Genomic DNA, 72,089 nt, shown 5'->3' on the forward strand with positions numbered 1-72,089 from the left:
AGTCATCAAGCTAGGTAAGAGATCATTATTAAATATGATTAAGTGATTAATAAGACTAAACTAGATCAAAAATAATTCAATAATAAATATTGTGTTGCACCTTTAACCAATAGCCTAAAAAACGACAATTCTTTAAAAAATACAGACTTTTGATGGTCTTTATTAAGACATCCTCTATATCAAATTTCTGCCAGACCGACCAGCCAGCCAGCCCGAGCCTGCACACCCAACCCCCACCAGTCTAGTCAATAACTAAACTATCTCCCAACACAATTTCCTTCCCAGTTCACACTTTTAATTGTTTTAATTCCCAAGGAAATGGTTTAGAAACAAAACAAAACAAAAAAAAACACACACACACCTCAAATATACATTAACACACAGAAACAGCAAATCCTCCATATAATTAATCTCATAGGCCTAATAGTACTGTAGAGGTCTTTTTACTTGCACACAATTTAGCTGGGTCACCCAGTCCTGTCCCTAGGGGTCCACCACCCTGCAGAGCCCCAACCCAACACACCCCACTCAGCTTTAGGATCTTAGTGAAACATTCACTATTGGTTTTAGGTGTGTTAGGCCCAGGCCAGAGTAACAACCCACAGGACGGCAGACCCCCAGGGCCAAGACTGAGCAGCCCAGCAGCTAGGTATTGCCTAAATAGGTATTTCCCCTGACGTGGCCATGTTTTCAATACAGAGTCCTTTACTCCTACTGTATTCCATAAGGCATCCAGACCTTCTGAAAGTTGCCCAGTTACCCTTAATCTTGTAAAAAATGTAATCTAATGATACATAAATTGACATTGTGGAAGGATAACCAACCTTCCAATTAATGGCAATGCATTACTTAGCCGCTATACATGCTTGGTTACAGTTTCTTCCGTATCAACATTTTCAAGCAAACAAAACAGGGAGAAGGGTAGTGAGAGGAAGCCCAGTGGCCGGCAGTGGGGAGAAGATGGAAAGAGATGGATTTTGGCCATCATTCTGCTAATTTTCTCATCGATTAAACATTTAATTTCAATACCGTTTTCTGTTCCCAAAACTAGAATCTGTTACGAACAGAGTGGACTAGGTTTGGTATACTTTACCCTTTGCTAAAGTTTTAAAAAATTGGGTTGTTTAGGAGGCGTGCAAAGGAGAATTGAGTTATTGCACACACACGCTTAACAGAGAAGTCCTTCCCTAACTGAAATATGCAAATGTATGCTAGAACGCACCAATAGGATCTCGCTAGCTTGTGCTTGGCTCTGCCCACCTCCTTGCTTGTTCTGCTCACTATGACTCATTGGTTCCCATTTAAAACAACGGGCTGTGGTCTATCTTGGTTTAGTTATAAAAATCTTTGCTACTACTACAACTACTGAAGGAGGAGATTTTACCAGAAACTATTAGATTCCCTTTTTATCTGTGGATTAAATGTCTGAGTAGAGAACACACTATTTTGTGTGACTCAAAATGCGTCCAAATTCTAAAAAGATACAGAAAAAAAGAACCTTGTGCATTTCAGGTAAAATAACAACCCAATGTTTATATCCCAGGACAACTTTTGGCCAGCTCTCTCTCTAACAGTACACCAACTGGAGAAAGTTAGCCAAGTTAATTTACTTCTGAAACAGGACAAAACAAAGGCTACAAAACATTTCTATACAAACAACAGCTGTTAGATAGCGATATGAGGTGGCGATTATTACTATCTGACAGATAACTAGAGGCTAAAGCTGACCTGGCTGTGGTAGCTACTAGCTAGTGTAGCTTATATATTCACCTCAGTTAAGAGGGAATGAAACATTAGCTAACATTACATGTCAGTTACAATACTAGCTCAGCACTGCAAATAAACAATCGTTTAAAAAAATGTATGTTAAGTTAAACAGCAGTTACCTTGACAGCTAAATCAGTCAACTAATGAGTAGCCAGTTTCTGCTCTGCTTGCTTTTACAACTCGGTGAATGAGCGCAACACATACACACTGACCTAAGCTCAACTCTCCTGTGCTGGTCCAGCCAGCCTTCCAGAAGCTTTGCCTTCACACAGCCTGTCTGCCAACTCTGTGGTGTCTGTGAGTCCTAAATACAGCCTGCTGACCACTCCAAACAACCAACCTGACCGGTCGGAGGCGTCTGCATGGTCCTAAAGCACACCATTGCCATTTTTTGTATCACATTGCAATGATAAAACTGGAGGGGGGGGGTTCAGAATGTGGTGGGGACATGACCCCTGTATCAAACCCCAAACCCTGGCCTGTTTGGTCTTTGCAAGCGTATCCGGAAGTCTTGAGATGTTGCGCCTTTAGGTTTAGAAACTCAGCAGTAGGCCCGTCCAACCCCCATCTGTCACGTACTTGCTGGTAGCTGGCAGCTGCACAGCTTGTAAATAACCGCTAGATGTCAGATCACTTACGGTCACGGGGAATCGGAAGTATTTCATCTGGCCGCTAGGGGGCAGCTGTGCACCAAGAGTTTTCCTTCCCCCTCATCGTCGAAACAACAAACCCTACTACGGAGCAAGTGGCGGGGTGAGAGAGCGTCCAAAACCGCCTCTGACCGCCAGTTTCAAACTCATTTGCGGAAATCGTGGTAATATCAATATAAGAACAAACAACGACTCAACAAAGTAGTATCTCATTTGGAAATAAATTGAATAACAGGGTAAGTTATAAAATGGCGGAGTGGAATCTCGAAGTTAGTTGGTTTGTAGCAATTTTTTGGTAGCTAGCTTCTCATGCTAGCTAGCTAACAGGCTATAAGTGCGGAGGCTGCTAGCTACGGAAAGTCGTAAGCTAGCCGCTGGCGCTGCAAGCTACTTTTTTTTTTTGTATAGAATCTGTGTTACGCATACCCGAAAGTAGACCCATTTCACTGAAACGTATCTAGCAAGCTAGCTAAGCTGATATATAACAAAGTGTTTGTTTACATCCAATAAATGTTGATCTGTTGGGGAGTTAACGTTAGGTAGGAAACGTATCGGAACTCCCGAGGCAAGATGGAGGACGTAGGGACGAGGTGTTTTTATGTAACTAAATGGTTGTACTGTTGCTCCACAACAAGTGTGTTGTATAAACAAGCTAATTTAGATATTTACATTAACTTTGAGGGCCACGCCGTATTAGCTAGCTAGCTAAATATCAACTGTTTTATTGATAATATGGCTGGCTATCCGAACTCCGTTCGTTTGCAGGCAACGGGCTAGGATAGCTAATGTTAACATGGCTAATTAGCTAACTAGCCATGAAACTAGCTAGCTAACATAACAAGATGGAGAATGGTAGCTATGCTGCAGCTATGCTAAGCTAACGTTAGTTAGCTACCCAGTCAAAATTGAGATTTTCCCGAGTGTTTTTGCCCTGTTTGAACTGTAACTAGTTAGTTTACAGAAAAGTGGGTACTACCGTTACTTGAAGGATACCATTTTAACTCTTGGTTTAACGTTAGCCGTAGAAGGCAAGTTGTTATTTTCATGTACGTAAAGGGTGACGTTCTGATGACAGCTGATGATGTTAAGCTAGCTAGCTTCGTTAGCTGGCTAGCTCTTTGGCAAGCCAGTCCGGGCAACCTCTCGACATTATACCGGTGTCAATTCTGGACAGTGGCCGTCACTGAGCAAACCCAGGAGAGCGGCTGTCATACTACCTAGCCAACGGTAGCTAGTCTTGTTCAGGATGCTCTCCTGTCTGTTATTTCGACGACGTTAGTTATCGCTAATGTAGTTTTAACGTGCTTTGTGTTGCCCAGGCACCCGGGTTTGGCGCCACTTTTTCAGTCCCCATCTTCAAGGCTTCCTCTCTAGTCAACCAGCCAGAGCGAATACTGTCTCCGCTTGTGCAATAAGAAACATAGGATGTTGCTTGCTGATGCTGTTTTATTGCTTGGCAATACAGTCCTAGTTGTATTGTACAATACACTGCTAGCATGTGTAGCTGTATTTGACCCAATTTCAAACAAAGTATGTATGAATTTAGCTTGTAATAATGGCTTTGGGCAATTAGATAACATGAAATAAGTCTAACGTCCATTGGAATTGTCGAATGTGTATTGGATGTCACGCGTTCTAATTCAAGACCATGGGATAAAGTACTTTGCTATCTGGCATTTTAAAGTTGAGTTTGAATCTATCTATTTCCCATTCCTCACATCTCACTGGTTGATGAGGGTAAAGATGCCCCACTTCTCCTCCATAAGCTTTTTACAACCTGGGAAAAAATCATAAACCGGTTACTTACAGACACGAGCAATTTTATTTTACAGTCAAATGCAATTGATTCCTCGTTGGTCCTTACAATTCATTTTTTGATTGACACACCTACTGTAATCCTCAGTACTACAGTATGCCCCGATCGTAATTAAGACACACCCAGGATAGGGTCGCTGCTAGGCTCATTTTGGCCTCCTGTAGCTCAAAACCCGTCCTGACGACATACTAGTATTAACAATATTGTTGATTAATTTTTATATATAAAAATGAAAACTATTAGATATGTGTTTTTAATGTCGTAATTTGGTTGAGTATCCCACTCTCTGCTCCCTGCTGTTTGCTTTGTAATATGTCAACTAGTGTTAATACTTTGTTCTGATTGGTTAGGATCTCTAACGGAGGATGAAGTGAACTCTCCTTTATATGGTCACGGGGGACGTTCCAATGTCCAGCCCTGGGGTGATGTTTCCTGTAAACCAAGGAGCGACATAGCCAATCAGCTCACAGTTGAGCATGACAGGAGGGATAGAGCCCGCCCCCTGTTACCATGTGAAAGCAGTATTTTTGTGTTTTTTTGTCTGTGTGTGAAGAACCACTGGCTGATACTGAGGCCTGTTCAGGGGATGCAATGTGTATTTTGTAGAAGTTCAGCAGCAGGTTATCATACAACTCCTCTCAAATTAAATTGTATTACTCACATGCGCCGAATACAACAGGTGAAATGCTTACTTACGGGCCGGGCCCTAACCAACAATGCAGTTAAAAAATACAAATAAAATATCGAGACTATATACAGGGGGGTACCGATACAGAGTCAATGTGCTGGGGCACTGGTTAGTTGAGGTAGTATGAACATGTAGGTAGAGATATTAAAGTGACTATGCATAGATGATTACAACAGAGAGTAGCAGTGGTGTAAAGAGGGGGGGGGGGGCACTGCAAATAGCCTGGGTAGCCATTTGATTAGATGTTCGGGAGTCTTATGGCTTGAGGGTAGAAGCTGTTAAAAAGCCTCTTGCACCTAGATTTGGTGCTCTGGTACCGCTTGCCGTGCGGTAGCAGAGAGAACAGTCTATGACTAGGATGGCTGGAGTCTTTGACAATTTTTAGGTCCTTCCTTTCTCGCCTGGTATAGAGGTCCTGGATGGCAGGAGGCTTGGTCCTAGTGGTGTACTGGGCCGTTCGCACTACCCCCTGTAGTGCCTTGCGGTCGGAGGCCGAGCAGTTACCATTCCAGGCAATGATGCAACCAGTCAGGATGCTGTCTTCTCTGAATGTAACTCCAATACCCATGCATTCTTTTCCCCTTCTGTTTTCTCCTCCAGGTCCTATGCTACCGTTCCACTGTCTTGTGGACACTGAGGATCTGAGGTCTGTTCTTATTTGAGTTGGGTCAGACATGATAGAGAAATGATAGCAGCACCAGAGTTACCGTCAGAGTTCCACTATCCTCAGTAAGTGGCTACTTCAATGGTGTGTGTGTGTGTGTGTGTGTGAGTGAGTGAGTGTCAACCGGCATGCAGCAGACTTTCTAATGTGTGTGTGTTTTTGCCAGGGATTCGGACACCCGTTTCTCCTCAGACACAGACTTCTCTGAGGCTCCTGATGTCAGTATCAACCCAACCAAAGGAAAGGTACGACCAGGCCTCGTCTTCCTCAAGCTATACAACACAGCATATTGTAACCCCTTCCTCACTCTGTACACCACAACGTAATATTAGAACCTCTTCCTCGCGCTATACACCTCAACATATTTTTTGAACCTCGTCCTCGGCTATTCATAGGTTGCACCTCTGTTTTGGTCATGCCATTGTTATGAATGTTCACAAGATGTCCTCTGTCGGTGGTGTCCTAAAGTGGTGATAAGCCCAGTCATTCTGGATGGAGGCTAACTACTGTTTAGTCTGAATTACACTATAGTGCCTGGAAATACCATGACATTGGTAAAGTAGTAAAATATTTAGTAGGTAACAACTTTTCCAGCATTATCATGTCGTCAAATTTATTTTAAAGAGATTGCAATGTTATTACCTAGCAAAGTTTGTCAAAAATGGCTAGCAATGCTAAAGTTAGCGAGCTCAAATCCGGTGGCCTCTCCTCAATGTTAGCTAGCTACCTAACGTTATACTGCATCTAAAGTCAATCTGGTGACATCAAAAGATTTTCCTACTAATTATTTGACCCTCCCTTGGAATGCAATTGTATTTCCAATGTAATGCATTTTTTAATTAAATCTTCATCAGCGCTCTTTGATGATGCATATTAAGTAGAATGCTCATTCGGGCATCAGTCCAACACGTACGTTCAAAACAATATTATGACAAAACATGCAACCCATCAATACACACCAGGTAATGTTCACTTCATCCTCCAGCTACTGTATACACACCAGGTAATGTTCACTTCATCCTCAAGCTACTGTATACACACCATGTAATGTTCACTTCATCCTCAAGCTACTGTATACACACCAGGTAATGTTCACTTCATCCTCAAGCTACTGTATACACACCAGGTAATGTTCACTTCATCCTCAAGCTACTGTATACACACCAGATAATGTTCACTTCATCCCCAAGCTACTGTATACACACCATGTAATGTTCACTTCATCCTCCAGCTACTGTATACACACCAGGTAATGTTCACTTCATCCTCCAGCTACTGTATACACACCATGTAATGTTCACTTCATCCTCCAGCTACTGTATACACACCAGGTAATGTTCACTTCATCCTCCAGCTACTGTATACACACCAGGTAATGTTCACTTCATCCTCAAGCTACTGTATACACACACCAGGTAATGTTCACTTCATCCCCAAGCTACTGTATACACACCAGGTAATGTTCACTTCATCCTCAAGCTACTGTATACACACCAGGTAATGTTCACTTCATCCCCAAGCTACTGTATACACACCAGGTAATGTTCACTTCATCCTCAAGCTACTGTATACACACCAGGTAATGTTCACTTCATCCTCAAGCTACTGTATACACACCATGTAATGTTCACTTCATCCTCAAGCTACTGTATACACACCAGGTAATGTTCACTTCATCCCCAAGCTACTGTATACACACCAGGTAATGTTCACTTCATCCCCAAGCTACTGTATACACACCACGTAATGTTAGTAAGTATTATGCTGTTTACACCTTTTATTGACTTTTCTCAACTCTTTCTCTCCACCACTCCCTCCATCCCAGGGGGGGAAGAAGGGGAAGAAGGCGGCAGGAGAGAAGGGTAAAGGAGGGAAGGGAGTGGGGGGTGCAGGGAGGATGAACGGCCACTACCAGGAGAATGGCATGGAGAACCTGATGCTGTTCGAGGTTGTCAAGATGGGCAAAAGCGCCATGCAGGTGTGTGTGTGTATACGCTGCGTGACCAAAAGTATGTGGACAGCTGCTCGTCGAACATCTCATTCCCAAATCTTAGGCATTAATATGGTCTCCCCATTTGCTGCTATAACAGCCTCCACTCTTCGGGAAGGTTTTCCACTAGATGTTGGATCATTGCTGCGGGGACTTGCTTCCATTCAGCCACAAGCATTAGTGAGGTCGGGCACTGACGCTGGGCGATTAGTGCTGGCTTGCAATTTGTTGTTCCCAAGGCAGCGAGCTTTACACCACTCCAGTTGACGCTTGGCATTGCGCATAGTGATCTTAGGCTTGTGTGCGGCTGCTTGGCCATGGAAACCCATTTCATGAATCTCTCGACGAACAGTACTTGTGCTGATGTTGCTTCCAGAGGCAGTTTGGAACTCGGTAGTGAGGCTTGCAACCAAGGACAGGTGATTTTTACACGCTTCAGCACTTGGCAATCATGTTCAGTGAGCTTTTGTGGCCTACCACTTCGCCAAGTTGTTGGTCCTAGACATTTCCACTTCACAACAACAGTTGACCGGGGCAGCTCTAGCAGGGCAGAAATTTGACACACTGACTTGTTGGAAAGGTGGCATCCTAGGACGGTGCCATGTTGAAAGTCACTGCGCTCTTCAGTAAGGCCATTATACGGTCAATCTTTGTCTATGGAGATTGCATGGCTATGTGCCCGACTATATTTAATTTAAAAAAAAAATATATATATATTTTTTTTTATACACCTGTCAGCAACTGGTGTGGCTGAAATAGCCGAATCCACTCATATGGGTGTCCACATACTTTTGTATATATAGTGTTTGTAACATTTACAGTGTGTGAAAAGCATAGTGTATCTGTGAGCCTATACACAGAAGTGGTTTAGGCCTTTAACAGGCCAATCGTTTATTTGATTATCAACAGTTCTTGATTATTGAATGACCAGATCAGCTTTATTAGAGTTGAAACACATATGTTAGTTGTACTTATTGTCTATCTCTGCTGTTTGTCCTTGCTCCAGTCTGTGGTGGATGACTGGATTGAGGCATATAAAACCGACAGGGACATGGCTCTGCTAGACCTCATCAACTTCTTCATCCAGTGTTCTGGCTGTAAAGGAGTGGTCAGTGGAGAGATGTTCAGAAACATGCAGAACTCTGAGATCATCAGGAGGATGACGGAGGAGTTTGACGAGGTAGGTTTTGTGTGTGAGTGTGTGAGACGTGGTAGGTGCATCACTCTGGGTTAAAGTTTAGTCAGTCACCTGAAATGTACCAGTTGATTGGTTCAGTTTTAGATGTCATTACCCTTTGAGTTGCATGCAATAATGAAGCCATAACTCCCATAAACCTTCTCTCTCCACCCTCCTCCTCCCCCTCTATAGGACAGCGGAGACTACCCTCTGACCATGGCAGGTCCGCTGTGGAAGAAGTTTAAGGGTAGTTTCTGTGAGTTCATTGCTGTCTTGGTGAGACAGTGTCAGTACAGCATCATCTATGATGAGTACCTCATGGACACGGTCATATCGCTCCTCACCGGACTGTCGGACTCACAGGTCCGAGCCTTCAGGCACACCAGCACACTGGCAGGTAAGGGAGTTGGTGAGGGGATATGTCTGTCTGTGTTAGTCGGTTATTTCTGTCTTCCCTGGGCATGCTGATTAACTGTGTGTGTATGTAGCTATGAAGCTGATGACAGCCCTGGTGAATGTAGCTCTGAACCTGAGCATCAACATGGACAACACACAGCGGCAGTATGAGACAGAGAGAAACAAGATGGTCGCTAAGAGAGCCAACGACCGGCTGGAGCTACTGCTGCAGAAACGCAAAGAGGTGAGCGGGATGAGGTCAGAGTTAGGCTCCTCCTGGGTTAAGGGTTGGGGAACTGGGTAAGGCTTCTTGGGCCTTTGGTTTAAGATTAGTTTGGCTCACGTTTTCCTTCCAGGGTTGTCTGTTCTCGCTGCTTCTCAGAATGTGCTTTCTAAAACACCCTCGCTGCACAGACAAGTTACCCAGGTGCAGCAGCTTTGTGAGAGTTGTTTTCCAATCAGACAATGTATTACATTTAGAGATGAGGATGCTTGAAGACATGCTGTAGGAGCATAACCAGTCAGTTAGCCTGCAGTCAGACAGAGTTAAAGGGTTCTACTAGGCCCTGTGGTTGAGCTGGCATCAATGGTTGTGTCCTAGTTTACATAACACTATGTCCCACTGGGCTTCCATCTGCCCGATCATTCTACTGCGACTCCACCAGAACAACATGAAACACTGCTGTCTCCTACTACTAATACAACCCTACCAGAACAACATGAAACACTGCTGTCTCCTACTACTAATACAACCCTACCAGAACAACATGAAACACTGCTGTCTCCTACTACTAATACAACCCTACCAGAACAACATGAAACACTGCTGTCTCCTACTACTAATACAACCCTACCAGAACAACATGAAACACTGCTGTCTCCTACTACTAATACAACCCTACCAGAACAACATGAAACACTGCTGTCTCCTACTACTAATACAACCCTACCAGAACAACATGAAACACTGCTGTCTCCTACTACTAATACAACCCTACCAGAACAACATGAAACACTGCTGTCTCCTACTACTAATACAACCCTACCAGAACAACATGAAACACTGCTGTCTCCTACTACTAATACAACCCTATCAGAACAACATGAAACACTGTAATTATACACCTCAGTGCCTTCATAACTATACTAGCTATCTCTCTGTAATGTTTGGTTATCTTGAAGTTCAGCCTGATGAACCCTGATCAAAATTGTATCTTACTGATTTCTTGTTCTAATTTCAGCTTCAAGAAAATCAGGACGAAATTGAAAACATGATGAATGCTATATTCAAGGGTGTGTTTGTACACCGATATCGGTACGTGGCCTGTCCATTGTTCTCATCATAGTAATGATCATAAATAGGATGGATTTAATTTGAGATACCCTCTATACAGAGGGAAAATGTATGATGACGGTTGTGTGTTGTGTTACAGTGATGCCATAGCAGAGATCAGAGCTATCACTATAGAGGAGATAGGAATGTGGATGAAGCTGTACAGTGATGCCTTCCTCAACGACAGCTACCTGAAATACGTAGGCTGGACCATGCACGACAAGGTGAGGGAGAGTGCGCATGCTTGTCAGCAAGGTGTTGTTTGAGTTAGGAGTGTGTGCACTTCTAACGAGTTTGTGTGTGTAATTCTAACGCGTGTGTGTGTGTGTGTGTAGCAAGGCGAGGTACGTCTGAAATGTTTGACAGCTCTGCAGGGTCTCTACTACAACAGAGAACTGAACACCAGACTGGAGCTGTTCACCAGCCGCTTCAAGGTCAGAGCGCCACCTGGTGGACACATGAACACACTACAACTAGTTGCCTCAAGGCTCAATTTTCATAACAAATGCCATTTAGCAGACTATTTTATCCAACAGGGCTTACAGGAAGTAGTACGTTCATGAGTTTCATATGGGTGGCCCCAGCGGTTTTGAGTAGAGGTCTTTCCTGCCTGAACCACTACTATCACCTGTTGATTTTGAGTAGAAGTATTTCAGCTAAATCTGAAATCTTTGTCATTCATTTCCTCTCTTCACAGGACCGCATTGTCTCCATGACTCTAGACAAGGAGTACGATGTCGCAGTACAAGCAATTAAACTGCTCACTCTGGTACTACAGTAAGTTGCTACAGTTCAGCTTTCAGTGTTTAATCTATACTGTGTATATTACAGTAGTACAGATGAGATACTGAGCCCGGGGGACTGTATGTATGGTGTGTGTATTACAGTAGTACAGATGAGATACTGAGCCTGGGGGACTGTATGTATGGTGTGTATATTACAGTAGTACAGATGAGATACTGAGCCTGGGGGACTGTATGTATGGTGTGTGTATTACAGTAGTACAGATGAGATACTGAGCCCGGGGACTGTATGTATGGTGTGTGTATTACAGTAGTACAGATGAGATACTGAGCCCGGGGGACTGTATGTATGGTGTGTGTATTACAGTAGTACAGATGAGATACTGAGCCCGGGGGACTGTATGTATGGTGTGTATATTACAGTAGTACAGATGAGGTACTGAGCCCGGGGGACTGTATGTATGGTGTGTATATTACAGTAGTACAGATGAGATACTGAGCCCGGAGGACTGTATGTATGGTGTGTGTATTACAGTAGTACAGATGAGGTACTGAGCCCGGAGGACTGTGAGAGCGTCTATCACCTGGTCTACTCCGCCCACCGACCGGTCGCCATAGCAGCTGGGGAGTTCCTCTTCAAGAAGTAGGATTTATTTACATTTTTTATTTAATCTGTTGTCACATGTTCTTCTATCATGTATTTATTTTCTCTTAAGTCCAATCAATCAATCAATCAATCAATCAATCAATCAATCAAAACACTCTTGAAAACAAATGGTGCAGTTCAAGAGATCGTCCTGCAAAATGTCAAATGTGATGCTACTTCCTCACTTATGGGCTAGTGCCTATAAGTGAGGTTTATATACACTACACTACATGACCAAAAGTATGTGGACACCTGCTCGTCAAACATCTCATTCCAAAATCATGGGCATTAATATGGAGTTGGTCCCCCCTTTGCTGCTATAACAGTCTATAACACTCTTCTAGGAAGGTTTTCCACTAGATGTTGGAACATTGCTGCTATAACAACCTCCACTCTTCTGGGAAGGCTTTCCACTAGATGTTAGAACATTGCTGCGGGGACTTGCTTCCATTCAGCCACAAGTGCATTGGTGAGGTAGTTCCAATTCATCCCAAAAGTGTTCGATGGAGTTGAGGTCAGGGGGCTCTGTAGGCCAGTCAAGTTCTTCCACACAGATCTCGACAAACCAGAGTGGACCTCGCTTTGTGCACGGGGGCTTTGTCATGCTGGAACAGGAAAGGGCCTTACCCAAATTGTTGCCACAAAGTTGGAAGGACAGAATCGTCTAGAATGTCATTGTATGCTGTAGTGTTAAAAATTCCTTTCACTAGAGCTAAGGGGCCTAGCCCCAGACCATTATTCCTCCGCCAAACGTTACAGTTGGCACTATGCATTGGGGCAGGTAACGTTGTCATGGCATCCGCCAAACCCAGATTACTTTGTCGGACTGCCAGATGGTGTAGCGTGATTCATCCCCCCAGAGAACGCGTTTCCACTGCTCCAGAGTCTAATGGTGGCGAGCTTTACACCTCTCCAGCCGACACTTTGGTATTTTATCAGGATCCCCATTAGCTGTTTGCGAAGCAGCAGCTACTCTTCCTGGGGTCCACATGAACCATGACATGTTACAGAACATTAATAGACAAGGACAGAACTACATCAATGACATTTCTTTAAAGGCATAGATGCATGTCAATACACAAACTGTCTATGTCAAATAGGGGAGAGGCGCTGTGCCGCGAGGTGTTGCTTTATCTGGGTTTTTTTTAACCGGATTTGCTGTTCATTTGAGCAATATGAGATAGGAGTTACATGGCTCTATATCATACTGTACATTTAGTTGAATTTGATCTGGATTTGGGGACTGGTGGCATGTCTGGTGGAGGAAGTGTAAGTTCATTATGCAAACAATTTTGGTTTTTCCACACATTGTTTCTTATAAAAAGAAGTGATGCAGTCGGTCTCTCCTCAACTCTCAGCCAGAGAGACTGGCAGCATAGTATTTATATCAGCCCTCTGTTTACAATGAAGAACAAGACATGCTGCTCTGTTCTGGGCCAGATGCAGCTTAACTAGGTCTTTCCTTGCAGCACTCTTCCACATGACTGGACCATAATCAAGATAAGACAAAACTAGAGCCTGCAGCAGAGCATCTCGTTATTATGGACAGACCTCTCCCCATCTTTACAACCACCCATATGCTTGGCGTCGCGCATGGTGATCTTAGGCTTGTGTGTGGCTGCTCGGCCATGGAAACCCATTTCATGGGTCTCTCGATGAACAGTTCTTGTGCTGAAGATGCTTTCAGAGGCCGTTTGGAGCTCAGTAGTGAGTTGCAAACAAGGACAGATTTTTACGCACTTCAGTACTCAGCAGTCCCGTTCTGTGAGCTTGTGTGGCCTACCACTTCGCTGAGCTGTTGTTGCTCCTAGAAGTTCCCACCTCACAATAACACCACTTACAGTTGACTGGGGCAGCTCTAGCAGGGCTAGAAATTTAAATCACTGACTTTATGATGGTGCCACGTTGAAGGTCACTGAGCTCTTCAGTAAGGCCATTCTACTGTTACTGTTTGTCTATGGAGATTGCATGGCAACGTGCCTGACTTTTATACACCTGTCAGTAACGGGTGTTGCTGAAATAGCCAAATCCACTAATTTGAAGGGGTGTCCACATACTTTTGTATATTTAGGGTAATTTGATATAGTTTTCTAAAGCTAATACTCGTGACTCTGCTCTCCAGACTGTTCAGTACGCGGGAGCCAGAAGAGGAGGGCGCCCCCAAGAGGAGAGGAAGACAAAGCCCCAATGCCAACCTCATCAAAACTACTGTTTTCTTCTTCCTGGAGAGCGAGGTACACACACACACACACACACACACACACACACATGGTCTCTGACCTTGTCTCTACCTCCATGAACATGCTGCATACTTACAAGACTCACTGGGAGAAATACCCTGCCCCTGCTTATCTCTCCTGTGTATATTCCAGCTCCATGAGCACGCTGCGTACCTGGTGGACTCTCTGTGGGAGAGTGGAGCAGACCTACTGAAGGACTGGGAGTGTATGACCAGCCTGCTACTGGACGACCCTGTGCCAGGGGAGGAAGGTATGACCTCTGACCTCTATACTTGACCTTTGACCCATAACCTCTATACCTTGTCTCTCATATATCTGGTGTGTGTAGCCCTGACAGACAGACAGGAGACGGCTCTCATAGAGATAATGCTGTGTACGGTGCGCCAGGCAGCAGAGTGCCACCCGCCCGTAGGCCGCGGAACTGGGAAGAGGGTAAGACACTAGACTGGTCAGAAAAGGGAACTCTCTCTGTCTCTCAAGTCAATGGGCTTCATTGGCATGGGAAACTTATGTTTATATTGCCAAAGCAAGCGAAATAGATAATAAACAATAAAAAATGAACAGTAAACATCGCACTCACGAGTTTCAAAAGAATAAAGACATTTCAAATGTCATGGCTATGTAAAGTTTTGTTACTATGTGCAAATAGTTTAAGTACAAAAGTGAAAATAAATAAACATGGGTTGTATTTACAATGGTGTTTGTTCTCCCGCCAGGTGATGACAGCGAAGGAGAAGAAGACCCAGCTAGATGACAGGACCAGAATGACAGAGCTGTTTGCTGTGACATTACCCCCTCTGCTGGCCAAGGTAGGACACTACACCTGCACCCTCTAATAAAAGTGTGTCCTCTGCATGCAGTACTGTGTGTGAGTGTGCTGCCTCTCTTTGTTTCAGTACTCCATAGATACAGAGAAGGTGACCAACCTGCTGCAGCTCCCTCAGTTCTTTGACCTGGATATCTACACCACAGGACGACTAGAGAAGGTCTAACCCCCGACCCTACACTATAGTCTAATTCAAACTCTAACCCCCGACCCTGCACTGTAGTCTAATTCAAACTCTAACCCCCGACCCTGCACTGTAGTCTAATTCAAACTCTAACCCCGACCCTGCACTGTAGTCTAATTCAAACTCTAACCCCGACCCTGCACTGTAGTCTAATTCAAACTCTAACCCCGACCCTGCACTGTAGTCTAATTCAAACTCTAACCCCCGACCCTGCACTGTAAGTCTAATTCAAACTCTAACCCCGACCCTGCACTGTAAGTCTAATTCAAACTCTAACCCCGACCCTGCACTGTAGTCTAATTCAAACTCTAACCCCGACCCTGCACTGTAGTCTAATTCAAACTCTAACCCCGACCCTGCACTGTAGTCTAATTCAAACTCTAACCCCCGACCCTGCACTGTAGTCTTATTCAAACTCTAACCCCCGACCCTACACTGTAGTCTTATTCAAACTCTAACCCCGACCCTACACTGTAGTCTAATTCAAACTCTAACCCCGACCCTGCACTGTAGTCTAATTCAAACTCTAACCCCGACCCTACACTGTAGTCTAATTCAAACTCTAACCCCGACCCTACACTGTAGTCTAATTCAAACTCTAACCCCGACCCTGCACTGTAAGTCTAATTCAAACTCTAACCCCCGACCCTGCACTGTAGTCTAATTCAAACTCTAACCCCCGACCCTACACTGTAGTCTAATTCAAACTCTAACCCCGACCCTGCACTGTAGTCTAATTCAAACTCTAACCCCGACCCTGCACTGTAGTCTAATTCAAACTCTAACCCCCGACCCTGCACTGTAGTCTAATTCAAACTCTAACCCCGACCCTACACTGTAGTCTAATTCAAACTCTAACCCCGACCCTGCACTGTAGTCTAATTCAAACTCTAACCCCCGACCCTGCACTGTAGTCTAATTCAAACTCTAACCCCCGACCCTGCACTGTAGTCTAATTCAAACTCTAACCCCGACCCTGCACTGTAGTCTAATTCAAACTCTAACCCCCGACCCTACACTGTAGTCTAATTCAAACTCTAACCCCCGACCCTGCACTGTAGTCTAATTCAAAGCACTGTGCAGTACAATGACAGCTGTGAAATATCAAATGCATAACACTGCAAGACGTCTCTAAAAGCTATTTCCCGACTCCCCCCCTCTTCTTCTAGCACTTGGAGGCGTTGCTGCGTCAGATCAGGGAGATCGTGGAGAAACACACGGACACAGAGGTTCTGGAGGCGTGCTCGAAGACCTACCACGCTCTCTGCAACGAGGAGTTCACCATCTTTAACAGAGTGGACATCGCCAGGTCACAGCTTCTGGATGAAATGGTGGACAAATTCAACAGACTGCTGGAAGACTTCTTACAAGAGGTGAGAGGAATGGGAGAATGAACCGGTGCACAATCAACAGACAGTTAAAGGACTTCCTACAAGGGGTGAGAGGGGATTGGAGGAGAGCGCTCAGAGTGAGAAAGCTGTTTGGGCCAGAGGGACTTTCTACCACCAGCCTTCATTTTACATCAATTAGGGGGAGTGGACCAGTCTGTGTGTGGTTGATACTGACACTGGTCTGTCTGTGTGTGTGGTCGATACTGACACTGGTCTGTCTCTGTCTGTGTGTGGTCGATACTGACACTGGTCTGTGTGTGGTCGATACTGACACTGGTCTGTGTGTGGTCGATACTGACACTGGTCTGCGTGTGGTCGATACTGACACTGGTCTGCGTGTGGTCGATACTGACACTGGTCTGTGTGTGGTCGATACTGACACTGGTCTGCGTGTGGTCGATACTGACACTGGTCTGCGTCTGTGGTCGATACTGACACTGGTCTGCGTCTGTGGTCGATACTGACACTGGTCTGCGTCTGTGGTCTATACTGACACTGGTCTGCGTCTGTGGTCTATACTGACACTGGTCTGCGCCTGTGGTCGATACTGACACTGGTCTGCGTCTGTGGTCGATACTGACACTGGTCTGCGTCTGTGGTCGATACTGACACTGGTCTGCGTCTGTGGTCGATACTGACACTGGTCTGCGTCTGTGGTCGATACTGACACTGGTCTGCGTCTGTGGTCGATACTGACACTGGTCTGCGTCTGTGGTCGATACTGACACTGGTCTGCGTCTGTGGTCGATACTGACACTGGTCTGCGTCTGTGGTCGATACTGACACTGGTCTGCGTCTGTGGTCGATACTGACACTGGTCTGCGTCTGTGGTCGATACTGACACTGGTCTGCGTCTGTGGTCGATACTGACACTGGTCTGCGTCTGTGGTCGATACTGACACCGGCCTGCGTCTGTGGTCGATACTGACACCGGCCTGCGTCTGTGGTCGATACTGACACCGGCCTGCGTCTGTGGCCGATACTGACACCGGCCTGCGTCTGTGGTCGATACTGACACTGGCCTGCGTCTGTGGTCGATACTGACACTGGTCTGCGTCTGTGGTCGATACTGACACTGGTCTGCGTCTGTGGTCGATACTGACACTGGTCTGCGTCTGTGGTCGATACTGACACTGGCCTGCGTCTGTGGTCGATACTGACACCGGCCTGCGTCTGTGGTCGATACTGACACCGGCCTGCGTCTGTGGTCGATACTGACACCGGCCTGCGTCTGTGGTCGATACTGACACCGGCCTGCGTCTGTGGTCGATACTGACACCGGCCTGCGTCTGTGGTCGATACTGACACTGGCCTGCGTCTGTGGTCGATACTGACACCGGCCTGCGTCTGTGGTCGATACTGACACTGGCCTGCGTCTGTGGTCGATACTGACACTGGTCTGCGTCTGTGGTCGATACTGACACTGGTCTGCGTCTGTGGTTGATACTGACACTGGTCTGCGTCTGTCTGCGTGTGGTTGATACTGACACTGGTCTGTGTGTGTGGTTGATACTGACACTGGTCTGTGTGTGTGGTTGATACTGACACTGGTCTGTCTCTGTCTGCGTGTGGTTGATACTGGTCTGTCTCTGTCTGCGTGTGGTTGACACTGGTCTGTCTCTGTCTGCGTGTGGTTGATACTGACACTGGTCTGTCTCTGTGGTTGATACACTGGTCTGTGTGTGTGGTTGATACTGACACTGGTCTGCGTCTGTGGTCGATACTGACACTGGTCTGTGTCTGTGGTTGATACTGACACTGGTCTGTGTCTGTGGTTGATACTGACACTGGTCTGTGTCTGTGGTTGATACTGACACTGGTCTGTGTCTGTGGTTGATACTGACACTGGTCTGTGTCTGTGGTTGATACTGACACTGGTCTGTGGTTGATACTGACACTGGTCTGTGGTTGATACTGACACTGGTCTGTGGTTGATACTGACACTGGTCTGTGGTTGATACTGACACTGGTCTGTGGTTGATACTGACACTGGTCTGTGGTTGATACTGACACTGGTCTGTGGTTGATACTGACACTGGTCTGTGGTTGATACTGACACTGGTCTGTGGTTGATACTGACACTGGTCTGTGGTTGATACTGACACTGGTCTGTGGTTGATACTGACACTGGTCTGTGGTTGATACTGACACTGGTCTGTGGTTGATACTGACACTGGTCTGTGTGTGTGTGTGTGTGTGTGTGTGTGTGTGTGTGGTTGACACTGGTGTGTGTGTGTGTGTGGTTGACACTGAGACTGGTCTGTGTGTGTGTGTGTGGTTGACACTGACACTGGTCTGTGGTTGACACTGACACTGGTCTGTGGTTGATACTGACACTGGTCTGTGGTTGATACTGACACTGGTCTGTGGTTGATACTGACACTGGTCTGTGTCTGTGGTTGATACTGACACTGGTCTGTGTGTGTGTGTGTGTGTGTGTGTGGTTGACACTGACACTGGTCTGTGTGTGTGTGTGTGGTTGACACTGGTCTGTGTGTGTGTGTGTGGTTGACACTGGTCTGTCTGTGTGTGTGTGGTTGACACTGGTCTGTCTGTGTGTGGTTGACACTGGTCTGTCTGTGTGTGGTTGACACTGGTCTGTCTGTGTGTGGTTGACACTGGTCTGTCTGTGTGTGGTTGACACTGGTCTGTCTGTCTGTGTGGTTGACACTGGTCTGTCTGTCTGTGTGTGGTTGACACTGGTCTGTCTGTGTGTGTGTGTGGTTGACACTGGTCTGTGTGTGTGTGTGTGGTTGACACTGGTCTGTGTGTGTGTGTGTGTGTGGTTGACACTGGTCTGTCTGTGTGTGTGTGTGTGGTTGACACTGGTCTGTCTGTGTGTGTGTGTGTGGTTGACACTGGTCTGTCTGTGTGTGTGTGTGTGGTTGACACTGGTCTGTCTGTCTGTGTGTGTGTGGTTGACACTGGTCTGTCTGTGTGTGTGTGTGTGTGGTTGACACTGGTCTGTCTGTGTGTGTGTGTGTGGTTGACACTGGTCTGTCTGTGTGTGTGTGTGTGGTTGACACTGGTCTGTCTGTGTGTGTGTGTGTGGTTGACACTGGTCTGTGTGTGTGTGTGTGGTTGACACTGGTCTGTGTGTGTGTGTGTGGTTGACACTGGTCTGTGTGTGTGTGTGTGGTTGAGTCTGTATTTTTGTGTGTGTGTGTGTGTGGTTGAGTCTGTATTTGTGTGTGTGTGTGTGTGGTTGACACTGGTCTGTCTGTGTGTGTGTGTGTGTGTGTGGTTGACACTGGTCTGTCTGTGTGTGTGTGTGGTTGACACTGGTCTGTCTGTGTGTGTGTGGTTGACACTGGTCTGTCTGTGTGTGTGTGTGTGTGTGTGTGTGTGTGTGTGGGTGGTTGACACTGGTCTGTGTGTGTGTGTGTGGTTGAGTCTGTATTTTTGTGTGTGTGTGTGTGTGGTTGACACTGGTCTGTGTGTGTGTGTGTGGTTGACACTGGTCTGTCTGTGTGGTTGACACTGGTCTGTGTGTGTGTGTGTGTGTGTGGTTGACACTGGTCTGTCTGTGTGTGTGTGTGGTTGACACTGGTCTGTCTGTGTGTGTGTGTGGTTGACACTGGTCTGTCTGTGTGTGTGTGTGGTTGACACTGGTCTGTCTGTGTGTGTGTGTGGTTGACACTGGTCTGTCTGTGTGTGTGTGTGGTTGACACTGGTCTGTCTGTGTGTGTGTGTGGTTGACACTGGTCTGTCTGTGTGTGTGTGTGGTTGACACTGGTGTGTGTGTGGTTGACACTGGTGTGTGTGTGTGGTTGACACTGGTCTGTCTGTGTGTGTGTGTGTGTGTGTGTGTGTGGTTGACACTGGTCTGTGTGTGTGTGTGTGTGGTTGACACTGGTCTGTCTGTGTGTGTGTGTGTGGTTGACACTGGTCTGTCTGTGTGTGTGTGTGTGGTTGACACTGGTCTGTCTGTGTGTGTGTGTGTGTGTGGTTGACACTGGTCTGTCTGTGTGTGTGTGTGTGTGTGTGGTTGACACTGGTCTGTCTGTGTGTGTGTGTGTGGTTGACACTGGTCTGTCTGTGTGTGTGTGTGTGTGTGGTTGACACTGGTCTGTCTGTGTGTGTGTGTGTGTGTGGTTGACACTGGTCTGTCTGTGTGTGTGTGTGTGTGTGTGTGTGGTTGACACTGGTCTGTCTGTGTGTGTGTGTGTGGTTGACACTGGTCTGTCTGTGTGTGTGTGTGGTTGACACTGGTCTGTGTGTGTGTGGTTGACACTGGTCTGTCTGTGTGTGTGGTTGACACTGGTCTGTCTGTGAGTGTGTGTGGTTGACACTGGTCTGTCTGTGTGTGTGTGTGGTTGACACTGGTCTGTCTGTGTGTGTGTGTGGTTGACACTGGTGTGTGTGTGTGGTTGACACTGGTCTGTCTGTGTGTGTGTGTGTGTGTGGTTGACACTGGTCGGTCTGTGTGTGTGTGTGTGGTTGACACTGGTCTGTCTGTGTGTGTGTGTGTGGTTGACACTGGTCTGTCTGTGTGTGTGTGTGTGTGTGGTTGACACTGGTCTGTCTGTGTGTGTGTGTGTGTGTGTGTGGTTGACACTGGTCTGTCTGTGTGTGTGTGTGTGGTTGACACTGGTCTGTCTGTGTGTGTGTGTGTGTGGTTGACACTGGTCTGTCTGTGTGTGTGTGTGTGTGTGGTTGACACTGGTCTGTCTGTGTGTGTGTGTGTGTGGTTGACACTGGTCTGTCTGTGTGTGTGTGTGTGTGGTTGACACTGGTCTGTCTGTGTGTGTGTGTGTGTGGTTGACACTGGTCTGTCTGTGTGTGTGTGTGTGGTTGACACTGGTCTGTCTGTGTGTGTGTGTGTGGTTGACACTGGTCTGTCTGTGTGTGTGTGTGTGTGTGGTTGACACTGGTCTGTCTGTGTGTGTGTGTGTGTGTGTGTGGTTGACACTGGTCTGTCTGTGTGTGTGTGTGTGTGGTTGACACTGGTCTGTCTGTGTGTGTGTGTGTGGTTGACACTGGTCTGTCTGTGTGTGTGTGTGTGGTTGACACTGGTCTGTGTGTGTGTGTGTGTGTGTGTGTGTGTGTGTGTGGTTGACACTGGTCTGTCTGTGTGTGTGTGTGGTTGACACTGGTCTGTGTGTGTGTGTGGTTGACACTGGTCTGTCTGTGTGTGTGGTTGACACTGGTCTGTCTGTGTGTGAGTGTGTGTGGTTGACACTGGTCTGTCTGTGTGTGTGTGTGTGTGTGGTTGACACTGGTCTGTCTGTGTGTGTGTGTGTGTGTGTGGTTGACACTGGTCTGTCTGTGTGTGTGTGTGGTTGACACTGGTCTGTGTGTGTCTGTGTGTGTGGTTGACACTGGTCTGTCTGTGTGTGTGGTTGACACTGGTCTGTCTGTGTGTGAGTGTGTGTGGTTGACACTGGTCTGTCTGTGTGTGTGTGTGTGTGGTTGACACTGGTCTGTCTGTGTGTGTGTGTGTGTGTGTGTGTGTGGTTGACACTGGTCTGTCTGTGTGTGTGTGTGGTTGACACTGGTCTGTCTGTGTGTGTGTGTGGTTGACACTGGTCTGTCTGTGTGTGTGTGTGGTTGACACTGGTCTGTCTGTGTGTGTGTGGTTGACACTGGTCTGTCTGTGTGTGTGTGTGTGTGTGTGTGTGTGTGGTTGACACTGGTCTGTCTGTGTGTGTGTGGTTGACACTGGTCTGTCTGTGTGTGTGGTTGACACTGGTCTGTGTGTGTGTGTGTGGTTGACACTGGTCTGTCTGTGTGTGTGAGTGTGTGTGTGTGTGGTTGACACTGGTCTGTGTGTGTGTGTGTGTGTGTGTGTGTGTGTGTGTGTGGTTGACACTGGTCTGTCTGTGTGTGTGTGTGTGGTTGACACTGGTCTGTCTGTGTGTGTGTGTGTGGTTGACACTGGTCTGTCTGTGTGTGTGGTTGACACTGGTCTGTGTGTGTGTGTGGTTGACACTGGTCTGTGTGTGTGTGTGTGTGGTTGACACTGGTCTGTGTGTGTGTGTGGTTACACTGGTCTGTCTGTGTGTGTGTGTGTGTGTGGTTGACACTGGTCTGTGTGTGTGTGTGTGTGTGGTTGACACTGGTCTGTCTGTGTGTGTGGTTGACACTGGTCTGTGTGTGAGTGTGTGTGGTTGACACTGGTCTGTGTGTGTGTGGTTGACACTGGTCTGTCTGTGTGTGTGTGGTTGACACTGGTCTGTCTGTGTGTGTGTGTGTGTGTGTGGTTGACACTGGTCTGTGTGTGTGTGTGTGTGTGTGGTTGACACTGGTCTGTGTGTGTGTGTGTGTGGTTGACACTGGTCTGTGTGTGTGTCTGTCTGTGTGTGTGGTTGACACTGGTCTGTCTGTGTGTGTGAGTGTGTGTGGTTGACACTGGTCTGTGTGTGTGTGAGTGTGTGTGGTTGACACTGGTCTGTGTGTGTGTGTGGTTGACACTGGTCTGTCTGTGTGTGTGTGGTTACACTGGTTGTGTGTGTGTGGTTGACACTGTGTGTGTGTGTGTGGTTGACACTGGTCTGTCTGTGTGTGTGGTTGACACTGGTCTGTCTGTGTGTGTGAGTGTGTGTGGTTGACACTGGTCTGTCTGTGTGACACTGGTCTGAGTGTGTGTGGTTGACACTGGTCTGTGTGTGTGGTTGACACTGGTCTGTCTTTGTGTGTGTGTGGTTGACACTGGTCTGTGTGTGTGTTTGGCACTGGTCTGTCTTTGTGTGTGTGTGGTTGACACTGGTCTGTCTGTGTGTGTGTGTGGTTGACACTGGTCTGTCTCTGTGTGTGTGTGTGATTGACACTGGTCTGTGTGTGTGTGTGTGTGGTTGACACTGGTCTGTCTGTGTGTGTGTGTGGTTGACACTGGTCTGTCTCTGTGTGTGTGTGGTTGACACTGGTCTGTCTGTGTGTGTGTGGTTGACACTGGTCTGTCTGGTCTGTCTGTGTGTGTGTGTGGTTGACACTGGTCTGTCTGTGTGTGTGTGTGGTTGACACTGGTCTGTCTCTGTGTGTGTGTGTGGTTGACACTGGTCTGTCTCTGTGTTCAGGGTGAGGAGCCTGATGATGATGATGCCTACCAGGTCCTGTCTACTCTCAAGAGAATCACAGCATTCCACAAGTAAAGAACTCTCTGTCTCTCTTGTCTGTCTCGCTGTCTGTCTCTCCCTCCTCGCTGTCTCTCTTCTCTCGCTCTCCTCTGTCTCTGGCTCCTGACGTTCTTAACTCTCTTCCCCCAGTGCCCATGACCTGTCCCAGTGGGATCTGTTCAGCAGTAACTTCAAGTTGCTCAACACGGGCATTGAGAACGGAGACATGCCAGAGCAGATAGTGGTCCATGCTCTACAGTGTACCCACTACGTTGTCCTGTGGTACTTGGCCAAGGTCTCGGAGGGCAGCCACAGAAAGGTATGCAGCTGGCTGGCAGCTCAAAACCTTCTCGTTCATTTGTGTGTTATCTGGTAGCTAGGAAAATGGCATTGGGGAGGCAGTGAAGCTTTACACAGCAGATCTGTTGATGGTTCACTCATGTTGTATGTAATCTCGGAGGATGTGTGTTGATCACCAAATCCTGTTTTTGTAGGAGGAGCTGATGAGCCTGAGGAAACAGATGCGGATGTTCTGTCTGATGTGTCAACGTTACCTCACCAACGTCAACACAACCGTCAAGGAACAGGTACTGTCCTGTAGCAGCTATTCACATCCTACTGATTTTAAAATCTGGTTATTTTCAAACCTGAAATTCCCACAATCCCCGTGCCACCCTATTGAGATGAGGAAGACGTGGCCAAGGAGACAGACCGTTGATAACCAACCGTCCATCTCCTCTCTCTCTCCACCAGGCGTTCACCATCCTGTGTGATGTGTTGCTAGTCTTTAGTCATCAGATGGTCTCAGGAGGCAGACCACTGATAACCAACAGTCCATCTCCTCCTCTCTCTCCACCAGGCGTTCACCACCCTAGTCTTTAGTCATCAGATGGTCTCAGGATGCAGGCAGACCACTGATAACCAACAGTCCATCTCCTCTCTCTCTCTCCACCAGGCGTTCACCATCCTGTGTGATGTGTTGCTGGTCTTCAGTCATCAGATGGTATCGGGAGGCAGAGAGCAGCTGGAACCGCTGGTCTACAGTCCTGATGACTCGTTACAGACAGAACTACTGTCCTTCATACTGCACCATGTGTTTATAGACCAGGACGATGACAACGGCAGCACAGGTACACACACTGCTAACCACACACATACCGCTACAGTCTTTTCTAGTAGGTTGCTTATTTTCACTTGAAAATAGCTCTTGTTGGTTAGCGATGGCCGAAGGAGACCCTGCTAAGTGAATGACGTTACCGTCTGGCCCTGTGATGTGTGTGTGTGTGCCCGGCTTTACCTCTAGATAAGAGCTCTGTGACTGGCTGTGTAACTGTTTATCTGTTATGTTGTATCTACAGATGGCCAGCAGGATGACGAGGCAGCAAAGATAGAAGCTCCCCATAAGAGCTCTGTGACTGGCTGTGTAACTGTTTATCTGTTATGTTGTATCTACAGATGGCCAGCAGGATAGCGAAGATAGAAACTCCCCATAAGAGCTCTGTGACTGGCTGTGTAACTGTTTATCTGTTATGTTGTATCTACAGATGGCCAGCAGGATGACGAGGCAGCAAAGATAGAAGCTCCCCATAAGAGCTCTGTGACTGGCTGTGTAACTGTTTATCTGTTATGTTGTATCTACAGATGGCCAGCAGGATGACGAGGCAGCGAAGATAGAAGCTCCCCATAAGAGCTCTGTGACTGGCTGTGTAACTGTTTATCTGTTATGTTGTATCTACAGATGGCCAGCAGGATGACGAGGCAGCAAAGATAGAAGCTCTTCACAAGAGACGTAACCTCCTGGCTGCCTACTGTAAACTTATCATCTATAACGTAGTAGAGATGAACACTGGCGCTGACATCTTTAAGCAGTACATGAGGGTGAGAATGGAGGCTTTACACAGACCAGAGAAATGAGGCTCTTTAGAAAGGACCTCTAACCCTGGCAATTTGACTGTTAAACTCATGGATACACTCGCAATGGTTGTCAGTCCACACAGTATGCTATCGTTGACTTGAATAGGGAAGCCCGTTCCATAGACGATATGGTTATCACTTCTCCTTGCCTACGACACTCGTTAAACACCAGATCAATACCGGAGTCATCCCATGTACGGCTTGGTTGCAAATGATCACAAGTCCTGTTTTTTCCCCCTGTAAGAGACTCTGACTTGTGGTTGGACTGTCTTCCTCTCTCTAGTATTATAATGACTATGGTGACATCATCAAGGAGACCATGTCAAAGACCAGACAGATAGACAAGATCCAATGTGCCAAGACACTCATCCTCAGTCTACAACAGGTGGGTTACACACACAGACACACACTGTTGTTCTAGTCAAGCTAGATCTCCTGATCTCCAGACTGCAGGCCAGCCTTTGTGGAACCAATCAGATTGAAAGAACCATGTCTTTATTCCACACATTTATTCACCCTTCCCCGTCTTGCCCTCTCTTCCCCGTCTTGCCCCGTCTTGCCCTCTCTGCCCCGTCTTGCCCTCTCTGCCCCGTCTCCTCCAGTTGTTCCATGAGATGTTGTCAGAGTTGGGGACAGGATTTGACCGCTCGTCCTCAGCGTTCTGTGGGATCAAGGAGCTGGCCAGACGTTTCTCTCTCACCTTCGGTCTGGACCAGGTCAAAACACGAGACGCTATCGCCATGCTGCACAAGTCAGTCTCTTCTGATCTTTCTCCATAGCTTTATTGTACACAAGACTGACATAACCAGCAGATATGTACATATTCTTTATCCCTTTACACTTGTGTGTATAAGGTAGTAGTTTTGGAATTGTTAGCTAGATTACTTGTTGGTTATTACGGCATTGTCGGAACTAGAAGCACAAGCATTTCGCTACACTCGCAATAACATCTGCTAACCATGTGTATGTGACAAATAAAATTAGATTTGATTTGATAAAGCTTTTTAATATGATTAGCATTACTGAACATGATTAACATATGATGGATGTGAGCTATGTATAGGACTAGTTAATGTATCTATCTACATATGCTGTTAGATTCCTCATTTTTCTGATCTAAAATTGTCTACCTCTACTCTCACTGCCCTCTCCCTACCTCTTCTCTCTCACTCTCTTCCCCCCCAGGGATGGTATAGAGTTTGCGTTTAAGGAGCCCAGTCCACAGGGAGAGGGCAACCCTCCTCTTCACCTGGCCTTCCTAGACATCCTCTCTGAGTTTTCCTCCAAACTAATGAGGCAGGACAAGAGGACTGTGTGAGTACACACCTCTACCTCCTAATCAGACACGTGTGTGTGTGTGGTAACTGATGTCTGTAAGTGATGACTCGTATGAAAAGTCATGAAGCAGGATAAGAGGACTGTGTCCCCTCCCAGACACATGACCATAAGGACCTTCCAAATTACTTTGTTTAATTGTGTGTGTGTGTATATTTTATATATATATATATATCTATATCACAACCATTTCAAAGTTACAGTTCATATAAGGAAATCTGTCAATTTAAATAAATAAATGAGGCCCTAATCTATGGATTTCACATGACTGGGAGGCCACTTGGGAGCCAGGTCCAGTCAATCAGAATGAGTTTTCCCCACAAAAGAGCTTTATTACAGACAGAAATACTCCTCAGTTTCATCAGCTGTCCAGGTGTCTGGTCTCAGATGATCCCACAGGTGAAGGAGCCAGATGTGGAGGTCCTGGGCTGGCGTGGTTACACGTGTCTGCTGTTGTGAGGCCAGTTGGATATACTGCCAAATTCTTGAAAATAACATTATGTTAGAGAAATAAAATGTTCTGGCAACAGCTCTGGTTGACAATCCTGCAGTCAGCATGCCAATTACACGCTCCTCCAACTTGAGACATTGCACCTGTGTAATGAACATGCTATTTAATCCGCTTCTTGACATGCCACACCTGTCAGGTGGATGTACTATCTTGGAAAAAGATAAATGCTCACTAACAGGAATGTAAACAAATGTGAGAGAAATAAGCTTTTTGTTCTGGGATCTTTTATTTCAGCTCATGAAACCTGGGACGAACACTTTATGTTGCGTTTTTAATGTTTTTGTTCAGTGTGTGTGTAACATCTCTCCTGTCTCCCCTGTAGTCATATGTATCTGGAGAGGTTCATGACCTTCCAGATGGCCCTCCAGAGAGACGACTGCTGGCTACCGCTCATCTCCTACAGGAACTCCCTGCAGGCCGGCGGGGACGATGACACCATGTCTGTTGTCTCCGGCTACTCCTCCAGAGGGTCGTCGGTCAGATCCAAGAAGACCAAGGCTGCTACTCCCACTGCTACCGTCGCTGCAGCTAAGAGGAAACTCCCTGAAGGTAGCTCCAGAACCAGGGTCTGGAAGTCAGACTGTAGTCACTACATGGCCATGTTAGAGTGGTGTGTGTGTTTAACAGTGTGTGTTCTCTCTAGCTGAGGAGAGCAGTAGCAGCAGTGCAGATATGTCGTGGCAGCACCAGAGCATGCAGACGCCTGTGATGATGCCCTCCCCCCACCTCACCTCTACCATGATGAGAGGACCAGGGGACATGAGGGAGGAGGCCAAACGGGGGAGAGACGACAGCTACATGGGAGTGTACGCCCTCCCTTCAGACTCCCAGCAGCATCCTCACCCTCACACACTCCCCCAAACCCCTCAACTCCACCAGACACCCATCGACTACAAGTAAGATTCTTTCTCCTCCTCCTCTCTCTCTCAACATATACCTACCTGAACCACCAGTGTGGTTATTTAACTTATTGATGTCTGTGTTTGTAGTACCCAGGTGACGTGGATGCTGGCTCAGAGGCAGCAGGAGGAGGTTCGTCAGCAGCAGGAGAGAGCCATGAACTACGCCAAGCTCAGAACCAACCTGCAACAGGCCATGTAAGAACACACACACACACACACACACACACATATGTAAGAGCTACTTCCTTTACATATCTCTTTGTAGACTAACCATTTGTTTATGTACAGCTACTCTATATTGATGGTAGTTTGTACTAATTATGGTGTGTGTGTGTAGTCGGCGTGGTACAGGGCTGATGGAGGAGGATGAGGAGCCTATCGTAGAGGACGTGATGATGTCGTCAGAGGGTCGTATGGAAGACCTCAACGAGGGCATGGACTTTGACACCATGGACATCGACCTGGTGAGACCTTTGACCTTTTACTACAAATATGGCATTTGGTTTATAAAACCTTTACAAGCGAATTATGTGGTGATCCACAAAGATTTCTGTCAAGAAACACTAAATGTCCTGAAAAAAAAAATATGTAAAAAATATAAATGCAACATAACATGTAAAATGTTGGTTTCATGAGCTAAAATAAAAGATCCCAGAAAGATTCCGTAATTTTCTACAATGCCTCCGCTGTCTCAAGTTGAGGGAGTGTGCAATTGGCATGCTGACTGCAGAAATGTCCATCAGAGCTGTTGCCAGAGAATCTAATGTTAATTTCTCTACAATAAGCTACATCAAACATCATTTTAACCCGGGTGCACACTACATGACTTTAAAAATCCTAACAACGCTAAACTTCTCACATTAATCTCTCCTGTAGTTTTTTGTCGTTGTTTTCCCGACGTAGTGGTGCGCACACTGAACCATGTGGCACGGACGGTAGGTCACACACTACAAGACTTCACTTCTTCACTTGGTCGTGAGGATTCTCCTCCATAGCACGCTGTCTCGCCAAAACAATGATGTGATGTAAATTTAAAGTAGTTACAACGATCTGTGGCTCAAAGCAACCTCATCAGTCAGACATTCACGCTTGCCATACAGAGTTGAAATATATTCATAACAATATTATGAATTGAATAACATTACTTGTGACCTTCAGAGCTGTAACTGTTTGACACTTTGGCTCTGGTTAAAGTTCAAACGCATGCTAAACTCAGCAAAAAAAAAGAAACATCCTCGCGCTGTCAACTGCGTTTATTTACAGCACACTTAACATGTGTAAATATTTGTATGAACATAAGATTCAACAACTGAGAAATAAACTGAACAAGTTCCACAGACATGTGACTAACAGAAATGGAATAATGTGTCCCTGAACAAAGGGGGGGTCGAAATCAAAAGTAACAGTCAGTATCTGGTGTGGCCACCAGCTGCATTAAATACTGCAGTGCATCTCCTCCTCATTGACTGCACCAGATTTTTCCGTTCTTGCTGTGAGATGTTACCCCACTCTTCCACCAAGGCACCTGCAAGTTCCTGGACATTTCTGGGGGGAATGGCTCTAGCCCTCACCCTCCGATCCAACAGGTCCCAGACGTGTTCAATGGGATTGAGATCCAGACTCTTTGCTGGCCATGGCAGAACACTGACATTCCTGTCTTGCAGGAAATCACACACAGAATGAGCAGTATGGCTGGTGGCATTGTCATGCTGGAGGGTCATGTCAGGATGAGCCTGCAGGAAGGGTACCACATGAGGGAGGAGGATGTCTTACCTGTAACACACAGCGTTGAGATTGCCTGCAATGAGAACAAGCTCAGTCCGATGATGCTGTGACACCGCCCAAGACCATGACGGACCCTCCACCTTCAAATCGATTTGGCTCCAGAGTACAGGCCTCGGTGTAACGCTCAATCCTTTGACAATAAACGCGAATATGACCATCACCCCTGGTGAGACAAAACTGCAACTCGTCAGTGAAGAGCACTTTTTGCCAGTCCTGTTTGGTCCAGCGACGGTGGGTTTGTGACCATAGGCGACATTGTTGCCGGTGACGTCTGGTGAGGATCTGCCTTACAACAGACCTACAAGCCCTCAGTCCAGTCTCTCTCAGCCTATTGCTGACAGTCTGAGCACTGATGGGGGGAATGTGCGTTCCTGGTGTAACTCGTACAGTTGTTGTTGCCATCCTGTACCTGTCCTGCAGGTGTGATGTTCGGATGTACCGATCCTGTGCAGGTGTTGTTACACGTGGTCTGCCACTGCGAGGATGATCAGCTGTCCGTCCTGTCTCCCTGTAGCTCTGTCTTAGGCATCTCACAGTACGGACATTGCAATTTATTGCCCTGGCCACATCTGCAGTCCTCATGCCTCCTTGCAGCATGCCTAAGGCACGTTCACGCGTATGAGCAGGGACCCTGGGCATCTTTCTTTTGGTGTTTTTCAGAGTCAGTAGAAAGGCCTCTTTAGTGTCCTTAGTTTTCATAACTGTGACCTTAATTGCCTACCGTCTGTAAGCTGTTAGTGTCTTAACGACAGTTCCACAGGTGCATGTTCATTAATTGTTTATGGTTCATTGAAGAAGCATGGGAAACAGTGTTTAAATCCTTTACAATGAAGATCTGTGAAGTTATTTTGATTTTTACGAATTATCTTTGACAGACAGGGTCCTGAAAAGGGGATGTTACTTTTTTTTGCTGAGTTTAGTAGTAGTCATGGCTCCTTTGAGAGTCTACACATTATGGGTGATGTCAAGCATGCTCATCTCACTGGGTTCTTCTCTGGCGAGCTCTCATTGGCTATTGCTCATTGTCGTTGCACATCTCACTACAAAAGAATTGAAGATTTTGTGCTGATAAAATCTAAAGGTTTCAAAATATTGGGACGTGGGGCACTGCTCAAAGTCGAGATTGATAGACCTCGGATTGCGTCTCTAACCTGCTCACACTAAACAAGCATCTGTGTGCTACCCACCCTGAGTCGGCATCAACATGGGGGTTTTGTCTCTGATCTAAAAAAATGTGTCTGGACCAGCTAAATCGGGGATGAAATTGTGTAGTGTGCACCCAGCTTTAAAGAATTTGGGAGTCATAACCAACTTCAGTGGGGAAATGCTCACCTTCGATGTCCACTGGCACTCTGGAGAAGTGTGCTCTTCACAGATGAATCCCGGTTTCAAATGTACCGGGCAGGTGGCAGACCGGGCAGTATGGCGTCGTGTGGGCGAACAGTTTACTGATGTCTACGTTGTGAACAGAGTGCCCCGTGGTGGCGGTGAGGTTATCGTATGGGCAGGCATAAGCTACGGACAACAAACACAATTGCAATTTATCGATGGCAATTTGAATGCACAGAGATGCAGTGCATTCAGAAGAGAAAAAAACATTTCCCTCATCAATCCCCATAATGACAACACAAAAACAGGTTTTTAGGAATGTTGGCAAATATATTAATACGTTTTAAAAAACTGATATCGTATTTAACGGAAGTATTCAGACCCTTCACTCAGTACTTTGTTGAAGCACCTTTGGCAGGGATTACAGCCTCGAGTCGTCTTGGATTTGACTCTACAAGCTTGGCACACCTGTATTTGGGTAGTTTCTCCCATTCTTCTCTGCAGATCAGATGGGTAGTGTTGCTGCACAGCTATTTTCAGGTCTCTCGAGATGTCGGGTCAAGTCCGGGCTTTGGCGGGCAACTCAAGGACATTCGGAGACTTGTCCTGAAGCCACTCGTGTTGTCTTGGCTGTGTGCTTAGGGTCGTTGTCCTGTTGGAAGGTGAACCTTCCCCCACGGTCTAAGGTCGCTCTGGAGCAGGTTATCATCAAGGATCTCTCTGTACTTTGCTCCATTCATCTTTCCCTCGATCCTGACTAGTCTCCCAGTCCCCGCCGCTGAAAAACATCCCCACAGCATAATGCTGCAACCACCATCCTTCACCGTAAGGGATGGTGCCAGGTTTCCTCCAGACGTGACACTTGGCATTCAGGCCAAAGAGTTAAATCGTGGTTTCATCAGACCAGAGAATCTTGTTTCTCATGGTCTGAGAGTCTTTGTGTCTTTTGGCAAACTCCAAGCAGGCTGTCATGTACCCTTTACTGGGGAGTGGTTTCCGTCTGGCCACTCTAACATACAGGCCTGATTGTTGTAGTCCTGCAGAGATGGTTGTCCTTCTGGAAGGTTCTCCCATCTCCGCAGAGAAACTCTGGAGCTCTGTCCGTGACCATCGGTTTCTTGTTTTTTGCACTGATATTCACGGTCAACTGTGGGACCTTATTGGTTTAAGGCACTGCATAGCAGTGTTGAGGCATCACTACAGCCTGGGTTTCAATCCCGTGACCGGGAGTCCCATAGGGCTTACAATTGGCCCAGCGTCGTCCGGGATATGGGAGGGTTTGGCCGGGTGGCTTTCCTTGGTTCATCGAGCTCTAGCAACTCCTTGTGGCAGGCCAGGTGCCTGTAAGCTGACTTGGGTCGTCAGTTGAGCGGTGTTTCCTCCGACAAGTTGGTGCAGCTGGCTTCCGGGTTAACTGAGCAGGTGTTAAGAAGTGGCGCGGCTTGGCAGGTCATGTTTCGGAGGACGCCTCTCCCAAGCCCATTGGGGAGTTGCAGCGATGACACGATCGCAATTGGATATCACGAAAAGGGGGCTAAAATTACCAACATCAAAAAAACTATTTAAAAAACTGTGGGACCTTTTTATATAGACAGGTGTACCTTTCCAAATCATGTCCAATCAATTGGATTTACCACAGGTGGACTCCAATCAAGTTGTAGAAACATCTCAAGGATGATCAATGGAAACATTGAAACAGTTTTTGCTTTGTCATCATGGGGTAGATTGAGACATTTTTTAAAATCCATTTTAGAATAAAGCTGTAATGTAACCAAATGTTGAAAAAGTGAAGTCTGAGTACTTTCCGAATGCACTGTACCGTGACTAGATCCTGAGGACAATTGTCATGCCATTCATCCATCACCTCATGTTTTGCAAGGATCTGTACACAATTCCTTGAAGCTAGAAATGGCCCAGTTCTTCCATGGCCTGCGTACTCACCAGACATGACATCAATTGAGCATGTTTGGGATGCTCTGGATCGACGCGTGTTCCAGTTCCCGCCAATATTCAGCAACTTAACACAGCCGGTAGAGTGGAACCATATTCCAAAGCTCACGAACCGCTTGTTGAACTCTGTGAAGATGTCACACTGCATGAGGCAAATGGTGGTCACACCAGATACTGACTGGTTTTCTGATCCATGTCCCTCCCCCCCTTTTTTAAGGTCTGTGACCAACAAATTCACATGTTTTCCCAGTCATGTGAAATCCATAGATTAGGGCCTAATTAATGTATTTCAATTGACAAAGTTCCTTATATAAACTGTTACTCAGTAAAATCTTTAAAATTGTTGCATGTTGCGTTTTATTTTTTTATTCAGTGTGTAATTATCACAATCGGCCCATATAAGCAGAATTTAAATCATTTCATATTTGTTTCTCTCTCCTTTCTCCAGCCCCCCTCTAAGAACAGGAGAGAGAGATCAGAGCTGAAACCAGACTACTTTGACCCTGGTTCTATCATGGACGAGTCTGTAAGTAACTCTCTTCTCTTATACTCAACCATTAATACTCTATAGTAATACTCTTCCTTATACTTACACAGCGCTCTAAATTAAACATTTTCATTGGTTGTTCATTGGTGCTCTCAACTTAAATTAAAGAGAACTGGAAAATAAGAGGTTTTATTATTTTATTGGGGAGGCAGGTAGCCTGGTGGTTAGAGCGTTGGACTAGTAACCAAAAGGTTGTCAGCTCGGGGATTCGATCTTGCAAGGTAAAAGTCTGCCGTTCTGCCTCTGAACAAGGCAGTTAACCCACTGTTCCTAGGCCATCATTGAAAATAAGAATTTGTTCTTAACTGACTTGCCTGGTTAAATAAAGGTTTAAAAAAAAAAAAAAAAAAGAGTTCTAGCTATGTTTTAAAGCACTTACTGTTCCCTAGAAACTAATAAGTAACGAGCACTGCACCTCTGTGCTGAGTCACCACTACGCTTGTGGCCATACCACCCTAAACACGCCTGTTCAGGGTCGGCCTGGTTAATACTGAGACGGGAGACCGCCAGGAAATACCACATCAAATTGTATTCGTCACATGCACCGAAAACAACAGGTGTTGACCTTACTGTGAAAAGCTTACTTACAAACCAATCAACTAAAATAAACGAATATGTAACATTGTAATGACAGTTAGTTTATTATAAAAGCTAAGATGTTATGAATACACGTCATTGAAATTACAAAGTCATTTAGTAGATTATTAGGTTTCTATATTGTGTAAAATCATAATTTTCCTATTGAGATGCATCACATTGACAATTCTAGCTGGCACCCAGTGTCTGTCTGCCAGCTGTAAATCATTGCGTGTGTAGGCTGGCGGGTAGGAGTGTTGGTCCAGTAGCCGAAAGGTTACTCGATCGAATCTCCAAGCTGACAATGTAAAAATGTGTTGAGCAAGACAGTTAACCCACTGTTCCCCGGGCGCCGACGTCGTGGATGTCCATTTAAAGCAGCCTTACACACCTCTCTCATTCAGGGGTTGGTTTAAATGCGGAAGACCCATTTCAGATAAATGTGTTCATTTCTCCATAGCAAGCTGCTCTGTCCGCACTGCGTGATTGCTGAAGTAATTTAATGTCTCACTAAATGTAAAAATAAATAATGTATTTCAGAAAGGATCGATATAAACCGTTACTTATTTTCGGTTTTGAACTGGGTCAGAACAGTGGAATGGAACGAAAAATGATTATGGTTCTGTTCAGAACTGAATGATTGGAAAATAATTTAGGTTCCAACCTCTGGTTTTTATTGTAATATTAGCCTCGGAAGCCCAGGCTTTACACATTCTGAGGCAGCAGGTAGCTGAGCGGTTAAGCACTTTTGGGCCGGTAACCAAATGATTGCTGCTTCGAAAGATACGAGCCAGGCGCTGATGATGTGGGCGTTGATTAAGACGACCCCCCCCGCACCTCTCTGATTCAGAGGTGTTGGGTTAAATGTGGAAGATCACTTGGTTGAAACATTCCTTTTGATCTTTTTCTGTTGGAAAGCCTGGGGACGTTCTCCTCCAGGAAGAAGGGGTGCAAAGGGTGGAGCACAGCGGTCTAGTGATGCAACAAGCTAGCATGCATAACATACAAACTAACTCCTCATAGGCTACTGAACCTTTGTCCAACACAGGAGGAAAACAAAAAGCTAGATCAAGGCAATGCCTCTCTTTAAGGGAAACATTGACTGCTTCATTTCTACTCCGAGTAGCTTTGACTGACACTTCGTTAAAACACCATTCATTTCTGAAGTTCTCCTTCCAATAGTCGAGATGAGATCTGGGCGGTTGGTTTAGCCTCACTATAGTAATACGTAAGACCGACATGTTGTTGCTAAGTGCTTTTACAGATGTGTAATGATCACTTTTGTCTCTGCAGGTCCTTGGAGTGTCCATGTTTTAAACTGCTATTTGTAGACGAAGAGGAGGAGAGGCATTTTGTATTTATGGAGAAGTTAAGATGTGGATCTGAAGTCTTCTCTGATTTATCCTCCATGGTCTAACACACACACACACACACACACACACACACACACACACACACAGTGTTGCTTGCTCAGAGGGAACTGAATGAAAACAAAATACTTTTATAATCCTTGGGTAAGCTTTTCCCCGTTGTTAGCTTCAAACCTAAAGGAATCCTCGACATTTAGTCTGAAGAAAGTTCCATTATTCTAGAATGTTTTATTTTTCTTCCAAATGGAGATGGAATGAGATTTTTAAATGTCTTCTAACCCTGTCTCTATGCTAGTATAGTGAGTAACCCGGTGTGGTCTAGTAATTTATAAACAGGTTGTTAGTAGGAAAGGTAACTAGCTAGCTGTGCTGTAGTAGTAGTGGATGGACATGGTCTTTATGCTATTTTCAGTTTTACTTTCCTCCATGTTGGACTGTCAGAATCTGTTGGTTCTGTGGTTGTGATGACGACCGCTGGTGGTTCAGTTGGTGACCTGTTGACTAGATCAGCTGTAAGAGTCATGGATGTAGCAACACACATCCAACCGTTGGCCCAAGTAAAGGACACAACCGTTTTCCAAGAGCAGATTCCTTCATACGAAACACGTAGAAATAACGCCACGCTGTTGTAAACGCTTCAGTGTAGTTTCTTGCAACGTTCGTCACATCCAGATGTGTGGGTACTGTTTCCATTCTGTGGTTGTTGGATACTGTCTTACTGAGGATCCCAGTAGTTGCTGTGAAGAGGCCCAGGATGCATCTCAAAAGTAGTGCACTATATAGGGAATAGGGTGCCATTTGGTATGCAGACAAAAGTGTTTAACAAGGAACTGGGCTGTCACACAAGTCCTGAAGCTTACCCAAAGATTTGCACCCTTCTACCTATCTGTGGAGTTTTCTCTCTCAACGGACAGCGAGGTGATTTTCTCTCTGGTAGTACCACCGCTGTGCTGACTCCGAGACAGGCAAGCAGCACGCTAATACACACAAAATACATTTCTCCATCTCCAGAAAATCCAGCATATTTAGTGTTGAAATAGCTATCTCTAAATTTTAAATAAAGTTATATATGAATCGGTGCTGATTTTATAACTGTGCTTTTTTTTTGTTTTATTAAAATGTTCGACCTACAGTTAATGTTTCAGAAATGTGTAAGTAAAACTGTTTAAAATGAAAAGCATGGGTAGTCAGGTGTCGGAAGATTTTTAAATTTGTATTTTTTTTCTTTCTTAACGTCTTGGGGTTTCTACCGTTTTTCCTACGTGTAAATTAGTTTGGATGAGACTCATTATGAGAAAATAAATCTGGCTTGTGAAATTTCAGCTTTAAGATTCTCAACATCCATGAGTAATAATAATGTCCTGTTGCGAAACTCCACAATATAAAACTGTGTAACTAACTAAAAACCAGTCATCATTATAATCCTATAGAAAAGTTGATTGTTTTCATCCCAAATGGTACCCTATTCCCTAGTGCCCTCACCAGGCCCTATATTCCCTATGGGCCCTGGTCAAAAGTAGTGCACTATATAGGGAATAAGGTGCCATTTGGGACACTTTTCAACAGTAGCAGCACTCTGGCAGCTAGACAAAGCTTAAATGTGACATGAACTATTATGTCGTCCATAAGTTTTAATTAAATGTTTTGTCTACTGAGGTAAATCTATCTACTTTGTAATCATTCCATGCCTGAGCCTTAAACATGCTATAGTGGAAGGAAATCAACTGCCCTGTTCAGAAACGGCCCCTAGCCCCATAGAAATAGTATTACTAGAATGAAATTGATATTGTCTAAGGGGCGCTTTTCCCCATTCTATTCATTCTATGCCTATATACCTAGACTCTCCAAGGCACCTGTGTATATCTGATAGGAATGGGTAAGGTATAAGCAATTTGGCTTCATCCCAACTAGTCTATCAGAGGTAAATGGTGAAGCTACTATCGTATTGCTTATACCCATCAAATTACTATAGATCTACACTAGCACCTAGGGGTTAGGCTTGAGGTAGCCCCGGAAAGATTATGTAGATGAGATTTGGTTGGGCCTCGTGACACTAGGGGTGCTTGGGATTGTTTCTGGAAAGGGCCTCCATTTGTGTTCTCTCACAACTTTCTTCCATGTCAGAGGTAGCCATGAAAGGTGATTATTGGTGTTTATGACGACAGAGAACATTCGAGATGGTCCAGATGTGATGTCGATGAAGTAGATACAAACAGCCTGTGTGTTTTACCTAATTATTATTTTATGTAAGTAAATATTTTGGAGTAAAAATGACCGTGGCTTTTGTTTTGTCACTTACTACCACTACATTGGTATAATTCCTTTATTTGAACCTTCCTGTATATAAAACAAACATCAAGCTTTATTTTCATTTGTGTTTTTCCTTTTTGGCCATTTGTGTGTTTTAATCATTTCACATGCGTGCGTACACACACACACACACACACACACACATACATACACACACACACACACACACACACACACACACACACACACACACACACACACACACACACTACCTCCGTGGTACACACACACACACACACACTCCTCCGTGGTATTGTTTGTTCCTCATGCTATTGTCACTCAGTCAGATTTTTACTTGTCTGGAGACAGTCACTTTTGGATTAAAAGTAAACCAACTCAACATGAGTGCTGTGATTTTTTTATTTCATCAGTTCGCATTGTTTGAAATGAAACCATTTTTAGTTTATTTTACCACAGCTACTCATTGCCACAAGGGGGCGATGTTTTCTCAGAAATGAAAGACTATTCCCTACTCTACTGGCCAGGGCCCCATGCACTATATAGGCACATAAATCCCAGACACAAACATGTTTGGGTTTTCTTGTTGCATATCAAGTGTCAGAGTAGCCTTTGAAGCACAGGCTTCTCACGTTCTGTTTTTCTCGAGTCAAGAAGACGACGTTTGGAAGGGTGGTCCTGTTACGACACTTTGTCAGAGCTGCTTTGCCTTTAAGATAACAGCTTTATACACTTACTGTTAATAGGTTGAGCAGCCTGTGTTCAGTGTATATAGCTGGTGTCTTAATGTTAATAGGTTGAGCAGCCTGTGTTCAGTGTATATAGCTGGTGTCTTAATGTTAATAGGTTGAGCAGCCTGTGTTCAGTGTATAGAGCTGGTGTCTTAATGTTAATAGGTTGAGCAGCCTGTGTAGTGTATAGAGCTGGTGTCTTAATGTTAATAGGTTGAGCAGCCTGTGTAGTGTATAGAGCTGGTGTCTTAATGTTAATAGGTTGAGCAGCGTGTGTAGTGTATATAGCTGGTGTCTTAATGTTAATAGGTTGAGCAGCGTGTGTAGTGTATAGAGCTGGTGTCTTAATGTTAATAGGTTGAGCAGCCTGTGTAGTGTATAGAGCTGGTGTCTTAATGTTAATAGGTTGAGCAGCGTGTGTAGTGTATAGAGCTGGTGTCTTAATGTTAATAGGTTGAGCAGCCTGTGTAGTGTATATAGCTGGTGTCTTAATGTTAATAGGTTGAGCAGCCTGTGTAGTGTATATATTGAGTGCGTAGCCACTGTTAAGACTATCGATTCAACAATACAAAATCAAAGTCCAACTTCCATCTCACTTCTGATATTCTAACTAGTGTATCATTCCATATCACTCCCATCTTCTTTACACATTGTTTATTTTCTACCTACTGTTACAAGTTATGCAGGGCACCACTCCCCCATGCTGGCAGCAATCAGTTTGTCTCTAGAGAAGGAGGCGGGAGAGATGGAGTCCATGGCTGTTATAGGAGATTCTGGCAGTAGATGAAAGACTGGAGACCTCTATGTTAAACACAGCGCTAGAGAACCCCCAGTCAATGGCTGCTCGTTAGAGTAGTGCAGGGAACGAGGGAAGGGAAACATTCACTACGGCTGCTGCCTGTGATCTGGTGCAGAGAAGGAAAGAGGTGAAGAGATGAGCGGAATAGAGGGAGGTGAAGGGAAGGGTTTCATTCAATACGCTACTTGTCTGAAAGATCTGGAGAGGTCTATCCCCCTCTCATCAGACTTCTCTCTCGTCATCCCTCCTTTCAGAATGACAAAGTACCACTGTGTTGGGAAACTTAAAAGGTTCCTTTCTCAGCCCTGAATTTACTCAAACACGTGTCCATGATCCCTGTCACTGCCCTGCTCTGGTGTGTGAGTATGTCTAGAATCTCTCTCACTGCCCTGCTCTGGTGTGTAGACATCCAGAATCTGTCTCAAATCAAACTATATTTGTCACATGAGTCGAATACAACAAGTGAAGACCTTACTGTGAAATGCTTACTTACAAGCCCTTAACCAACAGTGCAGTTCAAGAGGAGTTAAGAAAATATTTTCCAAATAAACAAAAGTAACACAATAACAACGAGGCTATATACAGGGGGTACTGGTACAGTCGGTGTGCGGGGGTACTGGTACAGTCGGTGTGCGGGGGTACTGGTACAGTCGGTGTGCGGGGGGGGGTACAGATTAGTTGAGGTAAGTTGTATGACACTGACACGGCCCGCAACCAAAACCTGCGGACTCTGCTTCACTGCAACCGACGTGAGGAAAACATTTAAACGTGTTAACCCTCGCAAGGCTGCAGGCCCAGACGGCATCCCCAGCCGCGTCCCCAGAGCATGCGCAGACCAGCTGGCTGGTGTGTTTACCGACATATTCAATCAATCCTTATCCCAGTCTGCTGTTCCCACATGCTTCAAGAGGGCCACCATTGTCCCTGTTCCCAAGAAAGCTAAGGTAACTGCGCTAAACGACTACCGCCCCCGTAGCACTCACTTCCGTCATCATGAAGTGCTTTGAGAGACTAGTCAAGGACCATATCACCTCCACCCTACCTGACACCCTAGACCCACTCCAATTTGCTTACCGCCCAAATAGGTCCACAGATGACGCAATCTCAACCACACTGCCCTAACCCATCTGGACAAGAGGAATACCTATGTAAGAATGCTGTTCATTGACTACAGCTCAGCATTTAACACCATAGTACCCTCCAAACTCGTCATCAAGCTCGAGACATTGGGTCTTGACCCCGCCCTGTGCAACTGGGTACTGGACTTCCTGACGGGCCGCCCCCAGGTGGTGAGGGTAGGTAACAACATCTCCACCCCGCTGATCCTCAACACGGGCCCCACAAGGGTGCGTTCTGAGCCTTCTCCTGTACTCCCTGTTCACCCATGACTGTGTGGCCATGCACGCCTCCAACTCAATCATCAAGTTTTTGTGAGTCCAAATCCAGACCTCCATGGGTTGATAAATTTGATTTCCATTGATACTTTTTGTGTGATTTTGTTGTCAGCACATTCAACTATGTAAAGAAATAAGTATTTAATAAGAATATTTCATTCATTCAGATCTAGGATGTGTTATTTTGGTGTTCCCTTTATTTTTTGAGCAGTGACACTGACTCAACTCCAGCCACTTTAATAATGGGAATTGATGGAAAATGATGTAAAATATATCACTAGCCACTTTAAACAATGCTACCTAATATAATGTTTACATACCCTACATTATTCATCTCATATGTATACGTATATACTGTACCCTATATCATCTACTGCATCTTTCTGTAATACATGTATCACTAGCCACTTTAAACTATGCCACTTTGTTTACATACCCTACATTACTCATCTCATATGTATATACTGTACTAGATACCATCTACTGTATCTTGCCTATGCCGCTCTGTACCATCACTCATTCATATATCTTTATGTACATATTCTTTATCCCTTTACACTTGTGTGTATAAGGTAGTAGTTTTGGAATTGTTAGGTTAGATTACTCGTTGGGTATTACTGCATTGTCGGAACTAGAAGCACAAGCATTTCGCTACACTCGCATTAACATCTGCTAACCATGTGTATGTGACAAATAAATTGTATTTTATTTTTATACATCTTTTTTTAGATAAACAAGAGAGTAGCAGCAGTGTACAAAACAAATGGGGGGGGGGGTCAATGTAATAGTCTGGTGGCCGTTTGATTAATTGTTCAGCAGTCTTTTTGCTTGGGGGTAGACTCTGTTAAGGAGCCTTTTGGACCTAGACTTGGCACTCCGGTACTGCTTGTCGTGCGGTAGCAGAGAGAACAGTCTATGACTTGGGTGACTGGAGTCTTTGACAATTTTATGTGCTTTCCCCTGAGACCGCCTATTATATGGGTCCTGGATGGCATGAGGCTTGGCCCCTGTGATGTACTGAGCCATACACACTACCCTCTGTAGTGCCTTACGGTCAGATGCCAAGCAGTTGCCATACCATGTGGTGATGCAACTGGTCAGGATGCTCTCTGGTGCAGCTGTAGAAACTTTTGAGGATCTGGGAACCCATACCAAATCTTTTCAGTCTCCCGAGGGGGGAAAGGTTTTGTCGTGCCCTCCTTACAACTGTATTGGTGTGTTTGGACCATGATAGTTTGTTGTTGATGTGGACACAAAGGAACTTGAAGTTCTCGATCCGCTCCACTACAGCCCCGTTGATGTTAATGGGGGCCTGTTCGGCCCGCCTTTTCCTGTAGTCCACTATTAGCTCCTTTGTCTTGCACCACACTGCCCAGTCTCTGACCTCCCTATAGGCTGTCTCATCGTGGTCGGTGATCAGGCCACTGTTGTGTCATCAGCAAACTTAATGATGGTGTTGGAGACGTGTTTGGCCACGCAGTCGTGGGAGAATAGGGAGCACAGGAGGGGACTAAGTCCACACCCCTGAGGGGCCCCAGTGTTGAGGATCAGCGTGGCAGATGTGTAGTTGCCTACCCTTACCACCTGGGGCTGGACCGTCAGGAAGTCCAGGAACGAGTTGCAGAGGGAGGTGTTCAGTCCCAGGGTCCTTAGCTTAGTTATGAGCTTCGTGGGCAGTATAGTGTTGAACGCTGAGCTATCTTCAATGAACGGCATTCTCACGTAGGTGTTCCTTTTGAGATTGAGATTGCGTCATCTGTGGATCTGTTGGGGCGGTATGCGAATTGGAGTGGGTCTAGGGTATCCGGGAGGATGCTGTTGATGTGAGCCATGACCAGCCTTTCAAAGCACTTCATGGCTACCAGCATGAGTGCTACGGGGAGGTAATCATTTAGGCAGGTTACCATCACTTCCTTGGGCACAGGGACTATGGTGGTCTGCTTGAAACATGCAGGTATTACAGACTCGGTCAGGGAGAGGTTGAAAATATTAGTGAAGACACTTGCCAGTTGGTCCGCACATGCTTTGAGTACACGTCCTGGTAATCCATCTGGACCGCGGCTTTGTGAATGTTGACCTGTTTAAAGGTCTTGCTCACATCGGCTACCGAGAGCGTTATCACACAGTCATCCAGAACAGCTGGTGCTCTCATTCACGCTTCAGTGTTGCTTGCCTCGAAGTGAGCATAAAAGGCATTTAGCTCGTCTGGTAGGCTCGCGTCACTGGGCAGCTCGCATCTGGGTTTCCCTTTGTAGTCTGTAATAGTTTTCAAGCCCTGCCACATCCGACAAGCGTCAGAGCTGGTGTAGTAGGATTAAATCTTAATCCTGTATTGACGCTTTGCTTGTTTGATGGTTCGTCGATTAGTGTCCTTGAAACCTTGAAAGCGTCAGCTCTAGCCTTTAGCTTGATGCGGATGTTGCATGTAATCCATGGCTTCTGGTTGGGATATGTACATATGGTCACTGTGGGGATGACATCGCCGATGCACTTATTGATGAAACCGATGACTGAGGTGGTATACTTCTCAATGCCATTGGATGAATCCCAGAACATATTCCAGTCTGTGCTAGCAAAACAGTCTTGTAGCTTAGCATCCTCGTCATCTGATCACTTCGTTATTGAGCGAGTCACTGGTGCTCCTGCTTTAGTTTTTGCTTGTAAGCAGGAATCAGGAGAATAGAATTATGGTCAGATTTGCCAAATAGAGGGCGGTGGAGAGCTTTGTATGCATCTCTGTGTGGAGTAAAGGTGGTATAGAGTTTTTTTTTCCCTCTGGTTGCATGTGACATGCTGGTAAACATTTGGTAAAACTGATTTTAGTAATGCAGGCAAAAAGTCCTCGCCTGCTAGGCATGCTACTTCTGGATGAGCATTTTCTTGTTTGCTTATGGCCTGATACAGCTAGTTGAGTGCAGTCTTAGTGCCAGCATCTGTTTGTGGTGGTAAATAGACGGCTACGAATAATATAGATGAGAACTCTCTTGATAGATAGTGTGGTCTACAACTTATCATAAGGTACTCTACCTTAGGCGAGCAATGCCTCGAGACTTCTTTAATATTAGACATCGCGCACCAGCTGTTATTGACAAAAAAGACACACACACCCAACCCTTCTCTTACCAGAGGCAGCATCTCTGTTCTGCCGGTGCATGGAAAATCCTACCAGCTCTATATTATCCGTGTCGTCTTTCAGCTACGACTCGGTGAAACATAAGATGTTACAGTTCTTAATGTCCAGTTGGTAGGATAATCGTAATCGTAGGTCATCAATTTATTTTCCAATGATTGCATGTTAGCAAGTAGAATGGAAGGCAATGGGAGTTTACCCGCTCGGCTACGGATTCTCAGAAGGGAGCCCGATCTGCGTCCTCTTTTTTACTCTCCCCACCTTTTCTTCACTCAAATGACGGGGATTTGGGCCTGTTCCCGGGAGAGCAATATATCCTTCTCGTCGGACTCGTTAAAGGAAAAAGCTTCTTCCAGTTCGTGGTGAGTAATCGCTGTTCTGATATTCAGAAGTTATTTTAGCAGCAACATTATGTACAAAATAAGTTACAAATAACGCAAAAAAAAATTACAAAATAGCACAATTGGTCAGGAGCATGTGAAACATCAGCCATCCTCTTCAGCGCCATCTCATTGCCCTGCTCTAGTGTGTGTACGTCTAGATCTCTCACTGCCCTGCTCTAGTGTGTGTACGTCTAGATTTCTCACTCCCCTGCTCTAGAGTGTGTACGTCTAGATCTCTCACTCCCCTGCTCTAGTGTGTGTACGTCTATAATCTCTCTCACTGCCCTGCTCTGGTGTGTGTACGTCTATAATCTCTCTCACTGCCCTGCTCTGGTGTGTGTACGTCTAGATTTCTCACTCCCCTGCTCTAGAGTGTGTACGTCTAGATCTCTCACTCCCCTGCTCTAGAGTGTGTACGTCTAGATCTCTCACTCCCCTGCTCTAGAGTGTGTACGTCTAGATCTCTCACTCCCCTGCTCTGGTGTGTGTACGTCTAGATTTCTGACTCCCCTGCTCTAGAGTGTGTACGTCTAGATCTCTCACTCCCCTGCTCTGGTGTGTGTACGTCTAGATTTCTCACTCCCCTGCTCTAGTGTGTGTACGTCTAGATTTCTCACTCCCCTGCTCTAGTGTGTGTACGTCTAGAATCTCTCACTGCCCTGCTCTGGTAGGTGTTGACAGGGTCAGGGCTGAGAGGTCAAATCTCAGCCTGACAGTTCCTCCAGCTGCAGAGGCCAGAGATATGGCTAATAATTACCCCTGATAACCTAAGGGCGCCCTCTCCATACCAAATGGCACCCTGTTCCCTATTTAGTGCAGTACTTTTGACCAAGGCCCATAGAAAATATATGTATATTTGGGATGCAACCCTTCAGACCAGCAATCTCAAGCCATGCTGGACAGTGGACTTGAACGGATGTTTGAACCTAAAGCAGGAGGTCTGAGAACTGGTCTAAGTAAGGGGTCAGTTAGACCTGCCCGACAGTTACTCCCATCGCTGTTCTATTCTGTTAATAACTGTTCAATGTGTATCGTTTTGTAATATCATCGATTAGAATCGGTTAGTGTTAAAACAAAGCCTTTAACATTTTGTCTGTAGGCTGCACCTCAAAGTGGTAAATCCATAGGATTCTAATTCCCTGGTTGAGTCATTAATGAAGTAATCAGTTGTAGTCTCACTGGGGATGTCAGGGCAGAGATAAGGGAATATTCATTAACTAGTCTCCTCTGGCCTCACACAGACAGCATGGCAGACCGACAGGTGTGGAAAATACCCTATAGAGTCATTTAATAACCATTTTTTTTAAATGTAACGAGCAAAAAGACATCTATCGGATTAGAAAATAAAAACTTTGTGGATCAGAGCAGACGTGGATGTTAAATCTAAGAATCAATGCAATTCTGTTCATTATAGAGAGAGGTGGTTTTGCGAAGTATGACGACAAGCAGGAAGAGGTCAGGGATTCCACGGCATGTCTGTTCTAACTATATTTGTTTGTTTTACAATTTGTTTGATAAAATCAATTTGCAGGCCAAAAAAAGGGCATTTATTTCAAAACTGATACCCCAAATATAGTTTACATACTGTCTATGTAGTTATATAGATCCATTATAGTTTACATACTGTCTATGTAGTTATATAGATCCATTATAGTTTACATACTGTCTATGTAGTTATATAGATCCATTATAGTTTACATACTGTCTATGTAGTTATATAGATCCATTATAGTTTACATACTGTCTATGTAGTTATATAGATCCATTATAGTTTACATACTGTCTATGTAGTTATATAGATCCATTATAGTTTACATACTGTCTATGTAGTTATATAGATCCATTATAGTTTACATACTGTCTATGTAGTTATATAGATCCATTATAGTTTACATACTGTCTATGTAGTTATATAGATCCATTATAGTTTACATACTGTCTATGTAGTTATATAGATCCATTATAGTTTACATACTGTCTATGTAGTTATATAGATCCATTATAGTTTACATACTGTCTATGTAGTTATATAGATCCATTATAGTTTACATACTAGTTATATATGTCCATTATAATTTACATAGACAGTATCTAGTTATATATGTCCATTATAATTTACATAGACCGTATGTAAATTATAATGGACATATATAACTAGATACTGTCTATCTAGTTTTAGATATTCAAAAGTGGCCTGGAGTGTTGTTTTTACCCAAATTGAGAATTTTCCACCAAACAAATCTGTCCAGGATTGAATGACGTAGTTACACCTGGTATAGACGCACCAAGCTATACACCAAACTATACTCCAGGTAAATAACACCAAGCTATACCCCTGGTAGAGACGCACCCAGCTATACCCCTGGTATAGAAGCACCACGCTATACCCCTGGTATAGACGCACCAAGCTATACCCCTGGTAGAGACGCACCAAGCTATACCCCTGGTAGAGACACACCAAGCTATACCCCTGGTAGAGACACACCAAGCTATACCCCTGGTAGAGACGCACCAAGCTATACCCCTGGTATAGACGCACCAAGCTATACCCCTGGTATAGACGCACCAAGCTATACCCCTGGTAGAGACGCACTATACCCCTGGTAGAGACGCACCAAGCTATACCCCTGGTAGAGACGCACCAAGCTATACCCCTGGTAGAGACGCACCCAGCTATACCCCTGGTAGAGACGCACCCAGCTATACCCCTGGTAGAGACGCACCAAGCTATACCCCTGGTAGAGACGCACCAAGCTATACCCCTGGTATAGAAGCACCACGCTATAACCCTGGTATAGACACATCAAGCTGTACCCCTGGTATAGACGCACCAAGCGATTCACTAAGCTATACCCCTGGTATGGACCCACCAAGCTATACCACTGGTAGCGACACACCAAGCTATATCCCTGGCAGAGACACACCAAGCTATACCCCTGGTAGAGACGCACCAAGCTATACCCCTGGTAGAGACGCACCAAGCTATACTCCTGGTATAGATGTACCAAGCTATACTCCTGGTATAGATGCACCAAGCTATACTCCTGGTATAGATGCACCAAGCTATACTCCTGGTATAGATGCACCAAGCTATACTCCTGGTTTGGACACACCAAGCTATACCCCTGGTATAGATGCACCAAGCTATACTCCTGGTATAGATGCACCAAGCTATACTCCTGGTATAGATGCACCAAGCTATACTCCTGGTATAGACGCACCAAGCTATACTCCTGGTATAGACACACCAAGCTATACCCCTGGTATAGACGCACCAAGCTATACCCCTGGTAGAGACGCACCAAGCTATACCCCTGGTATAGACGCACCAAGCTATACTCCTGGTATAGATGCACCAAGCTATACCCCTGGTATAGACGCACCAAGCTATACCCCTGGTATAGACGCACCAAGCTATACCCCTGGTATAGACGAACCAAGCTATACCCCTGGTAGAGACGCACCAAGCAACACCCCTAGTAGAAACACACCAAGCTATACTCCTGGTAGAGACACACCAAGCTATATCCCTGGAACAGACGCACCAAGCTATACCCCTGGTATAGTCACACCAAGCTATACCCCTGGTATAGACGCACCAAGCAACACCCCTAGTAGAAACACAGCAAGCTATTCACCAAGCTATACCACTGGCAGAGACACACCAAGCTATACCCCTGGCAGAAACACACCAAGCTATACCCCTGGTATAGACGCACCAAACTATACTCCTGGTAGAGACACACCAAGCTATACCCCTGGTAGAGACGCACTAAGCTATACCCCTGGTATGGTCGTACCAAGCTACACACCTGGTAGAGACACTCCAAGCGATTCACCAAGCTATACCCCTGGTAGAGACACACCAAGCTATACCCCTGGTAGAGACACACCAAGCTATACCCCTGGTAGAGACACACCAAGCTATACACCTGGTAGAGACACACCAAGCTATACACCTGGTAGAGACACACCAAGCTATACTCCTGGTATAGACGCACCAAGCTATACTGATATAGACGCACCAAGCTATACTCCTGGTGTAGACGCACCAAGCTATACCCCTGGTATAGACGCACCAAGCTATACACCTGGTAGAGACACACCAAGCTTTACCCCTGGTATAGACGCACCAAGCTACACACCTGGTAGAGACACTCCAAGCGATTCACCAAGCTATACCCCTGGTAGAGACACACCAAGCTATACACCTGGTAGAGACACACCAAGCTATACTCCTGGTATAGACGCACCAAGCTATACTCCTGGTATAGACGCACCAAGCTATACTCCTGGTATAGACGCACCAAGCTATACTCCTGGTATAGACGCACCAAGCTATACCCCTGGTATAGACGCACCAAGCTATACCCCTGGTATAGACGCACCAAGCTATACCCCTGGTATAGACGCACCAAGCTATACTCCTGGTAGAGACGCACCAAGCTATACTCCTGGTAGAGACACACCAAGCTATTCACCAAGCTATACCCGTGGTATAGACACACCAAGCAATACCCGTGGTATAGACACACCAAGCAATACCCCTGGTATAGACGCACCAAGCAATACCCCTGGTATAGATGCACCAAGCTATACTCCTGGTATAGATGCACCAAGCTATACTCCTGGTATAGACGCACCAAGCTATACTCCTGGTATAGACGCACCAAGCTATACTCCTGGTGTAGACACAGCAAGCTATTCACCAAGCTATACCCCTGGTAGAGACAAACCAAGCTATTCACCAAGCTTTACTCCTGGTATAGACACACCAAGCTATACCCCTGGCAGAGACACGCCAAGCTATACCCCTGGCAGAGACACACCAAGCTATACCCCTGGTATAGACACACCAAGCCACAACCCTGGTAGAGACACACCAAGCTATACCCCTGGTATAGAAGCACCAAGCTATACTCCTGGTACAGACGCACCAAGCTACACCCCTGTTATAGACACACCAAGCTATACTCCTGGTAGAGACACACCAAGCTATACCCCTGGTATAGACACACCAAGCTATACTCCTGGTATAGACACACCAAGCTATGCCCGTGGTATAGAAGCACCAAGCCATACCCCTGGTATAGACGCACCAAGCTACACACCTGGTAGAGACACTCCAAGCGATTCACCAAGCTATACCCCTGGTAGAGACACACCAAGCTATACACCTGGTAGAGACACTCCAAGCGATTCACCAAGCTATACCCCTGGTAGAAACACACCAAGCTATACACCTGGTAGAGACACACCAAGTTTTACCCCTGGTATAGACGCACCAAGCTATACACCTGGAAGAGACACACCAAGCTATACCCCTGGTAGAGACAGACCAAGCGATTCACCAAGCTATACCCCTAGAGGTAGAGAAGCACAAAGCCATTCTGTGGTGTTTTTAGAGGTGATGCATGTAGATGCACCAGAGAAATCTTGCAGATGGAGAGAGAGAGAGGGGGGAGAGTGGGGAGGAGGGAGGGAGAGAGAGAGGGAGAGAGGTCGAGGAAAGAGGGAGGGAGAGAGTGGGAGGAGGGAGGGAGAGACAGAGAGGGGGAGGGAGAGAGGGAGAGAGGAGAGGAGAGAGGGCGGGAGAGGGGAGAGGGAGGGAGAGAGGGAGGTAGAGAGGGGAGAGGAGAGAGGGGAGGGGAGAGGGGAGAGGAGAGAGGGAGGGAGAGGGGAGAGGAGAGAGGGAGGGAGAGAGAGGTGGGAGGAGAGAGAGAGGGAGGGGAGAGAGAGAGAGACAGAGACAGAGAGAGGGGGAGGAGAGAGGAGAGAGAGCCCCTGAAACCTCTGGTTCTTATTAAAACCTCACATTTATAGTTAGTCCCTGGGTGTGTGTGCTCTCCTTAAAGTGTGTGTGTGTGTGCGTGTGAGGGAGTGTGTGTCTCTCTGTGTGTGTGTATGTGTGTGTGTGTGTGTGTTTTCTGTCCCGGCGTGACGTCACTGAGACAGGCAGTGACAGTGACACGTTAATCCAGGGACTCAGGACTGTGACCTGACAGCTGATGGGAGCAAGTGGGTTCAGACATCTATGATACCGCTCTGTCTCTCTCTCTCACACACACACAAACATACACACACACACTTTTGTCCCTCCCAAAGCCCTCCATCCCTCTGTCTTCCGCTGAAACCCCTCCCTCTCTTACTCCAACCCCGTTGCACCCCCCTAAATATCTCGCTCTCTCTCACTTACTAACTCCAATCTAAAATCTGAGTAACCTAACGACAGGCAGACAGCCTGAGGGACCTAACGACAGGCAGACAGCCTGAGGGACCTAACGACAGGCAGACAGCCTGAGGGACCTAACGACAGGCAGACAGCCTGAGGGACCTAACGACAGGCAGACAGCCTGAGGGACCTAACGACAGACAGTATCCTGAGTAACCTAACGACAGGCAGACAGCCTGAGGGACCTAACGACAGGCAGACAGCCTGAGGGACCTAACGACAGGCAGACAGCCTGAGGGACCTAACGACAGGCAGACAGCCTGAGGGACCTAACGACAGGCAGACAGCCTGAGGGACCTAACGACAGACACGACAGGCAGACAGCCTGAGGGACCTAACGACAGGCAGACAGCCTGAGGGACCTAACGACAGACAGTATCCTGAGTAACCTAACGACAGGCAGACAGCCCAAAGGAGGGACCTAACGTAAAACACATAGGCAGACAGCCCGAGGGACCTACGATCAGGCAGACAGCCTTTTGCAGGGACCTAACGACAGACAGTGAAATCTGAAGAATAACCTAGAAAACGACAGGCAGACAGCCTAGGGACCTAAACAGGAAGTGGCAGACTTTTAGCCTGTGGGACCATGAATCACTGTAACAGACAGTATCCTGAGTGAGAGATTCTTCCTCTAGAATGGAAACAGTCCTTCAGGCCATGAAGCCATCAAAGGAGGGACATTAATTTGTGTAAAACACATCGATGTGAGATCAGATCAGAGAGGAGGACGCTGTCTGACTCATTTCCTACAGCAATTATGAATCGGTTACTTTTGCAGGTGATAATATAGTAACGGTGACTCAGTGAAATCAGAAGAATAATTCCCGTAGAAATGACAAGTGAGGCTGTGAGAGAGGAGGACATCGGCATTAATCAGAATTCTAAACAGGAAGTGGTTTTATTAGACTTTTATTGTGGCTGTGGTGAAATCAAAGCTTCATGAATCACTGTAACAACAATTTCAGAGCCTCATAACCTCAGTTCGTTCCTCTCCTGTTGATAACAACTGTGTGTGTGTGTGTGTGTGTGTGTGTGTGTGTGTGTGTGTGTGTGTGTGTGTGTGTGTGTTAATGTGTGTGTGTGTGTGTGTGTGTGTGTGTGTGTGTGTGTGTGTGTGTGTGTGTGTGTGTGTGTGAGTTCGTTCCTCTCCTGTTGTTGTGTGTGTGTGAGTGTTCCTCTCCTGTTGTTAATGTGTGTGTGTGTGTGTGTGTGTGTGTGTGTGTGTGTGTGTGTGTGTGTGTGTGTGTGTGTGTGTGTGTGAGTTTGTTCCTCTCCTGTTGTTAATGTGTGTGTGGTATTGATTGCAGCTAGAAGGGGTGAGTCACAAGAAGGCCACATCCTACCCATAATTCTCTCCTCTAGATAATGAGGGGTTAACCATTTGACCCTCCACATGCCGAGAGGCTCTGCTCATTGTCTGCCTGATGAAGGCCGTTATTGTCTCAACAGCCTGTCTTAACCAGGTAGTAAGAGTTTCTAAACACAAGTTTTTCCATTTGAGCGAGTGTCTCTGGCTACTTTTTCTGATGTTAAGGTCATTTTTGTCTGCACCTCTTGAATTGCTTGAAGCGATCTGTCTACTCCAGTCCTGAGGAGAATGATGATTAGGAAACAACTTTCTTCAACACATCTTAAATAGCACAAATACATATGATCACTAGCACCGATGCAACAAGCAGCACAGTGCATCGTTACCTGTAGGACAAAAACCTATAAACCTACACAGGTCTCTGAGACTGGTCAGTGACAGATGGGATAGGTCTTATCAGAGAGGAATAGGAAAAGCAATTAACTAGAATATCTTTGGTTTTATTCACCGTGGTACTGCTGACTTCATGCCTTGGCTACGTCTCGAAGTGATGAGGTCATTGTTTCAGTGTTTGCTGAGTGTAAATATGTGATAGAGAACCTCAGTGTCTGGGTGTCGCATCATGTATCTGTTCATGTAGAATTTGCGTGTTCAATTTGATACACTTCTCAGCAATGTGTGTGGCTGAAATATCCAACTCCACTCATTTGAAGGGGTGTATCTCTCTCTATAATGCGTGGGAATACTTTGGATGGGATTTTTTTTGCTCAGACAACTTGGGGGGCCAAAGAAAATCACCCAGGGGCCAAATTCGCCGTGTGAGCTGCCAGTTGAGAAACCCTGCCCTTTTATGTATTGATTTAATAGGTTCCCATGAAGTTCATTGTCTGACATTGTGATGAGATTCAGGGGAGCAATTCACACCACTCGTTTTGTATAAAACATGCTTGAAATAGCCTGAAGATGTAAAAATAACTAGGTGTAGGTGTAGGTGTTTCCCTATGTGATTTCTAATGGGCCAGTCATTGCATTAGCATTAGTTTCCTTTTGCGATGTTCACACAAGCAGTATAATTATTAAGGGGGAAAAGTTGTAAATGGCTATCAGAGCAATGGACAGGGGTAATGGACCGGACCAACACACACACTGCTGCTGGAGTTCGGACCGAGCTATCTGATTGGTTGCGGCGGCTGACATGGTGGGCTGTCCCTTTCGCACCCGGGCGTCGGGTTACGGTACAACTGTTTAGCCCGAGGAGAGACTCAAACCCGGGGACGTCGGGCTCCACGCAGTGAACGAGAGACAGAGAAAGAGAGCAGTCCTGGCCCTTGGTAGACTAGACCTCTTCTAACTGTGCGTCCTTCGTTTACTAGCCTACTGCACAATAAATAACTCTAGACTCAGGGACAAAGAGGACATAGCTACTGACCGGTCTACTGCTGCATGGAGGCATCTGGGCAGTGCGTGCAGGAATACAGCTCCAGCTCAATCGGACCTCTCAAATGTTCTAGGACGAATAGAGAAGAGGAGAGGGGGAGCGCAGCGGATGAAAGGAAAGGAAATATTTACTACGTTGACTCACCGCAGTTTCTCCGCTCTGGGGAAGAGAGGAGAATGGAGGAATGAGGAGAAGAGACGGTTAAAGTGTGTTATGTCAGGGATGCTGCTGATGGAGTTCTAAATGATGGATACGTGTTGTCATCTATTCTATGAAATACAGCGACGGGTAGAGAGAGAGAGCTTTGCTGGGTGATAATATTCATCTGACAAAGACATCTGCCGTTAGGCTACCCTTCTGACCGCAATAATAGCCCAGGCTGCAAAGAGACCTCGGCATAGGCTACCTGATCTAACGAGGAACCGAGTCGGTGTAACATTAGGGACAAAGACGAGAAGAAGGAACTTCCCCGGTTTCTCAGCTACAGGTCAACAACGGATCACATCGGCTTTCATCCCTCCCTGAACCACTCAAAACCGGAATTAAGATTCAACGGCTGTTGACACGCGCGCTTTGCGGACGGTTCAACCAAAGACAGGGTCTAAACGAGGATCTGAAGACATACTGGACAGAGGGACATGTATCTAACATCGACCTCACATGCACCCGACTAACAAACACACGAGCCACAGAAGAAAGCGATAGATAGCGGCTGCTCCCCTGCCACGCGCACGGCCGGTCAGACTCTCTCCTCCGCTCGCTCTATCTCCCGGTTGTGAGAATGACTGGGGTCGCGTGCTTGAAGTGTTACCTCTGGATCTTTATCTTCGTATTTAGGTCGACGTTACCTTCTGACGCCAAATTAGTGGAAACTATCATGTGGAGCACTCAGAATGCCAAGTAAGTGTCCTATTTAAACTCAACAGAGTGTCAAGCTTGACAACTTCGCTGTGTGTGTGGAGATGTGGAACTTAAAAAACTGTATTCAAATTCACTCTTTTCCAATGATGATGACACATCAAGTTGGCACCCATGATGCGCATTGGCCTGTATGCAATTTTTCTTACCCAAAATTGTGTCTTGAGATTGGAGGTGCATGTAAGCCTAGTCTACGTGTCAGAAATACTATCAGAAGTCAGTATTACAATATTATCTGGATAGCATTGTGTATTTGGCACATTCCTTAAAGCTAGAATCCTTTAATCGAAAACAATAGCAAAGCCAACTTCTCTGTTTTGGTAAAAAAGCTGAGGGAGAATTGTAAGAAATGTAACCACTCTCAAATGAATAGACAGAGCTATGGATGTAAGGACTGACCGTTCATTATATCAACATTATAGTTTTAACCATGTTTCGAGTCTACACAGTGTTTATGTTTACTTTGTTTACAAATATTGGAGAAAATCAGATTTACGCTATGTTTTCGGTTCTGATGGGGTAACGCTCATCAGGCATTTAGAAGTTATATTCTTCAACAATGAATGGGTATATAGGTAATCATTCATTTTTAAGCATGGAGGTAAATTAAGATAATATGCTAGCCTGGCTAGTGACATTTTGTCGTTTCAAATATTACATGGCACATATTTAGGACCCGGGCTAGTAAAAATTACAGTCTACTAGCCCAGCTGGCGAGTGCCCAAAGAAACATAAATTCCATCCCTGTTTATAAATCCAAAACATTGATGTAATAACCAAGGATTATAGCTTTAAGCAAGTGGTATTCAGCCAGGGGTACTGCAGGGGTCCATGTATTTTTCTTGAACAATTCTAAAGTGGAAAAAATACATTTTTATTTAATTTTGTTTTTAAATGAAAATCGCTAGCAACAACAAACGAATTTTGAATTATATACCGGATAGTTGAAAATTGAAGAATATCTTCTTTCTAATGATGTCAACTTTACTTCTCAACTCCTAATGTTGAGCACATTACACTCACTGGCGTATGTGATATTGTTTCTGAAAAAGATTCAGAAAAAGCACCTGCAAATAGTCTACCAGTGCAGCAGGTAACCCTAACCTTTGTTTAACCAGATACACAGCTGCATTTAGCGAAAGTGTGTTTAGAGTTACCTTTCTAGTTAATAGGCTATGTTTAGAGATTACACTTCCTCTTCCAATGACATAATGGGGAGGTCAAAATAATGAAAAACGATCCAAATCTATTCGTTTTAAAATTGCCATTTCATTCACCTTTATTTAAATAGACAAGTCAGTTAAGAAAAAAATCTTATTCTCAATAACGGCCTAGGAACAGTGGGTTAACTGTCTTTTTCAGGGGCAGAACGACAGATTTTTACTCTGTCAGCTCGGGGATTCGATCTAGTCCAACGGTCTAACCTCCCAGGCTACCTGCCGCAATTTCTAACGTATGATGGTGGTCCCTGGGTCGCCGTTTTGCCTGGGAGGGTGTCCCTGGGCAAGAAAAAGTTGAAGACCCCTGATTTAAGCTATAACAGAGGCCCATGTGTGCTGTATTTTCCTCTCTAACACCCCACCTTATGGTGGAATGAGAGGAAAAGCCACCGGCGAACGGTGGTGGGTCTAGGTGTACTGTAGGCTAGCTCCCAGCTCGCTCAACTCCCTCAAGGAAATAAAACATCTCTCCAGTTTGTCTCGAACCCTGAACATTCCCTGGCGACAGAGAAAGCCGTGCCTGTGCACGCGCTGAGCAGCATCCTAGGCCTGCAAGCACACACACTTTCCTAATTATAGTTTCAGAGAGCCTTATCGAGGCTACTGGCAGTATAATAATGTGTTCTGGTAACATTTATCACTCACACTAGACTGAGTCTCTCTCTCTACACCCACATCACATGGCCCGTTTATGGAAATCAATTTCTGCCGCATTTGGTAAAGGCACAAGGTATTAATTGTTAATATCCCAGGTTCATGATTTAACTGCAGACTCATGACATTCAGAATTATAAATTAGACCTAACTAACTGTGATTGGCAATGCACCAGCACAACAGTGTGCATTTTTGTGACCACCAATGTCAACTGATCAGTGAAGTCTGATCTTTGTTGTGGGGTCAGTGTCACTGACTGACCTCTACTCTGTCTGACCTCTAGGGTCCATATGTCAGTGGCAAGGGCAGAAGAACAAAACTCCGGATGTTCCTTTCCCATCCTCTCCCTCCCCTCCCCTGTCCTGTCTTCCCTCCACTGACCTCCGTAGATTACAGCTAATAGAATAAATATGGAGAATGGACAGAGTATGCTGAATGCTCGGGTGATCATTGCCAAGCTGATGCGCAGCAGGAAACTGTTACAGTTCATCTAAGGAAATTAGTCAATTTAAATAAATAAATTAGGACTTAATCTATGGATTTCATATGACTGGGAGGCCACTTGGGAGCCAGGTCCAGTCAATCAGAATGAGTTTTTCCCATCAAAAGGGCTTTATTACAGACAGAAATACTCCTCAGTTTCATCAGCTGTCCAGGTGGCTGGTCTCAGACGATCCCACAGGTGAAGGAGCCAGATGTGGAGGACCTGGCCTAGCATGGTTATACGTGGTCTTCAGTTGTGAGGCCGATTGGGCGTACTGCCAAATTCTCTACAATGACATTGTAGATGGTAGAGAAATTAACATTAAATTCTCAGGCAACAGCTCTAGTGGACATTCAGCATGCCAATTGCATGCCTCAAAGATTGAGACATCTGTGGCATTGTGTTGTGTGACATTGCACACATTGACCTTTTATTGTCACCAGCACAAGGTACACCTGTGTAATGATCATGCTGTTTATTCAGCTTCTTGATATGCCACACCTGTCAGGTGGATAGATTATCTTGGCAAAAGTGAAATGCTCACGAACAGGAATGTAAAGAAATTTGTGCACAACATTTGAAAGAAATATGCTTTTTTGTGTTTATGGAAAAATTCCAGAATATTTTCTTTCAACTCATGAAACATGGGACCAACACTTTACATGTTGTGTTTTATATTTTTGTTCAGTATATGTATATGTATGCATCCAAAATGACACCCTATTCCCTATATAGTACACTACTTTTGACCTGAGCCCTATGGAGGGAATAGGGTTTCCTATGTTGTGTGTGTTAGGTGACTGTGAGCTGGTGCTTTTAAATAATATGCTTTATTTATACATCCGATTCCATTGGGATTAAACATCTCAGTACTTCTAGGTGGGCTTCAGTGCTCTACAATGGAGTGAGTGAGAGAGAGAGATGTAATTTCAGCGTGGATAATTGGGTAATGGCTGAGATGTTGATCGATGAGATTACAACCTACAGTACGTTCCCTTAGGACTGGGCGATATGGCCAAAATATCATATCACAATATTTTTTACAGTATGACAGTATTTTATGTTTTTGATCCTTGGGTGGCAACACATACATTCTAAGTGATTTCAATGGGTCATTCTCCATTCTGATTGTTTTATACTGTTGTCGTGTCTTTGGCAATGCCGGATTAAGTGATATGACATGCTAGTCAATAAAATAATTTCTCTGTAATTAATATTACCTGATTGAGCTAATCATGTAAAGGTAATTAACTAGAGAGTCGGGGCACCACAAAATAATATTTATAGAGCTGTTATCTTCCAAATAAACTCTTACAGACCTAGTAATATTTTACATCAATAGCAGTCAATATTAATCGTCACCTTTATTCAGTCTCATCTGAAAGTTGTAAATTGTTGCTTATCTGCACGAACCCCGGCTAACAAGTTGAATCAGCAATGCAAAATTGGGTTTAATTATTGATTTACTAAATACCTAACTAATCACACAGAATTACACATACACATAATTAAATCATAACTTGATTACAAATATGTCATAAAGGAAAACGTCCCTAGCGGGCGCAACAGATGTGACTGCTGTTTACACAAAAGACAAGGGCTGGGTTTGAGTGAAAGAGCGGGAAGACGGAGGAACAAAGGCCGAAGCTGTGCCATCGTAAATACAGTATCATCTTATGCATTCTAAATTACCGCCCATTTGGAAAAGGAAAATGCAATAAATATTTACTCTGAGCTGCGCTTCAGTAGGTTGGTGGTAGATGGAAGGCCGTGTTGCCAAACTGAGTCCTTTGAAGAATGTCTCTGGTGGTCAATTGGATACGTTGTAGTAACGTCGTTGTGTGGTAGATGGGATACTCACTCTGTTCCTTCCTAACCTGCATTTGCAGCTGCTGTTGCTAACTCAACGGCTAGGAGGTATCACTTCTGTAGTGAATAAGAGTTCAAAGTTCATACCATTCGCAACCAAAGCTCACGCTGATGTTGGCTTCGTTCTGTAGTTATTATCTGAACCATTCTGTCGTCCTCACATCCTCGGAACAGGAGGTTATATTGTCGTCAAGGCTTTATATAGGAAGGGAGAGGAGGGCGTGTTTGACATTTTTTATAGCCCATGTCCCTTCACAGGGGTGGGCCACTTATTGAGCAGAGCCCTACCTTGTGAAAACCCAAATCTCACATTTTAGAAGCTAAAAGCACATTTCATCCCATCACGAATAATTTCATATTCAAACATTTAAATTGAACAACAATTCCATGTGAATCTGATAACTCTGATGTGTAGACTCTCCACTGTAGAGTTTTTGTCATCTTATCATTGATGAGAATGTCTCAGATGACAGCCGAACTGACTTCATATTCAATTGGTTGGATTACCAGAATATAGTTCATTTCCCCCCACCTTCTGATGTTCCCAGAATCTCTATGTTAACCAAGGGTTTTGCAAATGTAACATCGGTAGGGTAGAGAGAGGAAAAAGGGGGAAAGAGGTATTTATGACTGTCATAAACCTACCCCCAGGCCAACGTCATGACACTGTTGAATTCAACTTCAACCAGAAATTGATTTAATTTGAGATCATTTACACACTGGCACATAGGGCTGTACGATATGGGCAGAAAATCTAGGTGTTATTTTTAACTAAATATTGCAATTGCGGTTTGACTTGGGATTTAGATCAAAACAATTGCGTGAACTGTTGTAATCATGGAAATAGAATGATTATTCTAATTATATAGTTAGAATGTACCCACTGGGCACAGACGTCAATTCAACATCTACTCCATAGTGGTTCAACATAATTCCATTACAGTGATGTGGAAACAACATTGACTCAACCAGTCTGTGCCCAGTGGGTAATAGTGGCCACTTTGAATACAGTGTTGTTTAACATGACAATGAATGAAAAAGCCAGGGAGGCGTTCATAGAATTAGGAATTAGAATAGCCTACTAATCTCTATTGGGGCGTTATTGTGACAGGGTAGGAACCAAAGTGTTGGTCAGTGTTTCCCAGGGGAGTGGGACCCTGGCTTCATTCAAGACGTCCTCTAGTGATTTTTGTACTTTCTCTGTTGAAAAACAACCCAATATGGAGATGAGTACGGGCGAGTGATTGTGTCGAAAGGAGGGTGTGTATGGAAAGCGAATCAGCTATTGTGCAGATTTGTTGCCACTCAAGACCATTTTGCGTGGCGGATTAGGCTGCAAGACGAGTCGATAAGAACGGCACTAGTGCACCTGTGTTGTATGGACAGGCCTGCTGACCTGACACCTGACGGTGGTACTCAGGAGGACGCTAATATGGCCATTTTTTTTAGTTCAAGTAGGATAGCAGCTTATACAATAAATAACTAATATTGATAACCATCTAGATGTCACCTTGATACATGCACATACAGTCTACTCAATGGGGAGGGCATGAACGTCCTGCTTGACAGCACTACTGTCCGGCAACATCTACCTAGTATCAGGATGACAGTCACACGCACAGCTCAATCAAAACCGTCTAACCTATAGCAGAGCGCTTTGACACACCTACGCCTTTCCACACGCCCACTACTTTCCTTTCCACACCCCCTCGCCCATTCTTTGGTAGTCATATTGAGCTGTAGCTACCCCATTCTCTGGTAGTCATATTGAGCTGCAGCTACCCCATTCTCTGGTAGTCATATTGAGCTGCAGCTACCCCATTCTCTGGTAGTCATATTGAGCTGCAGCTACCCCATTCTCTGGTAGTCATATTGAGCTGCAGCTACCCCATTCTCTGGTAGTCATATTGAGCTGCAGCTACCCCATTCTCTGGTAGTCATATTGAGCTGCAGCTACCCCATTCTCTGGTAGTCATATTGAGCTGCAGCTACCCCATTCTCTGGTAGTCATATTGAGCTGTAGCTACCCCATTCTCTGGTAGTCATATTGAGCTGCAGCTACCCCATTCTCTGGTAGTCATATTGAGCTGTAGCTACCCCATTCTCTGGTTGCCATATTGAGCAGCAATATGTAAATCAGGTGATAAATGAGGTGAAAAGGAGACTGGAGTGCCACTAAGGGTTTTCTCTTCATCTAGTAACATATTCATGCTTAGTCTATTCCTCTCTGATTTAGAAGATACTGTTGCTCAAACAACATGCTGATTTAGGCCTACACCAGCACTGGTATTAGGCTGTATTAGCTAGCTACGTTTGTGCTGACTCAGTACGCTAACTAGCTAGCGATTAGCATTAGCAGCTAACACAATTTATTTTAGCCACAACTTGGTAACAAAAGACAAAGTCAAATCCATACCGGTCTGTGCATCAATACTGGTATATAGTAAAATACAGTATATGGTAAAATGCGTTATACCAGCCAGCCCTACATTCACTCACTCAAACACTCACACAGACAGATGCATGACTCAGTCCATACTCTACACAGACAGCCTACATGACTCAGTCCATACTCTACACAGACAGATGCATGACTCAGTCATGCATGACTCAGTCCATACTCTACACAGACAGATGCATGACTCAGTCCATACCCCACACAGACCGGTGCGGCCTAACCAATCAGAGCTGCAGTAGGCCTATATTCCATTGCCATATATGGATCTGTGCCATTCACTTTGAACTGGACTGTGTATACAGCTGTGGTCTTAGCTGTGGTGTAGATGTGCTTGTTTTGAGATCAAAGCAAGAGCTGCATGTAGCCACGTGTCCACATTTTGTTCATATCCTTCGCTAGTTACTGAGTTATTAGCCCAGTTATAGATCATTTATGGCCAGCAATGGAGGAGTGATTTCTTCCTGCAAGAGCACAAAATGTGTACATTTCTAGACGTCTTTGAAAAGCGAGTCAGGTAAAGAGCTTTTTCTTGTCTTAAAGTGGCAGTGTTGTATTTTGAGACAGGCTTGAATAAGCTAAGTAGCCAATAGGCAGAGAGTAGCATAATTTGTCTGATTCTCTGTAATAATGGTATAGGAATAATAATGCATTTTATTTTGTAAAGTGGTTTCTTGCATCAAACAACACAACAACATTTTCAGTCACCTTGTCTGAAGGACAATGGGATAAATAGGTTCATGTCAAGCCCTGCATGATTTTTTCAAAAGTCTCATGGAATGTAGGCCTACATTGAACCCCACACATTGGCTGCTACTGTAGGCTGAATGATAGAACAGCTATTTCCATGTTAAAATGTTACGGGATGCATTCTGTTCTGCCAGTCACATTCTGTTAAAGGTCCCCAAAACACACACATCAGGGGTGGACTGAAACAATAACTTAGGCTGGGAATTTGACTCCATCCCAGGCCACCCTCTTCACGCTAACCACCAGACCACTAATTTTGTAGGCTACCCTATTTGTTGATCTAACAGGTACCAAACTAGTTATACATTTGGCCACTATGTTAATTTGGGAAGAAAGTTATCCACATTACAAAATACAAACATTTGGGACTGACCAACGGGATATGAACACTGTTACGGGATCTGAACACTGAGTTTTCAAGGTATGCTATGGCTATGGGAGCACCCTCAAAAACTCACTAGGAATACACCAATCATAGCACATTCAAATGTACAAGGCTAGGCACACAAAACAATTAGCCTACACTTTTTAAAAAGAGAATGAGATATACAGAGTTAGCTCAAATGTTCAAATTATTATCTATATATTCATGCATCAAGCATATCAAAAATATTTTTAAAAACTTCACACATTCACTGAACTTGAACATAAGTTACAACAATGTAAGTAATTATAATACAAAAGTCAAAAAGCACTCCTCTACAAAAAAATGTAGATTACAATGTTCACTCACTGGTGTCCATAAAGCAAACAGCACAACAATAAACACATCTATTACACTGAGTCAATGAAACTGAACATTGGCTACATAACTGCAAGTATAATACGAAAGTCACAAAAACATGCCTCTGTACAAAAGCTTTAACACACAGCAAATGTTCTTTCACCCTTGTAAGCCTGTTAAGGAAGAGTCATAGCATAGCTACTTCAGAGTAACCAGGAAGTAATTACCACTAGTAAACCAGTAGGCGGCGCAGTAACTCACTGCTCTCTTACATCTTGTCAATGATGTCATCTTTGTCATGTCCCATAATAATATCCTCCTCTGTTGCCATCAAAAGGAACGCTTCAAGGTTCTCTTGAGTGAGGGAGGTTCTTAAGCGGTTCGTCATGAATTTCAGGGTGGAGAAGGTCCTCTCACAAGCCACCAGAGTGATGGATAGGGTGAGGAGGAACTTGTAGCCCAAACCAATGATGTGATACGCATTCGTGAGCAGATTGTACTGAGACAGGAGAAGATAGCAGCATACCGGGCAGTTTTTAGACGTGGAACAAGTTCTGCTCACCAACTCCACACTTTCATCAGGATCCTCAAAGCCTTCCCATGATTCATCACTGGCGGCAGCAGCCCTGGTGTTGTACTCCTCCAATGGTGACCGTTTCAGGCTTTCCCACTGTTGTGCAAGGCTGATCAGTTCAGCCTGCAATGCCTCAACAGTGGCATGTTCATCAAATTCCAGTAAGCATTTGCTGAGCGCCTTCATGGCCGTCTTTGGAAGGCCCTTTTCTCTGATCTCAGGAAATTGCTTTGGATTCATGCAGGAGACATCTGCACACAGCACTGCATCTGCTGCATAACGTCAGTGAATACATTCAACAACAGTGTCCAGTACCACATTGTGGGTCTTGATTTTATAATCCATGTCTGCATTAGCAATGGGCTCGTCTTCTGCCAACTCACCTGGTTTTCTCTTCTTTTTTTTGTTCTCTTCTCTGAGAGAGCAGTCTGAGCTTCGGCATCACAGTCCTGCTGCTCCTCCAGAATGACAATGGCCCAATCAACAAAGTCATCTGCTGCCCTCTTCACACCCTCAAAGTCTCGGGCACACTTTCTCAGGTTATCCTCCGTTCCCGCCACCAAGTGCTGTGCTGTTACGATATCCATGCCACTTGTTTGCAAGTATTTAGAGAGAGGGGACTGTTACGTTCCCCAGATTATGTGTTGTAGATTGTGTATTTGCATGTGTTTATTTCAGGAAATGGCTTCCTGAAATCCCTCAAGCAGCTGATTGGTCGACTCCAGGGCTAATTGGAGAGCTGACCCCGCCCCCTCGTCAAGACACAGCTGTCTCCAATTACCCATTCCTTCTGAAGCTATATAAAAGCCAGTGTTCTGTTCAGGAGGGAGATCTTTTTGGAGGTAGAGATTTTGCTGGAGGTAGGGATTGCTGATTGATTGATTGTGATAGAGGTTGATTTTGCTGGAAAGTGGTATGTTCTGTGAGTTTGTTGCTCAGATAGAGCTTATTTGACATCCTTTTGTTTCTTAGTTTGTTTGAAATTGTTTAATATTCTGTTTCATTTGTTCCCAGGGGGAAAAGGGAAGGCACCTAGGGAGTGTTTAGGCAAGAGGCCCGCGGGCATACATATACCCGTAGCATATTCGCTGTCTAGACACACTAGGTAACACCTGGGCGGACCACCCCTTGTATTTTGGTTAGGGCACCAGGTGGTGCTAAATTAGGTAAGTAGTGGGTAGGCAGGTAAGATAGGAGAGGGGGGGGCTTTGAGATTTACTTTCTTTGCTTTGGTTCCGTCCAGCCCCTTTTCCCCATATTACCGTGTAAAGGAATAAAGTCCTTGTAAACGGTACCACATTCTGCCTGTTGTCATTCTTACTTGCACCTACAGTCCATACCTTTTTCGCTTCACGGAGAGTCTAGTTGTAGCAGGGTGTTGCGTTCCCTCTTCATAGAGGCGTGCGTAACAGGGACGTCTGCTCAAAAATCCTGAGAAAAACCTCAGCTATAATTGTGGTTTCATACTTTAGGAGAACATCCTTGTACCCTGCTTCGGATGGCAGGTTTTATGGTCACATCCTTTTCAATTCTTTCCATAGTGATGACCACATCTGGTCAGGCTTTGCAAAGCTCCCAAATACTTTCCTTTAGGCATTGTCTTTGGCCCACCAGCATGTTTCACCAATTACATCAAGCCGTCTGTGTCTCCTGTCCTCACTGGTTTCCTCCCATAGCTTCATGCGCTTGTAGGAATCTCGAACGAACACTGCAATGTCATTCAGTAGTGAGAAAAGGGATTGACTTGCCACAACAAACCCAGTGGTGTCAGTTAGCACAAGGTTGAGGACATTTGAGTAACACCATATGTGTACTTGGTTAGGAGACTCTCCTGTGAGAAATGCAAAAAAGTCCCTGTATTGTCCCTGCATTTTAGCTGCTCTGTCTGTTGCATTACCAACACACTGTTTGATATCTATGTCCATCTTCAAGGGTCTGTTTCACAAGGTCCACAAAGTACTGTCCAGTCAATGACCGCAATGAGTCTCTCGTGGACAACATCAGTGACATATCGCAGAACTACTGCACACTGGTCTTTGGATGTTAAATCCTGTGTTGTGTCCAGTTGTATTGAGAACATCCCTGCCTTTCTCACTTCAACAGCAATTGTCTGCTGAATCAACATTCTGATGACTTCAATGACTTTATTTGATGTTGTTTTGGACGTCATAGTTACCAAGGACCCTCTTCCTTTACTCCCCATCTGCTTCTTGCTCTTCTCAATGCAATCACTAACATGCTCTTGTAGGCAGACATCATATTTGCTAAGCAACAATATGGGCTCAAGAAACTTGCCATGATTGACGGTGTCACGTTCTGACCATAGTTCTGTTATTTTATTCTTTGTTTTAGTATGGTCAGGGCGTGAGTTGGGGTGGGCAGTCTGTTTTTCTATGTTGGTTTTTGAGTTCGGCCTAGTATGGTTCTCAATCAGAGGCAGCTGTCAATTGTTGTCCCTGATTGAGATTCATACTTAGGTAGCCTGGGTTTCACTTTTGGTTTGTGGGTGTTGGTTTCCGTGTGAGTGTTTGGGCCACACAGTACTGTTTTGGTTTTGTTAATTCACGTCATCGTTTATTGTTTTGTATTTCAGTGTTCAGTTCGTTTCATTAAAGATTACGTCATGACCACTTACCACGCTGCGCTTTGGTCCGATCCTTACTCCTCCTCAGACGAAGAGGAGGAAATCCGTTACAGAAACACCCACCACAAGAGGACCAAGCAGCGTGGTAACGGGCAGCAGCGTGGTAACGGGCAGCAGCGTGGTAACGGGCAGCAGCGGCCGAAAACACAAGACTCCTGGACTTGGGAGGAGATTCAGGACGGCAAGGGACCATGGGCACAGGCTGGAGAATATCGCCGCCCCAAGGCTGAGCTGGAGGCAGCGAAAGCCGAGAGGCGGTGATATGAGGAGGCAGCATGGCGGCGCGGCTGGAAGCCCGAGAGGCAGCCCCAAAAATTTATTGGGGGGGGGGGCACACGGGGAGTGTGGCGAAGGCAGGTAGGAGACCTGCGCCAACTTCCCGTGCTTACCGGAGAGAGAGTGGGACCGGGCAGGCACCGTGTTATGCGGTGTAGCGCACGGTGTCCCCGGTGCGTGTGCATAGCCCGGTGCGGTACATTCCAGCTCCTCGTATTGGCCGGGCTAGAGTGGGCATCGAGCCAGGTGCCATAAAGCCGGCTCTACGCATCTGGTCTCCAGTGCGTCTCCTCCGGCCGGCGTACATGACACCAGCCTTACGCATGGTGTCCCCGGTTCACCAGCACAGCCCAGTGTGGGCTATTCCACCTCGCCGCACTGGCCTGGCTACAGGGAGCATTCAACCAGGTAAGGTTGGGCAGGCTGGTGCTCAAGAGCTCCAGTGCGTCTCCACGGTCCGGTCTATCCTCCACGCACCAGCCCTCCGGTTGCAGCCCCCCGCACCAGGCTGTCTCTCTGTCTTCTCCCTACAGGTGCTCCCACCTGTCCAGCGCTGCCAGAGCCTTCCTCCTGCCCAGTGTTCAGTTCGTTTCATTAAAGATTACATCATGAACACTTACCACGCTGCGCTTTGGTCCGATCCTTACTCCTCCTCAGACGAAGAGGAGGAAATCCGTTACAGATGGCCATGTTAAGCAAGTTATATGCAGCTTTGTGTCCTCTGCTGCTAAGCCCACATTTACCAATAACTTTAAATACATCAATCACACGTTCCATGACCTGCCTCCTCTTTCTGACCTGGTCTCGTTGAACTGACATTATCACTCAGAAGGGTACGGATGTCTGCTTTGTTGGCCCTGAGGAAAAAGGCTTCTGCACTTTCTCTATAGGTCTTGCTTCTCTCATGTTCCTATACTCTCTGATGGGCATGTTTCCAGGCCTGCATGCCTCCTTTGACAAATGCACTATCACTGGCTAAAGGTTTTGCGAATGCAAGACGTACTGAGCAGAGCACGGAGGGAGTTACTTATTTGTATGTCAGCCATTTTCTGTTTGTGCCATCCTTGGAATTCATTGGGAATGACACTTTGAGCGGTTTGTTTTGGGTGGTACTGAAAAAATAAGTCAAAATCCTTGGACTGAGGACGGGCAAAATAATCAAATGGATTTTCTGTGCTTTCGCTGTCCCTTTCAATTTTCCCTGTACTGCCTCTGAACCCCCCTCTCTCTCTCTCGATGTCTCTCTCTCTCTCTCTCTCTCTCGCTCTCTCTCGATTCTCTCTCTCTCTCTCTCTCTCTCTCTCTCTGTCTCTCCCTGTCTCTGTGTGTGTGCATGCACATCTGGTTGCTCTGCAGAATGAGATTAAACATTGTAAATAACCTAAACTTGTATTACTTGTGTATTACTTTTAGCCTATTTTGCTGTACAGTGTATGTGCACATTCCCTAGCTTTAATTTATGTGGCATGAGTCATGACCGAAAGCTGGCAAGTCCATAGTCTAGGTTTACTATTTTTTACTATATGAAACATATTGCCTTCAATGCCATATTATGATCACTATGTGGCATTCATTGCTATGATATAATTCCTCCACGAAGATGTAAGATGTGCAAACTGTTTAGCCTACCGGCCGTTGTGTCGCTGTTATTAGCTAGGCTACTTACAGTTGAAGTTGGAAGTTAACATGCACTTAGGTTGGAGTCATTAAAACTCGTTTTTCAACCACTCTACAAATTTCTTGTTAACAAAATATAGTTTTGACAAGTCTGTTAGGATATCTACTTTGTGCATGACACAAGTCATTTTTCCAACAATTGTTTACAGGCAGATTATTTCATTTAGAATTCACTGTATCACAATTCCAGTGGGGCAGAAGTTTACATACCCTAAGTTGACTGTGCCTTTAAACAGCTTGGAAAATTCCAGAAAATTATGTCATGGCTTTAGAAGCTTCTGATAGGATAATTGACGTCATTTGAGTCAATTGGAGGTGTACCTGTGGATGTATTTCAAGGCCTACCTTAAAACTCAGTGCCTCTTTCCTTGACATCATGGGAAAATCAAAAGAAATCAGCCAAGTTCTCAAAAAAATAATTGTAGATCTCCACAAGTCTGGTTGATCCTTGGGAGCAATTTCCAAATGCCTGAAGGTACCATGCTCATTTGTACAAACAATAGTACGCAAGTATAAACACCATGGGACCACACAGCCGTCATACCTCTCCTCTCTGTCGCCTTGAGATGAACGTACTTTGGTGCGAAAAGTGCAAATCAATCCTAGGACAACAGCTAAGGACCTTGTGAAGATGCTGGAGGAAACAGGTACAAAAGTATCCACAAAAAAACTAGTCCTATATCGACATAACCTGAAAGACCGCTCAGCATGGAAGAAGCCACTGCTCCAATACCGCCATAATGTCACGCCCTCACCCTAGAGATCCTTTTTATTCTCTATGTTTGGGTAGGTCAGGGTGGGAAAGTCTATGTTTTCTATTTGTTTGTGTTTGGCCGTGTGGTTCCCAATCAGAGGCAGCTGTCTATCGTTGTCTCTGATTGGAGATCACATATAAGTTGTCATTTTCCTTTTGGGTTTTGTGGGATCTTGTTTTCTGTTTAGTGTCTGTACCTGACAGAACTGTTCGCTTTCGTTTTCACTTCTATTATTTTCTTTGAGTGTTTTTGAAAATAAATATCATGAACACTTTCCATGCTGCGCTTTGGTCCACTCCTTTCGACGAGAGCCATTGCAAACCATAGTCTGGCTTTTTTATGTGTAACTGCACATAGGGACACAGATTGTACTTTTTGGAGAAATTTCCTCTAGTCTGATGAAACAAAAATAGAACTGTTTGGCCATAATGACCATCGTTATGTTTGGAGGAAAAAGGGGGAGGCTTGCAAGCCGAAGAACACCATCCCAATCGTGAAGCACGGGGGTGGCAGCATCATGTTGTGGCGGTGCTTTGCTGCAGGAGGGACTGGTGCACTTCACAAATTAGATGGCATTATGAGAAAGGAAAACTATGTGGATATATTGAAGCAACATCTCAAGACAACAGTCAGGAAGTAAAAGCTTGGTTGTAAATGGGTCTTCCAAATGGACAATGACCCCAAGCATACTTCCAAAGTTGTGGCAAAATGGCTTAAGGACAACAAAGTATTTGGAGTGGCCATCACAAAGCCCTCACCTCAATCCTATAGAAAATTTGCGGGCAGAACTGAAAAAGCGTGTGCTAGCAAGGAGGCCTACAAACCTGACTCAGTTACATCAGCTCTGTCAGGAGGAAGGGGCCAAAATTCACCCAACTTATTGTGGGTAGCTTGTGGAAGGCTACCCAAAATGTTTGACCCAAGTTAAACAATGTAAAGGCAATGCTACCAAATATCAAATCAAATCAAATCAAATTTTATTTGTCACATACACATGGTTAGCAGATGTTAATGCGAGTGTAGCGAAATGCTTGTGCTTCTAGTTCCGACAATGCAGTAATAACGAACAAGTAATCTAACTAACAATTCCAAAAAAACTACTGTCTTATACACAGTGTAAGGGGATAAAGAATATGTACATAAGGATATATGAATGAGTGATGGTACAGAGCAGCATAGGCAAGATACAGTAGATGATATCGAGAACAGTATATACATATGAGTTAAGTATGTAAACCAAGTGGCATAGTTAAAGTGGCTAGTGATACATGTATTACATAAGGATGCAGTCGATGATATAGAGTACAGTATCAACGTATGCATATGAGATGAACAATGTAGGGTAAGTAACATTATATAAGGTAGCATTGTTTAAAGTGGCTAGTGATATATTTACATCATTTCCCATCAATTCCCATGATTAAAGTGGCTGGAGTAGAGTCAGTGTCATTGACAGTGTGTTGGCAGTAGCCACTCAATGTTAGTGGTGGCTGTTTAACAGTCTGATGGCCTTGAGATAGAAGCTGTTTTTCAGTCTCTCGGTCCCAGCTTTGATGCACCTGTACTGACCTCGCCTTCTGGATGACAGCGGGGTGAACAGGCAGTGGCTCGGGTGGTTGATGTCCTTGATGATCTTTATGGCCTTCCTGTAGCATCGGGTGGTGTAGGTGTCCTGGAGGGCAGGTAGTTTACCCCCGGTGATGCGTTGTGCAGACCTCACTACCCTCTGGAGAGCCTTAAGGTTGAGGGCGGTGCAGTTGCCATACCAGGCGGTGATACAGCCCGCCAGGATGCTCTCGATTGTGCATCTGTAGAAGTTTGTGAGTGCTTTTGGTGACAAGCCGAATTTCTTCAGCCTCCTGAGGTTGAAGAGGCGCTGCTGCGCCTTCCTCACGATGCTGTCTGTGTGAGTGATACTAATTGAGTGTATGTAAACTTCTGACCCACTGGGAATGTAATGAAAGAAATAAAAGCTGCAATAAATCATTCTCTCTACTATTTTTCTGACATTTCACATTCTTAAAATAAGTGGTGATCCTAACTGACCTAAAAGGGAATTTTTAAAAGGATTAAATATCAGGATTGTGAATTCCTGAGTTTAAATGTATTTGGCTAAGGTGTATGTACTGTAGCTAGCCATGCTGGGTGTCGTGTTTGTGTGTCAGTGTGTGTTTTTGACTGACCTGGTTCCTTACTGGTGAACATGTCGCTTATTTTGCAGCATTTAGCTGCGTCTGCAAGGGCCTTTAACCTTTTTATTCTCTCCCTCTCTGCTCCACCTTTCCTTTTCTGACCTTCTATTTCGTCGTGCGACTTGTCTAAAATGTTATCGGTAGAGAAGCAGGTATATGGTTGACTTGTCTAAAATGTTATCGGTAGAGAAGCAGGTAGACGGTTGACTTGTCTAAAATGTTATCGGTAGAGAAGCAGGTAGACGGTTGACTTGTCTAAAATGTTATCGGTAGAGAAGCAGGTATACGGTTGCTATGTGCATCGGGGAGAGAGCTGATGTCATTTTTGGCGCGAGAACACTGCAGCGAGAGAGTGATAGTCACGCCTGATGCATGGATTCTCCGTTAGTGATGGGCATTCCGGCTTTTTCCAGTGAGCCGGCTAATTTGGCTCAGCTCACCAAAAAGAGCCGGCTCTTTTGGCTCCCAACAGCTCTTTAAAAACAATGTTTTGTATTTTTTCAAGTCAAACAGTTTGCAATAGTTTGACTATGATGGGTGTTAAAACAATTCTAATTAAATTATTAAATGAAATCATACTCTAACTCTTAAAAATGCATTGGTTTGTAATGAAAAAGAATGCTATTAAACATTTGCATTTAAAGTAAACCTTTTAATATACAGTCGTGGACAAAAGTTTTGAGAATGACACACATATTCATTTTCACAAAGTCTGCTGCCTCAGTTTGTATGATGGCAATTTGCACATAATCCAGAATGTTATGTAGAGTGATCAGATGAATTACAAAGTCCCTCTTTGCCATGCAAATGAACTGAATCCCCCAAAAACATTTCCACTGCATTTCAGCGATGCCACAAAAGGGCCAGCTGACATCATGTCAGTGATTCTCTCGTTAACACAGGTGTGAGTGTTGACGAGGACAAGGCTGGAGATCACTCTGTCATGCTGACTGAGTTTGAATAACAGACTGGAAGCTTCAAAAGGAAGGTGGTGCTTGGAATCATTGTTCTTCCTCTGTCAATCATGGTTACCTGCAAGGAAACACGTGCCGTCATCATTGTTTTGCACAAAAAGGGCTTCACAGACAAGGATATTGCTGCCAGTAAGATTGCACCTAAATCAACCATTTATCGGATCATCAAGAACTTCAAGGAGAGCGGTTCAATTGTTGTGAAGAAGGCTTCAGGGTGCCCAAGAAAGTCCAGCAAGCACTAGGACCGTCTCCTAAAGTTGATTCAGCTGTGGGATCGGGGCACCACCAGTACAGAGCTTACTCAGGAATGGCAGCAGGCAGGTGTGAGTCCATTTGCACACACAGTGAGGTGAAGACTTTTGGAGGATGGCCTGGTGTCAAGAAGGGCAGCAAAGAAGCCACTTCTCTCCAGGAAAAACATCAGGGACAGACTGATATTCTGCTAAATGT

At 45.2% G+C, this 72,089-nt stretch overlaps 2 protein-coding genes across 2 annotated transcripts in view; both read left to right on the plus strand.

Annotated features, from left to right (window-relative positions):
* Positions 1-2,467: 2,467 nt before the first annotated feature.
* On the plus strand, positions 2,468-38,150 carry LOC112236575 (cohesin subunit SA-2-like). Its single transcript, XM_042303340.1, has 32 exons — positions 2,468-2,653; positions 5,522-5,650; positions 5,752-5,830; positions 7,411-7,563; positions 8,582-8,755; positions 8,945-9,149; positions 9,241-9,392; positions 10,390-10,463; positions 10,582-10,705; positions 10,817-10,915; positions 11,179-11,258; positions 11,760-11,867; positions 13,993-14,104; positions 14,243-14,360; positions 14,439-14,542; positions 14,827-14,919; positions 15,007-15,096; positions 16,290-16,493; positions 23,528-23,598; positions 23,717-23,885; positions 24,061-24,153; positions 24,522-24,696; positions 25,305-25,444; positions 25,764-25,865; positions 26,083-26,231; positions 26,666-26,794; positions 27,649-27,875; positions 27,970-28,222; positions 28,316-28,423; positions 28,566-28,692; positions 33,741-33,818; positions 35,709-38,150. The coding sequence occupies exons 2-32, from the start codon at positions 5,607-5,609 to the stop codon at positions 35,730-35,732; spliced, it is 3,858 nt and encodes a 1,285-aa protein (XP_042159274.1). The 5' UTR covers positions 2,468-2,653; positions 5,522-5,606; the 3' UTR covers positions 35,733-38,150.
* Positions 38,151-53,297: 15,147 nt separating this feature from the next.
* The window catches only part of LOC112238913 (ephrin-B1-like), a 168,123-nt gene continuing 149,331 nt past the window's right edge, over positions 53,298-72,089 (plus strand). The window contains exon 1 of the mRNA XM_042303341.1: positions 53,298-54,372. Within this exon, the coding sequence (XP_042159275.1) occupies positions 54,254-54,372 (119 nt within the window). The 5' untranslated portion in view covers positions 53,298-54,253. The remainder of the gene's footprint in view (positions 54,373-72,089) is intronic.

This window comes from Oncorhynchus tshawytscha, linkage group LG21 (assembly GCF_018296145.1).
Source record: "Oncorhynchus tshawytscha isolate Ot180627B linkage group LG21, Otsh_v2.0, whole genome shotgun sequence".
NCBI classification, from domain to species: domain Eukaryota; kingdom Metazoa; phylum Chordata; class Actinopteri; order Salmoniformes; family Salmonidae; genus Oncorhynchus; species Oncorhynchus tshawytscha.

Coding starts and splice junctions, on each gene's coding strand:
- LOC112236575 (XM_042303340.1), top strand. CDS start 5,607: ATGATAGCAGCACCAGAGTTACCGTCAGAGTTCCACTATCCTCA. Junction 15,097..16,289: donor CCACAGGACGACTAGAGAAG/GTCTAACCCCCG, acceptor CTCTTCTTCTAG/CACTTGGAGGCGTTGCTGCG. Junction 23,886..24,060: donor CGGAGGGCAGCCACAGAAAG/GTATGCAGCTGG, acceptor CTGTTTTTGTAG/GAGGAGCTGATGAGCCTGAG.